General features: G+C 42.5%; 2 protein-coding genes across 3 annotated transcripts in view; both read right to left on the bottom strand.

Annotated features, from left to right (window-relative positions):
• Window positions 1–238: 238 nt before the first annotated feature.
• On the bottom strand, window positions 239–26698 carry LOC138073761 (CD5 antigen-like). 2 transcript variants are annotated; one of them, XM_068965664.1, is made up of 5 exons: window positions 26591–26698; window positions 19533–19559; window positions 10696–11019; window positions 6788–7111; window positions 239–1182 (listed from the first exon to the last, which is right to left on the bottom strand). In XM_068965664.1, exons 1-5 carry the CDS (start codon window positions 26616–26618, stop codon window positions 1163–1165), a joined length of 723 nt encoding a protein of 240 aa, XP_068821765.1. In that variant the 5' UTR covers window positions 26619–26698; the 3' UTR covers window positions 239–1162. The 2 variants fall into 2 exon arrangements, with proteins under 2 accessions (XP_068821765.1, XP_068821766.1); XM_068965665.1 differs by lacking the exon at window positions 19533–19559 and having other exon boundaries at window positions 26591–26690.
• Window positions 26699–47817: 21119 nt separating this feature from the next.
• Window positions 47818–60948, bottom strand: part of LOC138073784 (CD5 antigen-like) — an 18584-nt gene continuing 5453 nt past the window's right edge. The window contains exons 3-8 of the mRNA XM_068965692.1: window positions 60502–60825; window positions 56001–56324; window positions 54452–54769; window positions 53265–53585; window positions 51755–51945; window positions 47818–48433 (exon numbers count right to left, since the gene is read on the bottom strand). Of these exons, the coding sequence (XP_068821793.1) occupies window positions 51767–51945; window positions 53265–53585; window positions 54452–54769; window positions 56001–56324; window positions 60502–60825 (1466 nt within the window). The 3' untranslated portion in view covers window positions 47818–48433; window positions 51755–51766. The remainder of the gene's footprint in view (window positions 48434–51754; window positions 51946–53264; window positions 53586–54451; window positions 54770–56000; window positions 56325–60501; window positions 60826–60948) is intronic.

Below are 60948 nucleotides of genomic sequence, written 5' to 3'. Positions count from 1 at the left end.
CCCATGATAGGAAATAGAGAGAAAGTTCTCCATCCAGAGGAGAGAGCTGTATTACACACATCACTGCATCTGCCAGCAGGTTCCCTTCTACCTAATCCTACCTGAAAGGCCACCCCTGTAAAACTGACACACCTGCTTTCCCCTTGGGTAGAAAGAGTGTATCACACAGAGAGGCAACTCTTGAGACTATGAGATCTACTTTATTAGCAAGCATAAATGCAGACACATTACAGGTACTCAACTCAGTCTCAGAGCCTGAAGTTGTTGGTATTTAGAACCAAGTCATGATTCTCTCCTTAGCTTCATCCTGTCTTGCATCAGACTTACAGACCCTAAAATCTGAGTTGACAAAATTAAAATGATATCATCCAATTGGCATGAGGCACAACAGCAGATTCCCCAAAATTCTTTCTGCATCTCTTCCTTTCCCTTCTAGTCGCAGGTCCACACATTTTTCCTTGGGAAAATTACAATACATTGTGGGATTCTTCTTGTTAAATGCACACCATGTTGGCAAGTTGTATATGGATAGTCAACAAAGGCATTTTATTATGGGCATTTAGAGGGTGTGATATTTCTTTTCCAAGTGTCATGGAAAGGTGTAGGATTACAGGATACTGCTCTGCTCTTGAAAGAATGTGTTTTCTTTAATCAGACAACAGGAGAATAGTGAGATGTTAAAGTTGAAGGTTAAGAAAAAGTGTTGAAGTCTTGAGAAAAAACATTCAAAGAGCTTTCCCTCAAGTTTCAGCTCATTATTTACCCATATTCCCCTTCAAATCTTCCTTTAGTTGTCTCCTTCCTTTCATGTTCTTTACAGACATGTATGTTTGGTCTTAGAAATGTCCTGTAGTGGTCAAAGGAACAGATCTGGGGATCCCAGGCTGGTTGGAAAGAAGCAGGAGGGGCCAGAATCAATGCCAGAGGGTCAACAATGAGGAGCAGGTGACCGGGAGATCATCTTCCTTGGAAAGAGAGAATTCAGCAACTCATATCTCCAGGAGATGATGGGGGTGCTTGGCTCAGAGCAAAGAGTGTCCAGATTCTTGCTGAGGGGCTGAGGGAGTGATAGCTGAGCCTACAGGTCCAGTGCTTACACTAAGCCATTGGAGACCAGGAGAAAGCAAAGGACACTCAGGCCCTGCCAGAGTCAGGCCAAACATCAAAGATAAGGCTGCTCTTCTGTAAAGAGAAGAAGAATGTACAGTAAGGACCGGGACATGTCAAGAAAGAATTATTTCATTCAAGCTCAAAGAGGTCAAGAAAGAAGACTGGTTCCCAGAATAGGAAAGGGAGACCCTCCCAGATCTTAATCACATACCTATTTCACACTGATGTGAATCACGTCAGAATTTAGTTCAGTGCCCTAGACTTATTCAACCAGCTCCCATGTGAGTCACAAACCATATTCACTTATATTAGCACTACTCGCTCTCCACAATCACAAAACTTTTCGAGAGAAATGGAGCAAATATCTCCTTTTGATTAGCTAAGATTAACTAGCCTCAGAATGGCAGGCTCAAGACTCAAACACTAGTCTTCCATCAATAAAGCCCCCCTTTTCTGGGCACTAGCTGCTCTTCATATTTTTGATCATCTCTCAGCCCTTACACAATTCCCTGAGTAAGTAACCAGGCAGCCCTGCATGCCAGCATCCCACACTAATTACAAAGCTGGGCTGCAGAGTTGTAATTCTCTTAAGTAAGCCACACAAGGACTATACTTTGCATCTCCTGACTCATATGGGGACAAGATTTCTGCCTTTACCCTCCTGTGAAGTGAAAGTGAAAGTCGCTCAGTAGTGTCCAACTCTTTGAAACCCCATGGTCTATACTGTCTATGGAATTTTCCAGGCCAAAATACTGGAGTGGGTAGCCTTTCCCTTCTCCAGGAGATCTTCCCATCCAGGGGATCAAACCCAGGTCTCCCACATTGCAGGCAGATTCTTTACCAGGTGAGCTGCAAGGGAAACCCAACAATAGTGGGAGGTCTACAATTTACAGCTGGAATCCTGGCTTCTCTGAAAAGACACTCTCATGGATAGTCACAAAGAGGCCCCTCCCCCAGCCCCATTCCCACAGATTAATATAAATCTGGCTAGTGACAATAAGCCAAACCACCACACTAAGCGCAGGTGGCTGCAACTGGTGCACTAAGAATGGGCGAGAGGAGCGAAGTCAGGGGCGGCTGGGAGGAGCCACCCCGTTCTTGAGGCTAGGGGCGGTGGCCGGGAGGAGCAACCCCACATCCAAGGAGCAGTGGCTGCAAGGGCGCAGGGTGGCGTAGAGGAGCTATCCCACGTTGAAGGTCAGGAAGGACAGCGGTGAGGAGATACCCTTCATCCAAGGTAAGGAGCAGTGGCTGCACTTTGCTGGAGCAGTCATGAAGAGATACCCCAAGCACAAGGTAAGAGAAACCCAACCAAGATAGTAGGTGTTGCAAGAGGGCATTAGAGGGCAGACACAAAGAAACTATACTCACAGAAAACTAGTCAATCTAATCACACTAGGACCACAACCTTGTCTAACTCAATGAAACCAAGCCATGCCTGTGGGGCGACCCAGGATGGGTGGGTCATGGTGGAGAGGTCTGACAGAATGTGGTCCACTGGAGAAGGGAATGGCAAGCCACTTCAGTATTCTAGCATTGAGACTTGATGAACAGTATGAAAAGGCAAAATGATAGGATACTGAAAGAGGAACTCCCCAGGTCAGTAGGTGCCCAATATGCTACTGGAGATCAGTGGAGAAATCACTCCAGAAAGAATGAAGGGATGGAGCCAAAGTAAAAACAGTACTCAGCTGTGGATGTGACTGGTGATAAAAGCAAGATTCGATGCTGTAAAGAGCAATATTGCATAGGAACCTGGAATGTCAGGTCCATGAATCAGGGCAAAATGGAAGTGGTCAAACAAGAGATGGCAAGGGTGAACATCGACATTCTAGGAATCAGCGAACTAAAATGGACTGGAATGGGTGAATTTAACTCAGATGACCATTATATCTACTACTGTGGGCAGGAATCCCTCAGAAGAAATGGAGTAGCCATCATGGTCAACAAAAGAGTCCAAAATGCAGTACTTGGATGTCATCTCAAAAACAACAGAATGATCTCTCTTCATTTCCAAGGCAAACCATTCAATATCACAGTTATCCAAGTATATGTCCCAACCAGTAATGCTGAAGAAGCTGAAGTGGAACAGTTCTATGAAGACCTACAAGACCTATTAGAACTAACACCCAAAAAAGATGTCCTTTTCATTATAGGGGACTGGAATGCAAAAGTAGCAAGTCAAGAAACACCTGGAGTAACAGGCAAATTTGGCCTTGAAATGTGGAATGAAGCAAGGCAAAGACTAATAGAGTTTTGTCAAGAAAATGCACTGGTCATAGCAAACAGCCTCTTCCAACAACACAAGAGAAGACTCTACACATGGACATCACCAGATGGTCAACACCGAAATCACATTGATTATATGCTATGCAGCCAAAGATGGAGAAGCTCTATACAGTCAACAAAACAAGACCAGGAGCTGACAGTGGCTCAGATCATGAACTCCTTATTACCAAATTCAGACTGAAATTGAAGAAAGTAGGGAAAACCGCTAGACCATTGAGGTATGACCTAAATCAAATCCCTTATGATTATACAGTGGAAGTGAGAAATAGATTTAAGGGCCTAGATCTGATAGATAGAGTGCCTGATGAACTATGGACTGAGGTTCGTGACATTGTACAGGAGACAGGGATCAAGACCATCCCCATGGAAAAGAAATGCAAAAAAGCAAAATGGCCGTCTGGGGAGGACTTACAAATAGCTGTGAAAAGAAGAGAGGCAAAAAGCAAAGGAGAAAAGGAAAGATATAAGCATCTGAATGCAGAGTTCCAAAGAATAGCAAAATGAGATCAGAAAGCCTTCCTCAGGGATCAGTACAGAAATAGAGGAAAACAACAGAATGGGAAAGACTAGAGATCTCTTCAAGAAAATTAGAGATACCAAGGGAACATTTCATGCAAAGATGGGCTTGATAAAGGACAGAAATGGTATGGACATAACAGAAGTGGAAGATATTAAGAAGAGGTGGCAAAAATACACAGAGGAACTGTACAAAAAAGATCTTCATGACCCGGAAAATCATGATGATGTGATCACTCATCTACAGCCAGACATTCTGGAATGTGAAGTCAAGTGGGCCTTAGAAAGCATCACGACGAACAAAGCTAGTGGAGGTGATGGCATTCCAGTTGAGCTTTTTCAAATACTGAAAGATGATGCTGTGAAAGTGGTGCACTCAATATGCCAGCAAATTTGGAAAACTCGGCAGTGGCCACAGGACTGGAAAAGGTCAGTTTTCATTCCAATCCCAAAGAAACACAATGCCAAAGAAGGCTTAAACTACTGCACAATTGCGCTCATCTCACATGAAAGTAAAGTAATGCTCAAAATTCTCCAAGCCAGGCTTCAGCAGTATATGAACCATGAACTACCTGATGTTCAAGCTGGTTTTAGAAAAGACAGAGGAACCAGAGATCAAATTGCCAACATCCGCTGGATCATGGAAAAAGCAAGAGAGTTCCAGAAAAACATCTATTTCTGCTTTATTGACTATGCCAAAGCCTTTGACTGTGTGGATCACAAGAAACTGTGGAAAATTCTGAAAGAGATGGGAATACCAGACCACCTGACTAGGCTTTTGAGAAATCTGTATGCAGGTCAGGAAGCAACAGATAGAACTGGACATGGAATAACAGACTGATTTCAAATAGGGAAAGGAGTACATCAAGGCTGTATATTGTCACCCTGCTTATTTAATTTATATGCAGAGTACATTATGAGAATCACTGGACTAGAAGAAACACAAGTGGAATCAAGATTGCTGGGAGAAATATCGATAACCTCAGATATGCAGATGACACCACCCTTATGGCAGAAAGTGAAGAGGAATTCAAAAGCATCTTGATGAAAGTGACAGAGGAGAGTGGAAAAGTTGGCTTGAAGCTCAACATTCAGAAAACGAAGATCACGGCATCCAGTCCCATCACTTTATGGGAAATAGATGGGGAAACAGTGGAAACAGTGTCAGACTTTACTTTTTGAGGCTCCAAAACCACTGCAGATGGTGATTGCAGCCATGAAATTCAAAGACGCTTACTCCTTGGAAGAAAAGTTATGACCAACCTAGATAGCATGTTGAAAAGCAGAGACATTACTTTGCCAACTAAGGTCCATCTAGAAAAGGCTATGGTTTTTCCTGTGGTCATGTATGGATGTAAGAGTAGGACTGTGAAGAAGGCTGAGCGCAGAAGAATGATGCTTTTGAACTGTGATGTTGGAGAAGACTTTTGAGAGTCGCTTGGAAGGCAAAGATATCACATGAATCCATTCTGAAGGAGATCAACCTGGGATTTCTTTGGAAGGAATGATGCTAAAGCTGAAACTCCAGTACTTTGGCCACCTCATGTGAAGAGCTGACTCATTGGAAAAGACTCTGATGTTGGGAGGGATTGGGGGCAGTAGGAGAAGGGGACGACAGAGGGTGTGGTGGCTGGATGGCATCACTGACTCGATAGACGTGAGTCTGAGCAATCTCCGGGAGTTGGTGATGGACAGGGAGGCCTGGCGTGCTGTGATTCATGGGGTCGCAAAGAGTCAGACAGACTGAGCGATTGAACTGAACCGAACTAACTGATAAAAAACTGTGGAATAACAAAGAGAAACATAGACTACACCCTTAGCCAAATCACAGTCTAATGGAAAAGTAGATACACAGACAGATAATTATTAATGCATAGAAAGCAAATACATGAATGGAATGAAGAAATACCACAATTATTATATATACAATTGTTGTGTGTGTGTGTGTGTGTGTGTGTGTGTGTATGTATTGGCTTCCCAGGTGGCTCAGTGGGTAGAGAATCCACCTGCAATGCAAGAGACTAAGGAGACCTAGCTATTCAATCCCTATATGGAAAAGATCCCCTGGAGGAGGGCACGGCAACCCACTCCAGTATTCTTGCCTGGAGTATCCATGGACAGAGGAACTTGGCAAGCTACTGTCCACACGATCACAAAGAGTCTGACACAACTGAAGTGACTGAGCATGCACTCATGCATACATATATATGCTCAGTGTGTTAATTTCCTATGAGGATCTCCTGTCTACCTAACTAGATGATAGACTCCTTGAAACTGACAATGTTACAGTATATTTTGGGAGCTCATTTCTTCCCCATAATTCCAAATGAGCTTTAGATACAAAGGTTTAGAGGTTATTAGATCTGTGCATGTGGATGTGTGTAAAGAAGAGAATCAGGTTCTTGGATAGATTGAAAAAAAAGAAAAAAAGGAACTAAGATTGAAACTAAGAGATAATCATTAGGTCAACCAACTGTGGGTGCTAAGTCGCTCCAGTCATGTCCGACTCTGTGACCCTATGGACTGCAGCCCGCCGACTCCTCTGTCTATTGGATTCTCCAGGCAAGAATACTGGAGTCGGTTGCTGTGCCCTCCTGCAGGGGATCTTCCCCACCCAGGGATTGAACCCACGTCTCTTAAGTCTGCTTTGACAGGCGGGTTCTTTATCACTAGTGCCACTGTTCCAGGAGGAGTAACAGTTCTAGATGAAGATATTTTTGTCTCCAGGGTCCACAGTTGAGAAAGGGCGAGTGCAGGACAAGGAATCAGTTAACCATTAGTTCATGGTGGAGAATAAAGATAAAGAGGACAAAGAGTGGTCATGCGGGCTATGGGCAGTTGGCATATAGTCATTGAGTCCTGCCATACTCACTCTCACATATTGCCCCTGCATCCTCGCTGTGGGAGCAATCATAAACGTCTTCCAGCTGGTCACATTTACTCAACTCATCTTCCGTCCCATTGCAGTTGACTTCTTGGATGAAGATTTTTTGTTTTTCATCCGCCAGGGGCTTATATAAATTACCACTGGGTGTCCCCTTGGCTGCTCCACAGTCCAGCTCCCGGCACAGCACTTCCACATCTTCCATGTTCCAGCCGTCGTCACACACAGTGCCCCACTCGCCATTCCGTTCCACTTCCACCCGCCCTTCACAGCGATGGGGACCTCCCACCAGTCGCACTTTGGGTGAAGACTCTGCAAAGAAATGAGATATTGGCTGCAGATTAGGAGTGGCCTAGAGAGTACTCAGGCATGTATGCAGTCTTCTTGGAATTCTTCTACCACTTTCAGGATGTGGAGAACTGAAGGGTGAGAAAGTGGGGGTCAAAAGGGAAGACAAAGAAGAGGAGCTCCAGGACTTCATCTCTGAGTTCTGGTTCTGCTACACTCCTTTATTATTATTATTATTATTATTATTATTATTATTATTATTATTATTATTATTTAAACTGTATTTCTACTTGGCCCTTGGTGAAACTTGGAAAAACAGGCTTAATATCCCTACCTTTGGATTTGGTACAAATAAGTGCTTCATATGATTACTTCAAAAGTATATTTTCTAACAGAAATTAAGATGCACAATGCTATAATGATCATATCAATAAATACATTGCATAAAATTTTAGTTTTTGTAATTACCTTCCAGCCAAACAAAGTATAGCATATATACATGCATTTTTGTGTGAAATTGAACAAAATCTGTATTTCAGTTAATAATGCTGCTAAAGTGATCAATGGTATTAAGCGGCTACTAGTTATATGATCACAATAGTAAAAGATGTTTATTTATTAGTTTCACAATCAATAGCCAGACAAAAATAAAAGATAACTGCAATTGCAAGCCATAATGGAAACATGATTAACCTAGCAATATAAAATAATTACATACACTTTGGGGAGTTAAGTAGAATGCTGTGATAAGTGTAAGTGCATACATGCACATGTTCTCATCCACCCAATCAGTCCAAGTCTTATGGTTGGTGTATTTAATTCATTTACATTTAAGTTAATTTTCAATATGTATGATCCTATTACCATTTTCTTCATTGTTTTAGGTTTATGTTGTGTATGTTTTTTCCTTCTCTCCTTTTCCTGCCTAGAGAAGTTTCTTTAGCATTTGTGTAAAGCTGGTTTGGTGGTGCTGAGCTCTCTTAACTTTTGCTTGTTTGGAAAGCTTTTGATTTCTCCATCAAATCTGAATGAGAGTCTTGCTGGGTAATGTATTCTTGGTTGCAGGTTTTTCTTTCTTCACTTAAAATATATCACGCCATTCTCTTCTGGCTTGTAGAGTTTCTGTTGAGAAATCAGCTTACAGCCTCATGGGAGTTCCCTTATATGTTATTTGTCATTTTTCCCTTGTTGCTTTTAATATTTTATCTTTGTCTTTAACTTTTGTCAGTTTGATTACTGTGTGTGTCTCACTGTGTTCCTCCTTGAATTTATCCTGCCTGGGACTCTGCACTTCCTGGACTTGTTTAACTATTTCCTTTACATCTTAGGGAAATTTTCATCTATTATTCAAATATTTTCTTGGGTCCTTTCTCTCTCTCTTCTCCTTCTGAGACCCCTATAATGCAAACGCGGGTGTGTTTAATGTTGTCCCAGAGGCCTCTTGTCTGGTCTTCATTGTTTTCATTCTTTTTTCTATATTCTGTCCTGTGGCAGTGATTTTCACCATGCAGTCCTCCAGGTCCCTTACTGTTCTTCTGCCTCAGTTATTCTGCTACTGATTCCTTCTAGTGTGTGGTTCATCTCCGTTGGTTTTTTAGTTCTTTGGTAAACATCTCTTCCTTCTTCTCCATTCTATGTCTGAGATCCTATGATCTTTTCTATCATTATCTTCACTATCATTTACTGGAAGTTTAGCTATCTCTGCTTCACATAGTTGTTTTTCTGGGGCTTTATCTTCTCCCTTAATCTGGGACATAACCCTGTCATTTTTCATCCTGATTAACCTTCTGTAATGTGGTTTTCATTCTAGCCACTGTGAGATTGTGGGTTTTTGACCAGAGGTTGAACCCATTTCCCCTGCACTGAAAGCATGGAGATGTCTAGATATAATTTGGGCTAAACAACCTGACTCCCTCTCTCAATATCAATGATCCACTCCAACCATCCTTGCTACTTCCCATGACATTTTCTCATGTCCAAGAACCTAGCTCAGAAGAAATACAGAGAGTACTAAGTAAGGGAAGAGTCAGAGCCTCAAAGTCTCAGAGCCCTAAAACTGGGTCTAGAAGATTCTATGTGTTGGGAGTGGGAGATGGGCTTCACAGAGTCTCCAGGTAAGTTCTAAGGAAACCAAGACCTAGACATGGAGTATAGAGGACTGCATAGGGAGACAAGGGACAAGTCTATCAGCAAACTTCTGAATACTACATTCTAAGCACTGTCTTATGAACACAGAGAACAGTGATGATCAAGATAGTTAGCATTGCTGTCCTCAAGAAGATTCTATTTAATAGGCTTGAAGCAATCCTATCAAGTCCCCTCAGCCCAGGAGAGATATAGTGATAAAGAATATCTAAGTTTGCCAAGACTCCATGGAGAGGTCTGTTGTACCTGGACGGACAATATTTGCACTCTTCACTTGTGGTCTATCACTATGAACAGTATATGACAACATGGGCTACATGGAATGACTCAGATACCTATATGAATTAAGTACAATTTCTCAGGACCCAAATTTCTACTCCATATATATTATAATTGTTGTTGTATTCCTTTATTCCTTTCATATATTTGCTTTCTATGCATTAATAATTTTCTATGTGTTTATCTCCTTTTCCATTAGACTGTGATTTGCCTAAGGGACTAGTATACATATATACATACACAATATATATATGCTAATATAATCTATATATAATTGTTGTATATGAATATGTGTACATATATATAGGCTTCCCAGGTGGCTCAGTGGGTACAGAATCCACCTGGGTTCAATCTCTGGGTGGAAAAGATCCCCTGTAGGAGGGCACAGCAACCTATTCCAGTATTCTTGCATGGAGCATCCCTTGGACAGAGGAGACTGGCAGACTACAGTCCATAAGGTCACAAAGAGTCAGACACAACTGAAGTAACTGAGCATGCACTCATGCATACATATATATACACAGTTGTTGTGTGTTGGTTTCCTGTGAGCATCTCCAGTTTACCTAACTAGATGATAGACTCCTTGAGAGCTGATAAAATTACATTGCATTTTGGGAGCTCATTTCTTCCCCATAACTCCATCTGAGCTTTAGATACAAATGTTTAGCAGTTATTAGACCTGTGCATGTTTGTGTGCATGAAGAGAGAATCAGGTTCTTAAATAGATTGAAACAAAGAAAAACTAAGATTGAATGTAAGAGAAAATCATTAATTCAACCAAGTGTGTGTGCTAAGTTGCTTCTATCACGTCCGACTCCGTGTGACGCTATGGACTGCAGCCCGCCAGACTCCTCTGTCCATTGGATTCTCCAGACAGGAATACTGGAGTGGGTTGCTGTGCCCTCCTGCAGGGGATCTTCCCAACCAAGAAATTGAACCCACGTCTCTTAAGTCTCTGCATTGGCAGGCGGGTTCTTTATCACTAGTGCAACCAAGGAGAAGTAACAGTTCTAGATGAAGATATTTTTGTCTCCAGGGTCCACAGTTGAGAAAGGGTGAGAAGTGAAGGACAAGGAATCAGTTAACCATAAATTCATGGTGGAGAATAAAGATCAAGAGGACAAAGAGTGGTCATGAGGGATATGGGCAGTTGGCTTATAGTCTTTAAGTCCTGCCATACTCACTCTCACATATTGCCCCTGCATCCTCACTGTGGGAGCAATCATAAACGTCTTCCAGCTGGTCACATTTAATCAATTTATCTTCCGTCCCCCTGCAATTGACTTCTTGGATGAAGATTTTTTGTTTTTCATCCGCCAGGGGCTTATATAAATTACCACTGGGTGTCCCCTTGGCTGCTCCACAGTCCAGCTCCCGGCACAGCACTTCCACATCTTCCATGTTCCAGCCGTCGTCACACACAGTGCCCCACTCGCCATTCCGTTCCACTTCCACCCGCCCTTCACAGTGGTGGGGACCTCCCACCAGTCGCACTTTGGGTGAAGACTCTGCAAAGAAATGAGATATTGGCTGCAGATTAGGAGTGGCCTAGAGAGTACTCAGGCATGTGTGCAGTCTTCTTGGAATTCTTCTACCACTTTCAGCATGTGGAGAACTGAAGGGTGAGAAAGTGGGGGTCAAAAGGGTAGACAAGGAAGAGGAGCTCCAGGACTCCATCTCTGAGCTCTGGTTCTGCTACACTCTTTTATTATTATCATAATTTAAACTGTATTTCTACTTGGCCCTTGGTGAAACTTGGAAAATCAGGCTTAATATCCCTACCTTTGGATTTGGTACAAATAAGTGCTTCATATGATTACTTCAAAAGTATATTTCCTACAGGAATTAAGATGCACAATGCTATAATGATCATATCAATAATACGTTGCATAAAATTTTAGTTTGTCTTGTAATTACCTTCCAGCCAAACAAAGTATAGCATATATACATGCATTTTTGTGTGAAATTTGAACAAAATCTGTATTTCAGTTAATAATGCTGCTAAGTCGCTTCAGTCGTGTCTGACTCTGTGCGACCTCATGGACTTCAGTCTACCAGGCACCTTCGTCCATGGGATTTTCCAGGCAAGAATACTAGAGTGGGTTGCCATTGTACTATATCACAAGTTAGCTTGCTGTTTGTTTGGTTTTTCTTAACAACATAGTATTCCTTTATATTCTCAGAATTGGATTGGAACTTTCAAGCCTCATTCAGTTTTTTAAAAATCTAAGATAATAAACTTTCTAAATTACCAGCAGTAACCCTAAATGCCAAAATATGTGGAACTAATTGAAGGTTTTGAGTGAATATCAATTAAAAATTTAGCATTCTATTCATACTAGGTCAAACAAGTGAAATCAAAATGTCATAAGTGTTTTAGCTAAGCAAAAAATCGTATGTTTTCTAAAATACATGTATTATACTATATATATATATACCAAAGCTTTTCTACTATGCTCAATAAAGGCTTGAGAGAGAACATCAGAAAAAAAAAAAAGACTGAGAAGCTGGAAAACATACACTAAATGAAACTAAAACATGAAGCACTGAACATGAAATAGAAAAATTGAAACAGACTAGATAAAAGTAAAAGGTCATCATATATCCAGTTGTTTTTAAACATGGTGGCTCATTAGAAATACATCTGGAGCTTTGGAAATAAAAAGCAGTCCCTCAGCATTTGAATTTTTCAAAATCTTCCTAGATAATTCTAATATGCATCTGGATTTTGAAAAGTGACTACAGGTTTTTCTATTAAAGGGTAGTTTTAGTGATACAGAATTCTTTTATTTTTCTGTTGACTGGAAAAATGGTCAATGGTATTAAGTGGGTACTAGTTATATGATCACAATAGTAAAAGATGTTTATTAATTTCACAATCAACAGACAGACAAAAAATAAAAGATAACTACAGTTGCAAGCCATAATGGAAACATGATTAACCTAGCAATATAAAATAATTACATACACTTTGGGGAGTTAAGTAGAGTGCTGTGGTAAGTGTAAGTGCATACATACACATGTTCTCATCCACCCAATCAGTCTAAGTCCTGTAGTTGGTGTATTTAATTCATTTACATTTGTTAATTTTCAATATGTATGATCCTATTACCATTTTCTTCATTGTTTTAGGTTTATGTTGTATATGTTTTTTCCTTCCCTTGTGTTTCCTGCCTAGAGAAGTTTCTTTAGCATTAGTTGTAAAGCTGGTTTTGTGGTGCTGAGCTCTCTTAACTTTTGCTTGTTTGGAAAGCTTTTGATTTCTCCATCAAATCTGAATGAGAGTCTTGCTGGGTAATGTATTCTTGGTTGCAGGTTTTTCTTTCTTCACTTAAAATATATCACGCTATTCTCTTCTGGCTTGTAGAGTTTCTGTTGAGAAATCAGCTTACAGCATCATGGGAATTCCCTTATATGTTATTTGTCATTTTTCCCTTGTTGCTTTTAATATTTTATCTTTGTCTTTAACTTTTGTCAGTTTGATTACTATGTGTGTGTCTCATTGTGTTCCTCCTTGAATTTATCCTGCCTGGGACTCTGCACTTCCTGGACTTGTTTAAATATTTCTTTTCCATCTTAGGGAAATTTTCATCCATTATTCAAATATGTTATTGGGTCCTTTCTCTCTCTCTTCTCCTTCTGGGACCCCTATAATGCAAACGCGGGTGTGTTTAATGTTGTCCCAGAGGCCTCTTGTCTGGTCTTCATTGTTTTCATTCTTTTTTCTATATTCTGTTCTGTGGCAGTGATTTTCACCATGCAGCCCTCCGGGTCCCTTATCTGTTCTTCTGCCTCAGTTATTCTGCTACTGATTCCTTCTAGTGTGTGGTTCATCTCTGTTGGTTTTTTATTTCTTACAGGCCTTTGGTAAACATCTCTTCCATCTTCTCCATTCTATGTCTGAGATCCTATGATATTTACTATCATTATCTTAACTATCATTATTCTGAATTATGTTACTGGAAGGTTACCTATCTGTACTTCACATAGTTGTTTTTCTGGGGCTTTATCTTCTCCCTTAATCTGGGACATAACCCTGTCATTTTTCATCCTGATTAACCTTCTGTAATGTGGTTTTCATTCTAGCCACTGTGAGATTGTGGGGTTTTGACCAGAGATTGAACCTATTTCCCCTGCACTGAAAGCATGGAGATGTCTAGATATAATTTGGGCTAAACAACCTGACTCTCTCTCTCAGTATCAATGATCCACTCCCAACCATTCTTGATACTTCCAATAACACTTTCCCATGTCCAAGAACCTAGCTCAGAAGAAATACAGAGAGTGCTGGGTAAGAGAAAGTCAGAGCCTCAAAGTCTCAGAGCCCTAAAACTGGGTCGAGAAGATTCTATGTGTTGGGAGTGGGAGATGGGCTTCACAGAGTCTCCAGGTAAGTTCTGAGGAAACCAAGACTTAGACCATGGAAAAGAAATGCAAAAAAAGCAAAATGGCTGTCTGGGGAGGCCTCACAAATAACTGTGAAAAGAAAAGAGGTGAAAAACAAAGGAGAAAAGGAAAAATATAAGCATCTGAATGCAGAGTTCCAAAGAATAGCAAGAAGAGATAAGAAAGCCTTCTTCAGTGATCAATGCAAAGAAATAGAGGAAAACAGCAGAATGGGAAAGACTAGAGGTCTCTTCAAGAAAATTAGAGATACCAAGGGAATATTTCATGCAAAGATGGGCTCGATAAAGGACAGAAATGGTATGGACCTAACAGAAGCAGAAGATGTTAAGAAGAGGTGGCAAGAATACACAGAAAACTGTACAAAAATGATCTTCATGACCAAGATAATCACAATGCTATGGTCACTCATCTAGAGCCAGACATCCTGGAATGTGAAGTCAAGTGGGCCTTGGAAAGCATCACTATGAACAAAGCTAGTGGAGGTAATGGGATTCCAGTTGAGCTATTTCAAATCCTGAAAGATGATGCTGTCAAAGTGCTGCACTCACCATGCCACCAAATTTGGAAAACTCAGCCGTCGCCACAGTACTGGAAAAGGTCAGTTATCATTCCAATCCCAAAGAAAGGCAATGCCAAAGAATGCTCAAACTATGGCACAACTGCACTCATCTCACATGCTAGTAAAGTAATGCTCAAAATTCTCCAAGCCAAGCTTCAGCAATACGTGAATTGTGAACTTCCTGATGTTCAAGCTGGTTTTAGAAAAGGCAGAGGAACCAGAGATCAAATTGCCAAATCTGCTGGATCATGGAAGAAGCAAGAGAGTTCCAGAAAAACATCTATTTCTGCTTTATTGACTATACCAAATCCTTTTACTGTGTGGATCACAATAAACTGTGGAAAATTCTGAGAGAGATGGGAATACTTGCCAGGGGCCAGCGTGAGGAACTCCACCCATGGCAAAGGTCATGAGGAAGGAGGCTTGGCATACGCAAAGGCATGATCAAGCCTCAGGAAACTCCCTATTCCCGAGCATCTAACCCCAAAACCAGAGTCTGTTTTATGCTTTCCTCCACAACCGTTTTTCTTGGAGAAGGAGTAAACGTGCAGCTCCAAGGCAATAAAAATTCTTGGGCGTGACAAGAGTGTTTCAGATTACGGACTCCTCTGAAGGTTATCTAGCCTGCCTGTATAGGTTCGTCTGGCCACATGTGATTGTTTACAGCCTCCCAATCTGAGAGGCACGAGATGTTTTAGACTTACTAAAGGCAAATTCTTTTGGGGAGTTAGAAATTATTAGTATAGTGGGTTGGTTAGGAATTATATTGGAAGGGTTTTTCATTTGTTGTGTCAATAATTGCTGCTAATTCCCTGCTCTGGGTGGGACAAGGATATCTCAGATCACACCTCTCTGCTGACAGACTAGCTTGTGTGACAGGATTATCCATACTCCTGCCACTACACACATGATTGTTTACTACCTCTCAACCATAAACAGCACAGAGAGTTTTGGAGTATTTTGAGAGTCTTAATTAGCATAGGGCTTTTTCTTCTTGTTGAGTCAATGATTGCTGCCAGGCCTCCATATCCCTAGGCACCTGGGAATATATTAATCAATGTATTTGGAATACAGTAAAGGAAATATAGTAGTTTTTGATGTTAGCAATACTAAACTTTTTGAGTTAATGGATTTTCTCTTTTGTAATAGATCACTGTACTTTGTTATAAATCACTGTGTCCTTGCTATGGAAAAATGTAACTTTATCACTATCTTAAGACTAAATAGATCTTAAGGGGAGCATTGGTGAAAGGATTTTCATTTGTTGGGCTGATGTTTGCTGCTAAATCTCCATGTTCCCTACCCTTATAATGAATATAACTAGCGTATAGAAAGAAGTAAGTATTAACCTTTAAGCATATAGGAGAAATAAGCATTAACCTTTAAGATTAACCATGTTAACCTTGGGTTAAATAAATTCCTTTCTTGACTGTAACTCACTACACCTTCACCCTATAGGAATGTAACTTTATTTGGAGGGTGGTGCCTGGTTTAAGAAAAAACACCTTTGGAAGAAATGTTTTCCAGTTATCAGAAAGAAAGGATCATAAAATCCCTAAGACCTTTTTATGCGAAGCACCTGATTTTGATAAAGGTAGGGACTGCTGAACCCCGTGTATATATAAGCAAACCCCAAAATAAAGAAATCAGTTCAGTTTCCAGAAAGACTGATTCCCCCATGCCGCTTCTTTCTTGTCCCCGTTTTTCTGGCTGAATTCCCATCTGGAGCATGGATGCTATTCCATGTAATCCAAGCTATTCAGCCTCTTTTTCTCCACGAATCTTCCTACTACACTATCCGTTTCATTCTTGCTCCCATTTCTCTGGCTGAATTCCCATCCGGATTCAGCCTCCTTTTCTCCACTACACTATCTCCTACTACACTATCCATTTCTAATCTCTCTATATATCTGTAATTAAATATGTATTTTTCCAAAGACGCTGACGCCATCCCCTCACCTTCGAATCACCCTGGATCCACCAGGGCTGGACCCCGGCAAATACCTGACCACCTGACCTGCCTCTTGAGAAATCTGTATGCAGGTCAGGAAGCACCAGTTAGAACTGGACATGGAACAACAGACTGGTTCCAAATAGGAAAAGGAGTACATCAAGACTGTATATTGTCACCCTGCTTATTTAACTTATATACAAAGTACCTCATGAGAAACGCTGGACTGGAAGAGATGCAAGCTGGAGTCAAGATTGCCGGGAGAAATACCAATAACCTCAGATATGCAGATGACACCATCCTTATGGCAGAAAGTGAAGAGGAACTCAAAAGTCTCTTGATGAAAGTGAATGTGGAGAGTGAAAAAGTTGGCTTAAAGCTCAACATTCAGAAAACGAAGATCATGGCATCTGGTCTCATCACTTCATGGGAAATAGATGGGGAAACAGTGGAAACAGTGTCAGACTTTATTTGAGGGGGGCTCCAAAATCACTGCAGATGGTGATTGTAGCCATGAACTTAAAAGACGCTTACTCCTTGGAAGATAAGTTATGACCAACCTAGATAGTATGTTCAAGAGCAGAGACATTACTTTGCCGACTAAGGTCTGTCTAGTCAAGGCTATGGTTTTTCCAGTGGTCATATATGGATGTGAGAGTTGGACTGTGAAGAAAGCTGAGCGCCGAAGAATTGATGCTTTTGAACTGTGGTGCTGGAGAAGACTCTTGAGAGTCCCTTGGACTGCAAGGAGATCCGACTAGTCCATTCTGAAGGAGATCAGCCCTGAGTGTTCTTTGGAAGGAATGATACTAAAGCTGAAACTCCAGTACTTTGGCCACCTCATGAGAAGAATTGACTCATTGGAAAAGACTCTGATGCTGGGAGGGATTGGGGGCAGGAGGAGAAGGGGACGACAGAGGATGAGGTGGCTGGATGGCATCACGGACTCGATGGACGTGAGTCTGAGTGAACTCCGGGAGTTGGTGATGGACAGGGATGCCTGGCGTGCTGCGATTCATGGGGTCACAGAGTCGGACACAACTGAGTGACTGAACTGAACTGAACTGATGAAGACTGTGTAGGGAGACAATGGAAGAGCTTATCAGGAAACAAATTTCAGAGACTACATTCCAAGTACTGTTTTATGAACACACAGAGCAGTGATGTTCAAAACAGCTAGCACTGCTGTCCTCAAGAAGATTCTATTTAATAGGCTTGAAGCAATCCCATCAAGTCCTCTCAGCCCCAGAGAGAATAGTGATAAAGAAGATCTAAGTTTTCCAAGCCTCCAGGGAGAGCTCTGTTGTACCTGGAGGGACAACTACTGTATATGTGGCCAGTGGTCTTTCAGACTATGAACAGTATAAGACAACATGGGCTGCATGGAATGACTCAGACACCTCTGTGAATGAAATACAATTTTTCAGGACGCAAATATCTACTGCCTACATTGTCTCAACTCTGCACAAACTCCCTATAACTTGGCATTAATTTACAGAATAAGTAGTTGGGTGAAAGATGTCTGACCTGGTTGACTTTAAACTGCATTGAGAAGTTTATATTTGGTTTATTCATTTGTTCTTGTTTCTCTCCTCATCTTCTATACTTTCTTCAGGGAAATGACATGAGGACGGGAGGTTAGAGAAAAAAATTAAAATTGAACTATAAAAAACTAAGAAAAGTTCCCATTGTTGCACTCTGAAGTTTAAGGCATGTATATACAATTCAAGATAAGCCATCAAGAAATAACTTCTGGATCATTGTAACTAAGATTAGAGTTTGGACAAGCATTATTGTTTGCTCTAGCAAATATTCAGTATCAGTATCATGCACAGGCTATTTTATTTTATTTTGAGTTATAAAATTTTCAGTTTACTTTTTATTTGGTCATGCCACATGCCATGTGGGATCTTACTTCCTCAACCAGGGATCAAATCCACCACCCTGCATTGGAAGCATGGCATCTTAACTGCTGGACCACCAGGGAAGCCCTCAAATTCTGGTTTTAAATGTTTTCCTTTCCCATGAAATAGAGGACTAGATCACATTGTAGGAGAGAAGAAATATGTTTAAGAGAGAGAAAGAGAATAAGTATTAAAGAAATGCAGCTAAAGGGAAGGGAAAGGTTGAGAAGATTTAAAAGCTAGAGAGAAGAACAAAGGAGCTCATCAGGGCAGTTGTGTCCTAGACAGTATTTTAGCCAACTTTATTAGTGAGGGCTTGAGAGACAAGGACCTGGGGTGGGTCCTCCCTCCCTGGGTATAAAGAGAGCAGCTGTCTCGTGGCACTTGCAGCAAGGCATAACCCTGGAGGCCAGAGAAGAAAAACCAGGTCATCTGGAGTATTGGACTGGGACCCAGAAGCAGCATTTCTTTAAGGAAGAAAATTGACCCAGCAGGGTGTAAGATCCTCCACATTCATAGCAGAGTTTGCAGCTGCCCCTCTCTCATAAAGCCTCTACTATCAAGAGAAAGAATAGGCTGAAGAGACAATGTCAAAGAAACTCATAATCCTCAACCAGTCCCCTTGATTTTTGGACCATCAGAGGCTTCCTCTTCCACAGATTAATTTTCTTTGTGCCTCCCCATTCTCTCCTCAGTTGAACCGTTTGTGCTCTACTGAAAGACCCCTTGAAGAGATGGCCAGCGGCCACTGAAATCCAGCCTGCCCTCTGCTGATGAAGCCATGAGGTGCACAGAGGTTGGTGCATTTCTAGTTCAATGATAACATTAAAGTTGGCAGAGGGACCAGGAAGTAGTAGAATATAGAAGGGCAGAAGAAAGTTTATTTCCCAGGAGGTGAGGTGTCTTCTGAGCCTGAAAGAAAGCCATCTGCTTTGTTAGATGATGGAGCTAGAGCTGGGTTAGTGTCTTGGGTCACACAGGCCAAATGGAGAGGAATCCCTTTGCAGTATAAACCACTCAAATTTTCTCTAAGTTTTGGAAGTGGAAATCTACCCATATAAGACTAGTGGGTTGTGAAACCAGAAAGAAAATCTACTGGGGCTCCTTTGAACCACAACCTCTCTCCCTGGCCCTGGGAAATCAAAATTTCCACTCTCCAGAGCTGAAAGTCCACCCTCTTAGGACCCCAAAAAATCTTACCTAAAATTCCAGGTCTGGTGCAAAAGGCTGAGCAAATAAAAAAGAGAGAAAGAGAGAGAGAAGTGAATGAGATCAAGTAGTCTATTGCCAAGACTTTGTTCAAAAACACAACTCTCTAGAAAGTTTTGTTGAACTTTGTGGGACAGAGAGGTAATTACACAGCCTCCAAGGTTAGACCTTGTTGAGACCTTCTCCTTCTCCTCCTTCTCCTCCTTCTCCTCCTTCTCCTCCTAGAATGACCAGCCTAAAATAACACATGGATGCTGACTAAGAGCCAAAAAGACCCACTCTACCATTGCTAACTAAACCTATCATGTTCCCTTTCCATCTGATGTTGGCTACCCCCCGGCATGGATAGTTTTGATTTTCTATTTAAATCTATTAGACTGATCGGTGATGACCACCTAAACTAGAAGTGTGGTGATCTGAGTCCAACAGGAAAACATGTTGGAGGTTTCTGGGAAGATGTATTGGGGCCAGTGTGAGAGAAGCAAGAGAGACTCCCATCTTGAAGCCTGTCATCCATCTTAAAGACTGGATGTGAACTGGGACTGAACCTGTCCAATAGTGAGAAAACTGTTGCTAGTGAAAACCAGGTCTGCTGGAGACTTCCCTCCCTACAGATGACAAATGGAGATTGTAGTTGAGGTCAGGCTTCCCCTGTTAGATTAACCATGGAGATACCCCCCTTGATGTATAATCATTGCCCCCCACCACCACCACCACCCTTAACCATAGTTTGTTCTCCTAGCACCTATTTGTTGTAAAACTCAGTCATATACAACAAACAGGTTGCTATCATATAACCAGTCACATAGTGAGGGGTTGGAGAGGTGGCTACAAAACTGGGCGTCTCAGAAACATCAGGATCCTTGTTGGGAACTGATTCCCCTTGGACCTGCTGGCATAATAAACTGTACTCCACTATCTTGAGTGTTCTCTGAGGTGTGTTTTGTGACTCCAGATTCCACAACAGATGCACGGTTGGGGAGGATAAAGATGTCTTCAAAAGCATATGAGACGGTAACAGGAAGGAAGGCTAGGGGCCCCCAAGTGGAAGAAACAAACTGCAAGTGTCAAATGTTTGTTTTTTTTTTTTTTTCCTTCTCTACCCCACTCCTGTGGTCAGGGGTGGCAGCCGAGAGGAGCAACCCCACACCCAAGGAGCAGTGGCTGCACAGGCGAAGGAGGCCCTAGAGGAGCTACTCCATGTTCAAGGTCAGGAAGGGGCGGTGAGGAGATACCCCTCATCCAAGGTAAGGAGCAGCAGCTGCACTTTGCTAGAGCAGCCGTGAAGAGATACCCCACACCCAAGGTAAGAGAAACCCAATTAGACGGTAGGTGTTGCAAGAGGGCATCAGAGGGTAGACACACTGAAACCATACTCAGAAAACTAATCAATCTAATCACACTAGGACCACAGCCTATCGAACTCAATGAAACTAAGCCATGCCCTATGGGGCCACCCAAGACTGGAGGTCATGGTGGAGAGGTCTGACAGAATGTGATCCTCTGGAGAAGGGAATGGCAAACCACTTCAGTATTCTTGCCTTGAGAACCCCATGAACAGTATGAAAAGGCAAAATGATAGGATACTGAAAGAGGGGCTCCCCAGGTCAGTAGGTGCCGAATATGCTACTGGAGATCAGTGGAGAAATCACTCCAGAAAGAATGAAGAGATGGAGCCAAAGCAAAAACAATACCCAACTGTGGAGGTGACTGGTAATAGAAGCAAGGCATAGAAACCTGGAATGTTAGGTCCATCAATCAAGGCAAATTGGAAGTGGTCAAACAGGAGATGGCAAGAGTGAACTTTGACATTCTAGGAATCAGTGAACTAAAATGGACTGGAATGGGCGAATTTAACTCAGATGACCATTATATCTACTACTGTGGGCAGGAATCCCTTAGAAGAAATGGAGTAGCCATCATAGTCACCAAAAGAGTCCGAAATGCAGTACTTGGATGCAATCTCAAAAACGACCGAATGATCTCTGTTTGTTTCCAAGGCAAACCATTCAATATCACAGTAATCCAAGCCTATGCCCCAACCAGTAAGGCAGAAGAAGCTGAAGTTGAATGGTTCTATGAAGACCTACAAGACCTTTTAGAAATAACACCCAAGAAACTGTCCTTTTCATTATAAGGGACTGGAATGCAGAAGTAGGAAGTCAAGAAACACCTGGAGTAACAGGCAAATTTGGCCTGGGAATACAGAAAGAAGCAGGGGAAAGGCTAATAGAGTTTTCCCAAGAGAACACACTGGTAATAGCAAACACACTCTTCCAACAACACAAGAGAAGACTCTACATATAGACATCACCAGATGGTCAACACTGAAATCAGACTGATTATATTCTTTGCAGCAAAAGATGGAGAAGCTCTATACAGTCAGCAAAAACAAGACGGGAAGCTCACTGTAGCTCAGATCATGAGCTCCTTATTGCCATATTCAGACTTAAATTGAAGAAAGTAGGGGAAACCGCTAGACCATTCAGGTATGACCTAAATCAAATCCCTTATGATTATACAGTGGAAGTTAGAAATAGATTTGAGGGCCTAGATCTGATAGATAGAGTGCCTGATGAACTATGGATGGAGATTCGTGACATTATACAGGAGACAGGGATCAAGACCATCCTCATGGAAAAGAAATGCAAAAAAGCAAAATGGCTGTCTGGGGAGGCCTTACAAATAGCTGTGAAACGAAGAGAGGCAAAAAGCAAAGGAGAAAAGGAAAGATATAAGCATCTGAATGCAGAGTTCCAAAGAATAGCAAGGAGAGATAAGAAAGCCTCCTTCAGGAATCAGTGCAAAGAAATAGAGGAAAACAACGGAATGGGAAAGACTAGAGATCTCTTCAAGAAAATTAGAGATACCAAGGGAACATTTCATGCAAAGATGGGCTCTATAAAGGACAGGAATGGTCTGGACCTAACAGAAGCAGAAGATATTAAGAAGAGGTGGCAAGAATACACAGAAGAACTGTACAAAAAAGATCTTCATGACCCAGATAATCACGATGGTATGATCGCTCACCTAGAGCCAGACATCCTGGAATGTGAAGTCAAGTGGGCCTTGGAAAGCATCACTACAAACAAAGTTAGTGAAGGTGATGGAATTCCAGTTGAGCTATTTCAAATCTTGAAGGATGATGCTGTCAAACTGCTGCACTCACCATGCCAGCAAATTTGGAAAACTCAGCAGTGGCCACAGGACTGGAAAAGGTCAGTTTTCATTGCAATCCCAAAGAAAGGCAATGCCAAAGAATGTTCAAACTACAGCACAACTGCACTCATCTCACATGCTAGTAAAGTAATGCTCAAAATTCTTCAAGCCAGGCTTCAGCAATACATGAACCATGAACTTCGAGATGTTCAAGTTGGTTTTAGAAAAGGCAGAAGAAACAGAGATCAAATTGCCAACATCCGCTGGATCATGGGAAAAGCAAGAGAGTTCCAGAAAAAACTTATTGACTATGCCAAAGCCTTTAACTGTGTGGATCACAAGAAACCATGGAAAATTCTGAAAGAGAAGGGAATACCAGACCACCTAACCTGCCTCTTGAGAAACCTATATGCAGGTCAGGAAGCAACAGTTAGAACTGGACATGGGACAACAGACTGGTTCCAAATAGGAAAAGGAGTATGTCAAGGCTATATACTGTCACCCTGCTTATTTAACTTATATGCAGAGTACATCATAAGAAACGCTGGGCTGGAAGAAGCACAAGCTGGAATCAAGATTGCTGGGAGAAATATCAATAACCTCAGATATGCAGATGACACCATCCTTATTGCAGAAATGAAGAGGAACTAAAAAGCCTCTTGATGAAAGTGACAGAGGAGAGTGGAAAAGTTGGCTTAAAGCTCAACATTCAGAAAACGAAGATCATGGCCTCTGGTCCTGTCATTTCCTGGCAAATAGATAGGGAAACAGCGTAAACAGTGTCAGATTTTATTTTTCTGGGCTCCAAAATCACTGCAGCTGGTGACTGCAGCCATGAAATTAAAAGACGCTTACTCCTTGGAAGATAAGTTATGACCAAACTAGATCGCATATTCAAAAGCAGAGACATTACTTTGCCGACTAAGGTCCATCTAGTCAAGGCTATGGTTTTACCAGTGGTCATGTATGCATGTGAGAGTTGGACTGTGAAGAAAGCTGAGCGCTGAAGAATTGATGCTTTTGAACTGTGGTGCTGGAGCAGACTTTTGAGAGTCCCTTGGACTGCAAGGAGATCCAACCAGCCCATTCTGAAGGAGATCAGCCCTGGGATTTCTTTGGAAGGAATGATGCTAAAGCTGAAACTCCAGTACTTTTGCCACCTCATGCGAAGAGTTGACTCATTGGAAAAGACCCTGATGCTGGGATGGTTGTGGGCAGGAGGAAAAGGGGATGACAGAGGATGAGATGCCTGGATGACATCACTGACTCGATGGACGTGAGTTTGAGTGAACTCCAGGAGTTGGTGACAGACAGGGAGGCCTGGCGTGTTGCAGTCATGGGGTCGCAAAGAGTCGGACACGACTGAGTGACTGAACTGAATTGATACAAAATTAAAAGGAGAGTTCTTTTAAAATTCTGTGTTGCCGTGACAACACCTGGTTCCACCTGTACTTAACTTTTCTCAAATCTTGAGCTAACCAAAGCATTTTTCTTATGGAAATGTTTTTCTTAAGCTATGTTAATGTATTTACCATATTTACCTTTCTTCAAGTCGATTTGCCTGTCTCAGAACACGTAATAGCTCAACACATCAGTGTGTTTTACTCATGGAAGTGTTCTCTTAAGCTATGTTAATGAAACTATGTATTTGCTTGGAAATCTGCCTTTCTTCAAGATTAATGTTAGTTGTTCTATGGCTTGGGATGACTCACCTTGTGTCAAGGCTATCTCAAAATGCATGTTCTCGGTGAAGGGCCTGGTGTCACTCTCAGCTTTGAGACTTTTTTTTTTTCTCTCTCTCTCTCTTTAATAAGCAGCTTGATAATAGTTATATAACTCCTTGCTCAAAACTATCAAGGGGATATTCTTTCTTCCCCCTCTGATGTCTATGTCAGAAGCTTTCTCTATCTCTTATACTTTAATAAAACTTGATTACACAAAAAGCTCTGGCAACCCAGCCTCATCACTGGCCACAGGTTGAATGTCTCTCCTCCATAGGCCAAGAATCCCAGCATCATTCACAGGTTGCTGTTCATAGCAGCAAGCTTTCACATAGAAGAAAATGGCAGTATTTTTTGTGTTCACTGACACTGCATTCAGACAATGGTCAACAAACTTTTGTGTGAAAGGCCAAATAGCAAACATTTTAGGCTTCATGGGCTATACAGTCTCTGTTGTAACCAATCAGCTCTGTCAATGCAACCGTTTACATGTAAATGAATAAGCCTGGCTGTGTTCCAATAAACCTTTGTTTATGAACAATTATATTTAAATTTCATGTCATTCTCATGTGTCACAAAATATTATTCCTTTCACTTTTCCCACAGTTTAAAAATGTAATATCCATTCTTAGTTTCCAGGCTGTGGTTTGCTGAACCTGGTTAAGAGTTCAGAAAGCAGTTCTAGGCTAATTTCCAAACTTCCAGGTTAGTATCAGCACATCTTTGAATGATCAGAGTTTCTTCCTACAAGATCTCTGTGTAATCAGACTCATCTACTCATTAGGCTCTAGCCTAATGCAAACTTTGAGAGATGGTGAAGGACAGGGAAGTCTGACATGCTGCAGTCCACGGTGTCACAAAGAGACAGACACAACTCAGCTACTGAACAACAGCAAATGCTATAGAGAGTCCTGTGACTATCAGTGGTCTCTGAAACCCAGTATTTTGAACTGCAAAACTCATCCCCCAATACCACCCCATCTTATAGGATCTTTCTGAAGGAGTTAATATCATTGGACTTCCAGCCTAGAGCTTTTGAGGCAAATCCATGTATTTCATTGACTTGTCCTGGAATATTTTCTTCCAAATATTTGCTTTGCAACATGACTCAAAAAGACTTTGTCTGCAATTGCCTAAAACTCAAGTTTATATCATGAATAGCACCTTACAAGTCTAATAAAGAACACAAACCATGTATATATGCAAAGGAAACTGAATGTGATGAGCCTGATAGGTGTGAAAATGACATAGCCCAAAGGTGACTTGAGAACTCTGTAGTGGGGTTGATCACCATGAGTATCACAGGTCAGAAAGACTCATGAAGGAGATGCAACTGAAGATAAGTGTAAGAGATTCAATAGTAACTTCACAAGAGGAGGTGGGGAACTATCTGCTAGGTAACATAAGGGGTGTATGGGTGTTTAGAAATGTGACCAGCATTGTGCATAGGACACACAAATGCCCAACTGAGAGACTGGTAGGTTTCAGTGGTATACTGGATCATCAAGAAAGTTAAAATGGATGTGACTGATTAGGGAAGGGACCTAGCAGGCTCTTTTATCTTGTGGAAAGGCTCTTAACGAACCTCTGAGGAACATAACATTACTTCACAGATATGAGAATGAGATTTTGGAGGGCTATGATAACTTTAAAATTCAGACAGCTAAGAAATCAAAGAGCAAAAATTGAATACACATCTCTTTGATTCCAAAATTTCAATTTACTCTAAATTAATCTGAGCAATAAGAAACTGGGAAAAACTAGGGAAATTCATGGAATACATTTGAGAGGAATCAATATGATCAATGAAGTGTTTGTCCTGCAGTTCTACTTCCTTTCTTGCTGTTACCCATGGTCCATTTATTTGTCTTATTATAAATAGTGCATTTAGGAAAATTTGTGTGAAAAAGCAATAGTATAAATTATTACTGAATTGATAATGTGAATATAGGGAAATAGAAAGTTTTCTGGTAATCAAGGTGGATTATAAACTGAGTACAGATTAAGTGGCTTTGGGGATTTAGAATAATTACCAGATATAGAGAAAGGAGAGTAGAGACTTTCCTTGAAAGATACCTAGATCTGTACCAGATGGGCAAGGAAAGGCTTCCCCCAATCAAAGTTCCAGAGCACTCTGAAGCCTGGACCCAAAGGAGCAGAAATACTCACCAAAGATCAAGAAGAAAAACAGGGCCATGTCCCAGATGGCTGAAGATAGTGAACTGAAATGTAAGGCTGGAAGGAGGCCCCACAACAGGAATATGCAGCTTTGGTTGCAAGTGTGCTGTGAGGAGAGAAGGAGGCAGGTCCTGTCTGTAGTAGAGGATTTATCAGACAACCAAAAATCAATGGGCTCAAAGGTCAGGACTGATAGAGCTGGACTTGCTGAATTCAGCATGTCCCAGAGGAAAGGAGGTGGCTGGAATTGGCAGAAAGATGATGAAAACAAAAGAAAACAAACAAACAAAACAAAAAACCCCAAGCTTCTATGCTTTGGTTCTGCTGTAATCCCAGCTCCATCGAGCTCTGCTTTAGTCCCCTCACTATGTAAACAAGGAAAACAACGCACATAAGGAAAGCCAAGTACCAAGAATAAGGGCCATTTCACATTAGAAGATCAAGCAATACTTGATCCTCATGTATGGTTTGTGGGGGTTAATAAGCCAATTTCAATTCTTTCTTTCCAGATGGAAGTGACTGGAAAATATAGAGGCCAAAGATCATAGAACAATTCCAAAGTTGCCCTTGAAGTTGCCATAATTCAGAGTCAGGAGGGCAACCCAGAGTCAAGGTGCCAATCTTTGCAGATATGGCTTGATTTATTTCTCTCAAACCAGCTTCTCCAGTGCTAAGTAGAGGGCCTAATACATGGATCTGCTCTTCTGTGCTTGTCCTGGATTATGCCCATCCTTGGAAACTGAATGGAAGCAGGTTCTTGTCATAACGAAATCAGGTTGTTCTTAAGTCTAAGATGTGATGGACAGGGAGTTCCAGAAAAACATTTACTTCTGCTTCATTGACTATGCTAAAACCTTTGTGTGGATCACAACAAACTGGAAAATTCTTAAGTGCGAGTACCAGACCACCTTACCGGTCTCCTGAGAATCTTGTATGCAGGTCAAGAAGAAACAGTTATCATAGGACAGGGAGCTGTATTCTGTTAGCCAGGGTGGTTGGCTCATTGAGGTGCATAACAGCGCCAGGGACCTGAGTCATGTTTCCTGTTTTCTTGAAGAACATTCCTTAACCAAATAAGGAAAGATTTCTATATGCGATAGCATAAGGAAGGCATTGCATGAGCTCATTCTGCCTGTCCAATCAGGTATCGCCAAGTACCCTGTAACTGAGACAAAGAGCTGACTGTATATAAACTGCCATACTGCTTTGTTCGGGGCTCTCGTCTGATTCCGCTGCGTTGGATGAGGCTTGAGCCCTAGCACGCTAGAAATGTAAAATTCCCTTCTTGCCTTTGCATTACCACGGTGGACTTGTTCGCTCTCTCGGTCGGTTCGGAGATACGGGCTCAGTGCATAACATTTGGGGGCTCGTCCGGGATCTCCAGCCTACCGGGGAGGACAACTCTCCTGGTAGAAGGGAATAACCTCGTTAGGAATTGAGAGCTCTGAGCACCGGTGTTAGCAGTGCAGAGGCCTAGATTAAGTCCGGGGCCCAGTATCGTACTGGGGAGGCATCTAGGTGTAAAGTGCAGAGGCAAGTCCAGCGTAAGGCCAGGTCCCCAGTAGCGAACCGGGAGGGCAGCTGGCACTGAGGACGTCCTGATGGTAAGACACTTGCAAGTAGAAAAGGGGTCTCTAGTGCTATAAAGGAGACTGAAAGTAATATTGAGAGTTGGAATCTGTTTGTTGTGTCGTTTTTGTGACTCTGTGTGCCGGCACTGTCTGTGTGAGTCTTGTTGTCATTGTCCGTGTTCTCTGTACCCATGTGGCAATCTACTTCTACTCCGCTGTCTCTGATGACTGACCATTTTTCTGATTTTAGTTCTAGAGCTCAGAATCTTTCGTTACTGGTGAAGAAAAGCAAATTGGTGACTTTCTGTTCTGCCGAGTGGCCCACCTTTGACGTTGGATGGCCACAAGAGGGAACCTTCAATCCCCAAATTATCCAGGCAGTTAAAGAGAGGGTGCTTACCCCTAGTCCTGCCGGGCACCCAGATCAGACTCCCTACATTCTGGTCTGGCAGGATCTAGTGAGAAACCCGCCGGAATGGCTTAAACCCTTTGTTCTCGCTCCTTCTGAACCTCCTAAACCTCCCCGTCCCTCTTCCCCGACTCCAACCTCGCTAAACCCACAGGTGCTAGTCATGAAAGCTTCTGAAGAAAAAGAAGAAAAACAGGCCAAAAAACGACCTAAGCCAGTGTTCCAGGAATCTTCTTCTCCGTATCCTAATCTGATTGACCTGGAAACCGAGTTGTTCCCACCCCCGTACGCGGATCCACATTCGCCCTTGCTTCCACAGGTTCCACAAGTTTCATCGGGAGAAGCCTGGAGAAGGGCCGAGCCCTCGGCTCCTCCTAGAGAAGGGAGCCCCGTCCAGGGAACTTGTGGAAGAGCAAGGGAAGTGACCAGCACAGCGGAAGAAGAAGGCCTGGAAATTCCCTCCTCCACTGTTCACGCGTTTCTGGTCTGGGCGGGGCCAGCCAGAGAGGGTGGGGAACGGACATATCAGTATTGGCCCTTTGCCACTAGTGATTTGTACAATTGGAAAACTCAGACTCCCTCTTTCTCTGAGAAACCGCAGGGTCTTATTGATCTTTTAGAATCTATCCTCTTGAGAGGAGCATAAAGATGGTGGAGGAATAGGACGGGAAGACCACTTTCTCCCTCACAAATTCCTCAAAAGAACATTTCAATGCTGAGCAAACTCCACAAAACAACTTCTGTAGGCTGGCAGAGGACATCAGGCAACCAGAAAAGCAGACCATTGTCTTCAAAAACAGGTAGGGAAAAAATATAAAAGACGAAAAAGGAGACAAAGGAGGTGGGGAGGGAGCTCCATCCCGGGAAGGGAAGTCCGTCCCGGGAAGGGAATTTGAAGAAGAGAGGTTTCCAAACACCAGGAAACACTCTCCCTGCTGAGTCTGTGGCGAGTCTTGGAAACAAAGAGGGCAACATAACAGGAAGGAAAAATAAAGAAATAATTAAAACCAAGAGCTTACAAGCCCAACAGTAACTCCCCCAGCGGAAAAGCAGCACAGACGCCTGCATCCGCCATTGGGAAGTGAGGGCAGGGCAGGGACGCGCGGGAGGCACGGGCTGCAGTGCTTTGTAAGAATCGGGCAGGAACGCCCCACGCGCAACCAGAACGATCTAACTTGCGCTAGCAAACCAGACTGTGTGATAGCTACCGCAGAAAAAGCTCGAACATAAGACACCGCCAGGACCGAGCACAGAACAAAGGACGGAACGGAAAAAGCTGGCTGCAGACCATCCCCCGCCGGGGACAGGCAGCCAGAGCCGTAAGGACTGGAAAGGGGCAATTGCAGACCCGGAGAGACTTTACTTACCTAACTGCAAGCAGGCTTCTTTGCTAAGACTTCTGGGGGTGCTGGACAGTCACAATCTGCCTCACGGGGGACGCCAGCGGTCCACCCAGAAAGCTGAGCAGCAGCGGCAGAAAAGGTGACAAGCCGTGACGATCACGCTCGCCAAACGCCTGAGCTACTCGGACCTGGGAAGGGCACAAAGCGCAGTCCCAGCCGAATCTGTGCCTCTGAGGGCTACCTGAGCGCCAAACCTGAGCGGCTTGGACCAGGAAGTGCACACAGCCTAGGGCCGGACCCAGACGGTTCCCGGCTGTGCATCGTAGAGCCGGAGCGGTTTGTGCGCCACGAGAAGGAACAGGTCAAGCGGGGCTGAGACACTGTGAGCACACAACAGTGCTATTTGTTTGCAGCATCCCCCCTCCCCACTGCGCGACTGAACTAGTGAGCCTGAAAAACCAGCAAACAGAAGAAGTTAAACAGAGGGAACCACCTTGGAAGTGATCCCACACGGCCCAAAACATCAGAGAAGGGCCAGATATATTTTTACTATTTTTAAAATCATTCCTTTTTTTTTTCTTTTTTTTTCTAACTTTTTTTTAATTGTTAAGTCTTCTATTTATCCTCTAATTTTTATTACTATAACCTATTATTACTATTTAAAAAAAGACTTTTTTTTTAAGGCAAACACCATATATAGCCTTTGGATGGTTGTTGGTGGGTTTTTGTTTGTTTGTTTTGTTTTTTTGTTGGTTTGTTTTTTTTAATAATTCTTGTTTTTTTTTTCTTTCTTTCTTTCCTCCTTTTTCCTTCTGCTTCTTTTCTTTAATATTGTATTTTTGAAAATCCAACCTCTACTCTAGATTTTTAACCTTTGCTCTTAGGTTTTTGTTGTCAATTTTGTTCATTTAAAAACCCAAACTTCACTACCCAAGTTTACCTGAGAGCGAGATTACTGGCTTGACCACTCTCTTCTCCTATGGACTCTCCTTTTTCTCCACCAGGTGGCCTCTGTCTCTTTTCTCCCCCATCTCTTCTCTATCCAACTCTGTGAATCTCTGTGTGTTCCAGAAGGTGGAGAACACCTAAGGAACTGGTTACTGGCAGGATTTGTCTCTCTCCTTCTCATTCCTCTCTCTTATCCTCCTGGTCACCTCTGTCTACTTCCTCCCTCTCCTCTTCCCTGTATAACTCTGTAAATACCTCTGAGCGGGCCAGACTGTAGAGCGCACATAAGGAAGTGACTACTGGCTAGCTTGCTCTCTCCTCTTTTGATCTCACCGCATCTCATTCCAGTTACCTCTAACTACCCCCTCCATCTTCTCTTCTCCTTGTAACTCAGTGAACCTCTCTGAGTGTCCCTCAATGTGGAGAAACTTTTCATCTTTAACCTAGATGTTTTATCATCGGTGCTGTATAGATGGAGAAGTCTAGAGGCTACTGTAAAAACAAAACTGAAGACCAGAAGCAGGAGGCTTAAATCCAAAGCCTGAAAACATTAGAGAACTCTTGAATTCAGGGAACATTAAGCAATAGGAGCTCATCAAATGCCTTCATACCTACACTGAAACCAAGCTCCACCCAAGGGCCAACAAGTTCCAAAACAAGACATACCACTCAAATTCTCCAGCAACACAGGAACACTCCCCTGAGCTTCAATATACAGGCAGCTCAAAATTATTCTAAAACCTTTGATGTCTCATAACCCATCACTGGTCACTCCACTGCACTCCAGAGAGAAGAAACCCAGCTCCACCCACCAGAACTCCAACACAAGCCTCCCTAAACAGGAAACCTTGACAAGCCACTGATAGAACCCCACCCACAGTGAGGAAGCTCCATAATAAAGAGAACTCCACAAATTACCAGAATATAAAAAGACCACCCCAAACGCAGCAATATAACCAAGATGAAGAGACAGAGGAATACTCAGCAGGTAAAGGAACAGGAGAGTTGCCCACCAAACCAAACAAAAGAGGAAGAAGTAGGGAATCTACCTGAGAAGGAATTCCGAATATTGATAGTGAAAATGATCCAAAATCTTGAAATCAAAATGGAATCACAGATAAATAGCCTAGAGACAAGGATTGAGAAGATGCAAGAAAGGTTTAACAAGGACCTAGAAGAAATAAAAAAGAGTCAAAATATAATGAATAACGCAATAAATGAGATCAGAAACACTCTGGAGGCAACAAATAGTAGAATAACGGAGGCAGAAGATAGGATTAGTGAAATAGAAGATAGAACGGTAGAAATAAATGAATCAGAGAGGAAACAAGAAAAACGAATTAAAAGAAACAAGGACAATCTCAGAGACCTTCAGGACAATATGAAACGCTCCAACATTTGAATTATAGGAGTCCCAGAAGAAGAAGACAGAAAGAAAGATAATGAGAAAATCCTTGAGGAGATAATAGTTGAAAACTTCCCTAAAATGGGGAAGGAAATAACCACCCAAGTCCAAGAAACACAGAGAGTTCCAAACAGGATAAACCCAAGGCGAAACACCCCAAGACACATATTAATTAAATTAACAAAGATCAAACACAAAGAACAAATATTAAAAGCAGCAAGGGAAAAACAACAAATAACACACAAGGGGATTCCCATAAGGATAACAGCTGATCTTTCAATAGAAACTCTTCAGGCCAGGAGGGAATGGCAAGACATACTTAAAGTGATGAAAGACAATAACCTACAGCCCAGATTACTGTACCCAGCAAGGATCTCATTCAAATACGAAGGAGAAATCCAAAGCTTTACAGACAAGCAAAAGCTGAGAGAATTCAGCACCACCAAACCAGCTCTCCAACAAATTCTAAAGGATATTCTCTAGACAGGAAACACGAAAAGGGTGTATAAACCCGAACCCAAAACAATAAAGTAAATGGTAACTGGATCATACTTATCAATAATTACCTTAAACGTAAATGGGTCGAACGCCCCAACCAAAAGGCAAAGACTGGCCGAATGGATACAAAAACAAGACCCCTCTATATGCTGCTTACAAGAGACCCACCTCAAAACAAGAGACACATACAGACTGAAAGTGAAGGGCTGGAAAAAGATATACCACACAAATAGAGACCAAAAGAAAGCAGGAGTGGCAATACTCATATCTGATAAAATAGACTTTAAAACAAAGGCTGTGAAAAGAGACAAAGAAGGCCATTACATAATGATCAAAGGATCAATCCAAGAAGGAGATATAACAATTATAAATATATATGCACCCAATATAGGAGCACCGCAATATGTAAGACAAATGCTAACAAGTATGAAAGGGGAAATCAACAATAACACAATAATAGTGGGAGACTTTAATACCCCACTCACACCTATGGACAGATCAACTAAACAGAAAATTAACAAAGAAATGCAAACTTTAAATGATACATTAGATCAATTAGACCTAATTGATATCTATAGGACATTTCACCCCAAAACAATGAATTTCACCTTTTTTTCAAGTGCTCATGGAACCTTCTCCAGGATAGATCACATCCTGGGCCATAAATCTAAACTTGATAAATTCAAAATAATCGAAATCATTCCAAGCATCTTTTCTGATCATAATGCATTAAGATTAGATCTCAATTACAGGAGAAAAACTACTAAAAATTCCAACATATGGAGGTTGAACAACACACTTCTGAATAACCAACAAATCACAGAAGAAATCAAAAAAGAAATCAAAATATGCATAGAAACTAATGAAAATGAAAACACAACAACCCAAAACCTGTGGGACACTATAAAAGCAGTGCTAAGAGGAAAGCTCATAGCAATACAGGCATACCTCAAGAAACAAGAAAAAAGTCAAATAAATAACCTAACTCTACAACTAAAGCAACTAGAAAAGGAAGAATTGGAGAACCCCAGAGTTAGTAGAAGGAAAGAAATCTTAAAAATTAGGGCAGAAATAAATGCTAAAGAAACAAAAGAGACCATAGCAAAAATCAACAAGGCCAAAAGCTGGTTCTTTGAAAGGATAAATAAAATTGACAAACCACTAGCCAGACTCATCAAGAAGCAAAGAGAGAAAAATCAAATCAATAAAATTAGAAATGAAAATGGAGAGATCACAACAGACAACACAGAAATACAAAGGATCATAAGAGACTACTATCAGCAGTTGTATGCCAATAAAATGGACAACGTGGAAGAAATGGACAAATTCTTAGAAAAGTACAATTTTCCAAAACTGAACCAGGAAGAAATAGAAAATCGTAACAGACCCATCACAAGCACGGAAATTTAAACTGTAATCAGAAATCTTCCAGCAAACAAAAGCCCAGGTCCAGACGGCTTCACAGCTGAATTCTACCAAAAATTTAGAGAAAAGCTAACACCTATCCTACTCAAACTCTTCCAGAAAATTGCAGAGGAAGGTAAACTTCCAAACTCATTCTATGAGGTCACCATCACCCTAACCAAAACCTGACAAAGATGTCACAAAAAAAGAAAACTGCAGGCAAATATCACTGATGAACATAGATGCAAAAATCCTCAACAAAATTCTAGCAATCAGAATCCAACAACACATTAAAAAGATCATACACGATGACCAGGGATGCAAGGATTCTTCAATATCCGCAAATCAATCAATGTAATTCACCACATTAACAAATTGAAAAATAAAAATCATATGATTATCTCAATAGATGCAGAGAAGGCCTCTGACAAAATTCAACATCCATTTATGATAAAAACTCTCCAGAAAGCAGGAATAGAAGGAACATACCTCAACGTAATAAAAGCTATATATGACAAACCCACAGCAACCATTATCCTCAATGGTGAAAAATTGAAAGCATTTCCCCTAAAGTCAGGAACAAGACAAGGGTGTCCACTTTCACCGTTACTATTCAACATAGTTCTGGAAGTTTTGGCCACAGCAATCAGAGCAGAAAAAGAAATAAAAGGAATCCAAATTGGAAAAGAAGAAGTAAAACTCTCACTGTTTGCAGATGACATGATCCTCTACATGGAAAACCCTAAAGACTCCACCAGAAAATTACTAGAGCTCATCAATGAATATAGTAAAGTTGCAGGATATAAAATCAACACACAGAAATCCCTTGCATTCCTATACACTAATAATGAGAAAGTAGAAAAAGAAATTAAGGAAACAATTCCATTCACCATTGCAACGAAAAGAATAAAATAGTTAGGAATATATCTACCCAAAGAAACTAAAGACCTATATATAGAAAACTATAAAACACTGATGAAAGAAATCAAAGAGGACACTAATAGATGGAGAAATATACCATGTTCATGGGTCGGAAGAATCAATATAGTGAAAATGAGTATACTACCCAAAGCAATTTACAAATTCAACGCAATCCCTATCAAGCTCCCAGCCATATTTTTCACAGAACTAGAACAAATAATTTCAAGATTTGTATGGAAATACAAAAAACCTCGAATTGCCAAAGCAATCTTGAGAAAGAAGAATGGAACTGGAGGAATCAACTTGCCTGACTTCAGGCTCTACTACAAAGCCACAGTCATCAAAACAGTATGGTACTGGCACAAAGACAGACATATAGATCAATGGAACAAAATAGAAAGCCCAGAGATAAATCCACACACATATGGTCACCTTATCTTTGACAAAGGAGGCAAGAATATACAATGGAGTAAAGACAATCTCTTTAACAAGTGGTGCTGGGAAAACTGGTCAACCACTTGTAAAAGAATGAAACTAGATCACTTTCTAACACTGCACACAAAAATAAACTCAAAATGGATTAAAGATCTAAATGTAAGACCAGAAACTATAAAACTCCTAGAGGAGAACATAGGCAAAACACTCTCAGACATAAATCACAACAGGATCCTCTATGATCCACCTCCCAGAATTCTGGAAATAAAAGCAAAAATAAACAAATGGGATCTAATTAAAATTAAAAGCTTCTGCACAACAAAGGAAAATATACACAAGGTGAAAAGACAGCCTTCTGAATGGGAGAAAATAATAGCAAATGAAGCAACTGACAAACAACTAATCTCAAAAATATACAAGCAACTTATGCAGCTCAATTCCAGAAAAATAAACGACCCAATCAAAAAATGGGCCAAAGAACTAAATAGACATTTCTCCAAAGAAGACATACGGATGGCTAACAAACACATGAAAAGATGCTCAACATCGCTCATTATCAGAGAAATGCAAATCAAAACCACAATGAGGTACCACTTCACACCAGTCAGAATGGCTGCGATCCAAAAATCTGCAAGCAATAAATGCTGGAGAGGGTGTGGAGAAAAGGGAACCCTCCTACACTGTTGGTGGGAATGCAAACTAGTACAGCCACTATGGAGAACAGTGTGGTGATTCCTTAAAAAATTGCAAATAGAACTACCTTATGACCCAGCAATCCCACTGCTGGGCATACACACCGAGGAAACCAGAATTGAAAGAGACACATGTACCCCAATGTTCATCGCAGCACTGTTTATAATAGCCAGGGCATGGAAACAACCTAGATGTCCATCAGCAGATGAATGGATAAGAAAGCTTTGGTACATGTACACAATGGAGTATTACTCAGCCGTTAAAAAGAATTCATTTGAATCAGTTCTGATGAGATGGATGAAACTGGAGCTGATTATACAGAGTGAAGTAAGCCAGAAAGAAAAACACCAATACAGTATACTAACACATATATATGGAATTTAGAAAGATAGCAATGACGACCCTGTATGCAAGACAGGAAAAAAGACACAGCAGTGTATAATGGACTTTTGGACTCAGAGGGAGAGGGAGAGGGTGGGATGATTTGGGAGAATGGCATTCTATCATGTATACTATCATGTAAGAATTGAATCGCCAGTCTATGTCTGACGCAGGATACAGCATGCTTGGGGCTGGTGCATGGGGATGACCCACAGAGATGTTATGGGGAGGGAGGTGGGAGGGGGGTTCATGTTTGGGAACACATGTAAGAATTAAAGATTTTAAAATTAAAAAAAAAATAGAATCTATCCTCTTTACTCACAATCCCACTTGGGATGATTGTCAGCAACTGTTACAGGTACTTTTTACTACAGAAGAGCGTGAATGGATCCTGTCAGAAGCCCGGAAAAATGTGCCAGGGGTGGATGGGAGGCCCACAATACAGCCTCACCTCATTGAAGAGGGGTTCCCCTTGGTGCGACCCAACTGGGACTTCAAACGTGCCGAAGGTAGGGAGCGTCTCCAAGTGTACCGTCAGACTCTCATGGCTGGCCTTAGAGTGGCCGCCAGAAAGCCAACTAATTTGGCCAAGGTAAATTCAGTGAGGCAAGACCCAAATGAGAGCCCGGCAGCCTTCCTTGAAAGGATAATGGAAGCTTTTAGACAGTATACTCCCATGGACCCACAGGCAGATGAGTCTCGAGCAGCAGTTATGCTAGCATTTGTGAATCAGGCAGCCCCCGATATTAGGAGAAAGTTACAAAAGATAGAGAGGCTGGGTGACCAGTCCCTGCAAGATCTAGTGAGGGCAGCAGAGAGAGTTTTCAATCATAGAGAGACCCCAGAGGAGAGAGAGGACCGCATTAGAAGGGGAGAAAGAGAATTTAGAGCTGAAGAAAACCGTAAGAACCAACAAGAGCTGGCTCAGATATTTTTTGCCGGAGTTGAAAACAAAAATAGGTTCCAGAAAGGGAAAAAGCTAGACTCAAAGACTGAGGAAAAACCTGCAAGGCGCAAGCTTGGAAAAAACCAATGTGCGTTTTGTAAGGAGATTGGACATTGGTAAGATAAATGCCCCAAGAAAAACCTAAAAGAGGGGCCCCAAAATCCAAAGAACAAGACTCCCTCTCCTGACAGTCATATCCTCTATGTGGGTGAGGATAGTGACTAGGGGGGTCAGGGCTCGACGCCCCTCCCCGAGTCCTGGGTAACTATAAATGTGGAGGGGGAACCGGTTGGCTTCATGGTGGATACAGGAGTTCAATACTCAGTCTTAAACCAAAGAGATGGACCCATGTCTAAGAAAAGTAGCTGGGTGCAGGGAGCAACTGGGACTAAGCGATATGGATGGACTACAAAACGGCATGTGAACTTGGGGACCCACCAAGTGACCCATTCCTTTCTGGTGATACCTGAGTGTCCAGAGCCCTTGCTGGGAAGAGATTTACTGTCTAAAGTAAATGCCCAAATTCATTTCGACCACGGGCAAGTGTCAGTTTTAGATGGAACCGGGCATCCTCTTCAGGTCTTGTCTCTGGCATTAAAGGATGAATACAGACTGTACTTGCCAGAGGCCCCAGCAACAATAAGTCCCGAAGTACAGCCATGGGTTCGGAGATACCCTCAGGCCTGGGCTGAAACAGCAGGAATGGGACTGGCCAAACAGAGGCCCCCTATTATTGTGGAACTGAAAGCCAGTGCCACACCAGTGAGAGTGCAGCAGTATCCCATGAGTCAAGAGGCTCAGCAAGGAATTACTCCTCACATACAACGCCTCATAGACGCTGGGGTCTTGAGAAAGTGCCGGTCCCCATGGAACACTCCCCTGCTTCCCATAAAGAAGCCTGGGGGAACTGATTTTAGACCGGTCCAAGACCTGCGAGAAGTCAACAAACGGGTAAGTAACATTCATCCTATGGTTCCTAACCCTTATACATTGCTAAGCAGCTTGCCACCAAGCTACATTTGGTACACTGTTTTAGATTTAAAAGATGCCTTTTTCAGTCTGCCTCTTGCCCTTGCAAGCCAAGAGATCTTCGCCTTTGAATGGCAGGAAGACTGTGGTCAGACTCCTGTGCAGCTGACGTGGACTCGCTTACCACAGGGTTTCAAAAGCTCACCCACGTTGTTTAACGAGGCCTTGGATGAAGACCTCCGTGAGTATCAGGTTGAACACCCTACCATTGTTTTATTACAATATGTTGATGACCTTATGCTGGCAGTGACTATGGAAAAAGAGTGCCAAGAGGCAACAGGTGACCTTCTCCAAACCTTGGGGACTTTAGGTTACAGGGCCGATGCCAAAAAGGCCCAGATGGCCAAGCAAGAGGTTACATACCTCGGTTATAAGATAAAACAGGGCCAGAGGTGGCTAACACAGGCTATGAAAGAAACCATCCTCCAGATCCCTGAGCCGGCCAACCCTAGACAAGTGAGAGAATTTCTGGGAACTGTGGGATATTGCCAATTATGGATCTTGGGGTTTGCAGAAAAGGCCAGGCCCCTGTATGAAGCGACCAAAGAAAACAAAGACTGGAAATGGACTGAGTCAATGAAAACGGCCTTTCAGGAGCTCAGGCGTGCCTTGCTGGAAGCTCCTGCCCTTGCCCTTCCTGACCCATCTAAGCCTTTCCAATTATTTATAGATGAAAGGCGAGGGATAGGAAAAGGGGTACTAACACAGAAGTGGGGACCTTGGAAGCATCCCATAGCTTACCTTTCCAAGAAATTGGACCCAGTAGCAGCCGGATGGCCACCTTGCCTCCGAATCATCACGGCCACCGCGCTCCTAGTCCATGATGCTGATAAACTGACTTACGGACAGAGACTCTTGGTCTACACTCCTCATGCTATAGAGAGAGTTCTGAAACAACCCCCGGGGTAAATGGATTTCCAATGCCCGCTTGACACACTACCAGGCCCTGCTACTTGACACCTCACGGATTCATTTTCAAACTCCCTGCACTCTAAACCCGGCTACTCTTTTGCCCAATCCAGAGGAGGATAGCCCCCTCCACGATTGCGATGAGATACTGGCCGGGGTAACGGCAATACGGAAGGACTTAACAGATACGCCACTGGATAACAGTGAGCTAATATGGTTTACAGATGGAAGCAGTTATGTAAAAGATGGACAGAGACAGACAGGGGCCGCAGTGGTAGATGATTCTGGATGGGCGATATGGGCGGAGACTCTTTCCCCAGACACCTCAGCACAAAGAGCAGAGTTAATTGCCCTGATTCAAGCATTAGAGAGAACTAAAGGAAAAAGAATAACTATTTTTACTGACAGTCGCTATGCTTTTGGCACGGCACACATCCAGGGCCCGATATATCGGGAACGGGGGTTTTTGACAGCTGAAGGAAAAGAGATTAAAAAACTTGCCAGAAATCCGTCGACTTCTGGAGGCTGTGCAGTTGTCTCGGGCTGTGTCAATAGTACATGTACCTGGACATCAAAAAGGGGACAGCCCCACAGCATGAGGAAATCATGCCACAGATCTGGTGGCTCGAAAAGCGGCGATTTCATCACTCCGGTGTTGGCGATCGGTCTTCCACCCCCAGGTATGGGAACTTTGCCCCCAACCCCTGAGTATTCATCCACAGACCTTGCCTGGATCCAGGAATGTCCCTACCTCCAACAAGGAGAGGATGGATGGTACCGAGACTCCGATGGTTACTTGATACTCCCTGCTCAGTTGAGACGGCAACTGTGTGAGCATCTACACTCGTCTACTCATCTGGGAGAGAAAAAGACTCTGATGCTTTTTCAAACTGCACGCCTGCGATTCCCCAGGCACCAAACAACTGTGAAGAACATAGTACATGCTTGTAAGGCATGTCAACAGATGAGGCCAGGAAAGAGGCAACACGCAGGACTGAGGTATCAGGGAAAAGGGCCAGGGCAGCACTGGGAAATAGATTTCACCGAGGTAAGGCCAGGCAAGTATGGTTACCGGTACTTGTTAGTGTTGGTAGATACCTTCTCAGGGTGGGTAGAAGCTTTTCCTACTAAGGGAGAAACTGCAACAGTAGTGGCTAAAAAGATTTTAGAAGAAATAGTTCCCAGGTTTGGCCTGCCAGTGACTATTGGCTCTGATAATGGACCTGCTTTTGTGAGCCAAATAGTTCAGAACCTTGCCCGGGCTCTAGGGACCAAATGGAAATTACATTGTGAATACAGCCCACAGAGCTCGGGGCAAGTTGAAAGAATGAATCGGACCCTGAAAGAAACTTTAACTAAATTGGCTATAGAGACTGGCGGGGACTGGGTGACTCTCCTTCTCTTCGTCCTCTTTCGCGCATGTAATACTCCTTATCAGCTTAATCTGACCCCATTTGAAATTCTGTATGGGCGACCTCCCCCTGTATGTCCAATATTTGAAGGAAAGAAACTTCCACCTCCTACTTTGGGGCAATTCCAGGAGGCTTTGATGGCTTTGGGCAAAGTGCATTCTCGTGTCTGGAAACTGCTCCGGGAAATACATGAGGGTCAAAACAAGGGGACTATCCCCTCACATAACATCGGCCCCAGAGATTGGGTGTGGGTCAAAAGGCACCACACCAAGGCACTAGAACCTAAATGGAAGGGTCCTTATGTTGTTCTTCTTACCACCCCAACTGCCCTAAAGGTCAACGGTATTGGGCCTTGGGTGCATTGCAACCACGTACGCCCAGCTACTTCAGCAGAGCAAGAAGATGCTTAAAAAGAATGCGAAGCGTCTCTGCACCCGTCCAACCCCCTGAGGCTGAAGCTCTGGCGTCGTCGACAGGACCAAGGCAACTCGTCTGGACCATCTTATGGATGACCATGTTACTCTGCTCCGAAGCTGCCAGCGTGAACCTGCACCAACCCGTCAAAATCTCCTGGAAACTGCAAAATGGACTAACACGTGAGATGGTTAACTCCACCACCACAATACATCCACGAAATACTTGGTGGCCAGACTTATACTTTGACCTTAAGCCGGTGGTAAATGTACCTTGGAAAAGGGGCTACCTCCGGAATCATGCATTCTAGGCATGTCCAGGTGCACCCAGGCACAACTGGAAGATCTGTGGGGGGATACAGGACTCTTATTGCAAATCTTGGGACTGTGTAACTTCTAATGATGGGTCAGAGACTCCGGGGTATAGACGGTGGGATGTAGGAAATCGGGACTTGCTTAACTTCTCATTTGTAGGACCCGTACCTCCGTACTCCGATTGGGAAAAGGATCATAACTTTGCCCAGGTAAAAATAAGGTTTAAAATTGATAAAGCAAAAAAAAAAAATGAGAAGACCTGGGTCAACGGGATATCAAGGGGACTTCAGACCAGAAATGACCTGACTACTTATAACGGGATCATTGTTGTGAGTTAAGTTTTAGAACCGGTACAAATGTATAGTATCGGTCCAAACCCCATTGAACAGGTCCATGCAACTCTCTACCCGACAACCTCCCTACCTACATCCCAGGGACCAACAAAAGACCCAGAGGCGGGCCCCCTTGCTAAACTTGGACAAACAGATCCACTATGGAAATTAGTAAAGGCAGCTTATGCTACCTTAAATCAAACCCATCCTGAGGCAACTAAATCCTGTTGGTTATGTTACAACTTAATTCCCCCTTATTACGAGGCAGTAGGCCTCAACGCCTCTTACGACCTGGCCAACGGCACCGATCCTCCCCAATGTCAATGGGGAGAATGAAAAGTAGGCCTTACAATGAGAGAAGTGTGGGGAAAGGGACTATGTATGGGCAAAGTGCTGCCAGACAGATCCTCATTGTTTGCCCTTACTGTTGAACTCATGAGTCTGCCTGTAGCCAGGTGGTCAGTTCCACAGATGGGAGGATGGTGGGTGTGCTCTCACACTGGGTTGACTCCCTGTGTACATAGCTCCATTTTTGATCCTAAAAAAGAATTTTGTGTTATGGTGGCTGTGATACCAAAGATACTGTATTGATCAGAAGAAGCTGTATATGATTATTGGGCCCACAAATTGACTCTTAATCAACAAGAAAGAGCTTATAAAGTTAAGAGAGAGCCCATTACTGCCATAACCATAGCAACTATGTTCGGTCTGGGAATAGCCGGGGCCGGAACTGGAATAACAGCTTTGTCCATGCAAAGTCAAGGATTTAACTCTTTAAGAGCAGCCATAGATGAAGACTCGTATAGATCAGAATATGATCACTCGTATAGAACAGTCTATTAGTCATTTAGAGTCATCTTTAACTTCCCTGTCTGAAGTAGTTTTGCAAAATAGAAGAGGGCTAGATCTGCTATTTCTGCAACAGGGGGGACTTTGTGCCGCCCTAGGAGAAGAATGTTGTTTTTATGCAGACCATACTGGAATAGTTAGGGAATCCATGGTCAAAGTGAGAGAGGGGCTAGCCCAGCGTAAACGAGAGCGTGAGGCTCAACAGGGATGGTTTGAGTCCTGGTTTCAACAATCCCCCTGGCTGACTACTTTAATCTCTATCCTGCTAGGACCCCTGATAATCCTTCTAATAATGCTTACGTTTGGCCCTTGTATTATCAATAGACTTGTAGCCTTTGTAAAAGAGCGCATTAATACAGTACAGCTGTTCATGCTTCGGCAGCAATATCAAACAGTATCTCAGGACCCAGAGGAGGATTCCTCTGTATAATCTAAGAACAGCGGGGAATGTTAGGCAGGGTGGTTGGCTCAATGAGGTGCATAACAGCGCCGGGGACCTGAGTCATGTTTCCTGTTTTCTTGAAGAACATTCCTTAACCAAATAAGGAAAGATTTCTATATGCGATAGCATAAGGAAGGCATTGCATGAGCTCATTCTGCCTGTCCAATCAGGTATCGCCAAGTACCCTGTAACTGAGACAAAGAGCTAACTGTATATAAACCGCCATACTGCTTTGTTCAGGGCTCTCGTCTGATTCTGCTGCGTCGGATGAGGCTTGAGCCCTAGCACGCTAGAAATATGAAATTCTCTTCTTGCCTTTGCATTACCACAGTGGACTTGTTCACTCTCTCGGTCGGTTCGGAGATACGGGCTCGGTGCATAACATATTCAACATTTGTAATAACCTATAAGGGAAAAGGATCTGAAAATAGCGTGTGTATAACTGAATCACTTTGCTATACAGTGAAAACTAACACAACATTGTAAATCAACTATACTTCAATAATAATAATGGTGGAAAGAAAAAACTAAACAGCCTCTTGATGAGGGTAAACAAGGAGAGTGAAAAAGCTGGCTTGAAATACAGCTTTAAAAAAACTAACATCATAGCTTCTGACCCCATCACTTCATGACAAATAGATGGGGAAACAGTGGAAATAGTGACAGAATTTATTTTCTTGGGCTCCAAAACCACTGTGGGTGGTGACTGAAGCCATGAAATTAAAAGACACTTGCTCCTTCGAAGAAAAGGTGTGCCAAACCTATACAGCATATTGAAGAGCAGAGACATCACTTTGCCAACAAAGGTTCGTATAGTTAAAGCTATGGTTTTTCCAAGTTTGTATAGTTAAAGCTATGGTTTTTCCAATAGTCATGTACAGATGTGTCAGTCGGACCATAAGGAAGGCCAGGTCCCAAAGAATTCATGCTTTAAAACTGTGGTGCTAGAGAAAACTCTTGAGAGTCGCTTGGACTGCAAGAAGTTCAAACTGTTCCATCCCAAAGGAAATTAGTCCTGAATATTCATTGGAAGGACTGATGCTGAAGAACTGACTCATTGCAAAAGACCCTGATGCTGGGAAAGATTGAAGGCAGGAGGAGAACCGGATGAGATGGTTGGATGGCATCACTGACTCGATGGACATGAATTTGAGCAAGCTCCAGGAGTTGGTGATGGATAGGAAAACCTGTTGTGCTGCAATCCATGAGGTTGCAGTGGGTCAGACACGACTGAGTGACTGAACTAAACTGAACTAATTGTAATAGCATGTAAACACAGCTGTAAGAAAGGGAAGTATAAAAAACCGTGGGAACACAGTTGAAGAAATGATCACCTTTACTTGGAGCTAAAAATAGACTTCAGAGAAATGATGACAGTTGAACAGGAATTAAAGAATAAATAGAATGGAGCATCAGAATGAGAAAAGACTTTGTTGTACATATACAGACAAATGAAAGAGCATTACCTGTTTAAGCAATAAGAACTACTATGGAATGACTGAATCACAGCCTGTGTGGTGGTCAGATGTCAGGAGACAGATGCTGAATTTTAAAAACACTAGATGATATAAAAGTATTAGTAGGATCTGGATGATAAAAAGTTATAAATAGCTCTGTAAATGCTTATTACTCACATTCTACCTTCTGCAGATTCTGAAATGATGCAATAACGACACAGAATTCAGAAAAGGCTCAGAATATTAGCTTTACTGTTGAGGAATCACATTAGGTTGCAACTGGGATCCAAGACCCTATGCATTTATCTTTATCCTTCAGGGGTCACACCTGCCCTACTGATCACACATGAAGGAGAAAGACTTCATATATCCTGTGGGTACCAGAGAGCTCAAGCTTCAAGACTGAGATATATTTCTCCCCAACTCATACTGAAAATTAAGTGAAAGAAAAGGAGAGAAAACTAAAGATGAAAGTTTTCTCCAGACTATAGTATTTTATTAACAGAGTCAAGAACATGAAGAAAGAAAAAGAAAGCTGTTTTGGCCAGAAAGAGCATTGTGCTAAGGACACACACACACACACAAAATGAAGGAGCATATGCATTTTAGAGGGGTTTCCAGGTGGTGCTAGTGGTAAACAACTCACCTGCCAATACCGGAGTCATAAGAGATATAGGTTCAATCCCTGGGTTGCAAAGATCCCTTGAAGGAGGGACCCTCTCTGAGTCTTCACTATAGTACTCAGAGAGGGGCTTTAGGGTCTCTGAGAGAAAAACCTGGCAGGAAGTAAGTATTCTGTCTATTTGGGGTTTGCATTATGAAAAGATGATCTGAACAGCTAATAGGATACTAAGTCAATCAGGCACCCATAACCATAATAATGAGATAGACTATTTTTCCAGGAAGACTCATTCCCAGGTCTTTGCTGGGACAAGGATTTTAATGTGCACCTATCTTATATAGAATTCCTTTAGAGCTGGGTGGGACTGAACCCACAAGTGCGAGCCACTGAACTGAACTGAGAACCTTGGGGTCTTCTCTAACAAGTCAGTTAGGAAGAGAAACAGCATGGAGAAGGCATACTGTTGTTAACTGCCTTGATGTGAAGGTGGCATAAATCATTTCCACTGTAAGAATGGCCCCACCAAGACAAAAGGACACCTGGCAGCCCTGCTGGCTGGAGAAGCCTGGGACCACAAGGAAATAAGTACAAGTGGGGACTGACTGGGGCCAATTTGCAGCTGCAGCCTCAGGGTAAATTTCCAGTCCAGGAGAAAAGTGTCTCCCTCCCTACTGGAGATGATGTAGGTGCTTGGTATTTGGCTCCAGCTCCACAGCTCTGGAGGCCCACAGCTGCCCAGGACTCCTGTAGGAATGTGTAGTGAGCATGTGAGTGCTGAGCAGTTTGGCGGTTGCTAGAATCTGGAATGGGGCAAGGGTCAGGAGATGCCAGTTACAGAACAGGTTCTTTGGGCATAACGCATATGCCAACTGGCAACTCCTAAAATACTCAAAGGGTAACATTTTCATTGAATGCAGAGCTCTACTTTATTCCACTGCCTTGTCAGGGCAGGGGCACCTTCTAGTAAGACAAACCTGGGATAGACTCGCGGCATGTCCAGGAAGAAGAAACACATGACTGTTTGTGAACACAAAGTTGTTGTCACTATGCTAATTTCTTCAGACTCTGATACACTGTTTTTACACATGTCCACTTTAGAAATCAAGATAACAGCCATATTCTCGGGCCAGGGGACACTTTTCTCCTGCACTGTGCTAGCAGGCCAGTGTCAACCTTGTCCTTCAGCTTCCCAATTTCCTCTTTAATGACACATTCTAATTAGACCTCTAAGACTACCTTTTAGGCTTTTGTCATGTCTTGCCTTATTGCTTTTTGGGATCAGTTGGCTTCCTCCAACAGCTGTTGCTTTTATCTGATTGGTTCTCGGGTGTCTTATTGGTTAGAATTTTACAAAAGAAATTTTAATGTAAAATTTAAAGGAAATCAAAGTTTCTTTTGTGAAATTCCAACCTTGTTCTACTCTACTTAGGATAAAAGAGCTTTTCAATGACTCAGTCAAGGCAGTTCAGCAGGTCTCTAGATTCTGCTGGGTTGGTCAAAAAGTTCATTCAGATTTGTCCATAAGATGTTATAGGAAAATCCAAATGAACTTCTGGCCAACTCAATTGATATTACATGGTTTAGGGAACGTGATACTCATCTGTGGGGAAAATCAGGAAGACCTGAGATAACTGATCAAACAGAGGCAAAATCTCTTTGAGTAGACATGATAGATACCAAAGTGTCCATTAGGTCATCTTCTTCTCTTTTATGAAGCTAATTTTCCCTATTTTTCCCATGATAGGAAATAGAGAGAAAGTTCTCCATCCAGAGGAGAGAGCTGTATTACACACATCACTGCATCTGCCAGCAGGTTCTCTTCTACCTAATCCTACCTGAAAGGCCACCCCTGTAAAACTGACACACCTGCTTTCCCCTTGGGTAGAAAGAGCGTATCACACAGAGAGGCAACTCTTGAGACTTTGAAGTGAAAGAAGTGAAGTGAAATCACTCAGTCGTGACCGACTCTTTGTGGTCCCATAGACTGTAGTGTACCAGGCCTTCTGTCCATGGGATTTTCCAGGCAACAGTACTGGAGTGGATTGCCATTTCCTTCTCCAGGGGATCTTCCCAACCCAGGGCTCGAACCCAGGTCTCCCGCATTGTAGACAGGCACTTTACCGTCTGAGCCACCATAAATGCAGACACATAACAGGTACTCAACTCAGTCTTAGAGCCTCATGTCAGTTTTTAGAACCAAGCCATGATTCTCTCCTTAGTATCATCCTATCTTGCATCTGACTTACACACCCTAAAATCTGAGTTGACAAAATTAAATTGATATCATCCAATTGGCATGAAGCACAATGATGGATTCCCCCAAATTCTTTCTGCATCTCTTCCTTTCCCTTCTAGTCACAGGTCCATACATTTTTCCTTGGGAAAATTACAATACATTTGTGGGATTAATGTTAAATGCACACCATGTTGGCAAGTTGTATATGGATAGTCAACAAAGGTATTTTATTATGGGCATTCAGAGGGTGTAATATTTCTTTTCCAAGTGTCATGAAAGGGTGTAGGATTATAGGATACTGCTCTGCTCTTGAAAGAATGTGTCTTCTTTTATCAGAAAACAGGAGAATAGTGAGATGTTAATTGTTGAAGGTTAAGAAAAAGTGTTGAAGGCTTGAGAAAAAACATTCAAAGAGCTTTCCCTCAAGTTTCAGCTCATTATTTACCCATATTCCCTTTCAAATTTTCCTTTTGTTGTCTCCTTCCTTTCGTGTTCTTTACAGACATGTAGGTTTGGTCTTAGAAATGTCCTATAGGGGTCAAAGGAACAGACCTGGGGATCCCAGGCTGGTTGAAAAGAAGCAGGAAGGGCCAGAATCAATGCCAGAGGGTCGACAGTGAGGAGCAGGTGACTGGGAGGTCATCTTCCTTGGCAAGAGAAAATTCAACAACTCATATCTCCGGGAGATGATGGGGGTGCTTGACTCAGAGCAAAGAGTGTTCAGATTCTTGCTGAGGGGCTGAGGGAGTGGTAGCTGAGCCTGCAGGCCCAGTGCTTGCACTAAGCCATTTGAGAACAGGAGAAAGCAAAGGACACTCAGGCACTGCCGGAGTCAGGCCAAACATCAAATGTCAGGCGGCTCTTCTGTAAAGAGAAGAAGAATGTACAGTAAGGATGGGGACATGTCAAGAAGGGATTATTTCATTCAAGCTCAAGTTCAGTTCAGTCGCTCAGTCGTGTACGACTCTGCAACCCCATGAATCGCAGCACGCCAGGCCTCCCTGTTCATCACCAACTCCCGGAGTTCACTCAGACTCACGTCCATTGAGTCCGTGATGCCATCCAGACATCTCATCCTTGGTCGTCCACTTCTCCTCCTGCCCCAAATCCCTCCCAGCATCAGAGTCTTTTCCAATAAGTCAACTCTTCTCATGAGGTGGCCAAAGTACTGGAGTTTCAGCTTTAGCATCATTCCTTGCAAATAATTCCCAGGGTTGATCTCCTTCAGAATGGACTGATTGGATATCCTTGCAGTCCAAGGGACTCTCAAGAGTCTTCTCCAACACCACAGTTCAAAAGCATCAATTCTTCAGCGCTCAGCCTTCTTCACAGTCCAACTCTCACATCCATACATGACCATTGGAAAAACCATAGTCTTGACTAGATGGACCTTAGTCAGCAAAGCAATATCTCTGCTCTTGAATATACTATCTAGGTTGGTCATAACTTTCCTTCCAAGGAGTAAGTGTCTTTTAATTTCATGGCTGCAATCACCATCTTCAGTGATTTTGGAGCCCCAAAAAATAAAGTCTGACACTGTTTCCACTGTTTCCCCATTTATTTCTCATGAAATGATGGCACCAGACCATGATCTTCATTTTCTGAATGTTGAGCTTTAAGCCAACATTTTCGCTCTCCTCTCACTTTCATCAAGAGGCTTTTTAGCTCCTCTTCACTTTCTGCCATAAGGGTGGTGTCATCTGCATATCTGAGGTCAATGATATTTCTCTGGCAATCTTGATTCCACCTTGTGTTTCTTCCAGTCCAGCGTTTCTCATGATGTACTCTGCATAGAAGTTAAATAAGCAGGGTGACAATATACAGCCTTGACGTACTCCTTTTCCAATTTGGAACCAGTCTGTTGTCCCATGTCCAGTTCTAACTGTTGCTTCCTGCCCTGCATACAGATTTCTCAAGAGGCAGGTCAGGTGGTCTGGTATTCCCATCTCTTTCAGAATTTTCCACAGTTTATTGTAATCCACACAGTCAAAGGCTTTGGCATAGTCAATAAAACAGAAATAGATGTGATTCTGGAATGCTCTTGCTTTTTCAATGATCCAGTGGATGTTGGCAATTTGATCTCTGGTTCCTCAGCCTTTTCTAAAACCAGCTTTAACATCAGGGAGTTCACGGTTAACGTATTGCTGAAGCCTGGCTTGGAGAATTTTGAGCATTACTTTACTAGCATGTGATATGAGTGCAATTGTGCGGTAGTTTGAGCATTCTTTTGCATTTCCCTTCATTGGAACTGGAATGAAAACTGACCTTTTCCAGTCCTGTGGCCACTGCTGAGTTTCCCAAATTTGCTGGCATGTTGAGTGCAGCACTGTCACAGCATCATCTTTCAGGATTTGAAACAGCTCAACTGGAATTCCATCACCTCCACTAGCTTTGTTTCTAGTGATGCTTTCTAAGGCCCACTTAACTTCACATTCCAAGATGTCTGGCTCTAGATTAGTGATCACATTGTCATGATTATCTGGGTTGTGAAGATCTTTTTTGTACAGTTCTTCCATGTATTCTTGTCACCTCTTCTTAACATCTCTGCTTCTGTTAGGTCCAGACCATTTCTGTCCTTTATCAAGCCCATCTTTGCATGAAATGTTCCCTTGGTATCTTTAATTTTCTTGAAGAGATCTCTAGTCTTTCCCATTCTGTTGTTTCCCTCTATTTCTTTGCATTGATCGCTGAAGAAGACTTTCTTATCTCTTCTTGCTATTCTCTGGAACTCTGCATTCAGATGCTTATATCTTTCCTTTTCTCCTTTGTTTTTCACCTCTCTTCTTTTCACAGCTATTTATAAGGCCTCCCCAGACAGCCATTTGGCTTTTTTGCATTTCTTGGTCTTGATCCCTGTCTCCTGTACAATGTCACAAACCTCATTCCATAGTTCATCAGGCACTCTATCTATCAGATCTAGGCCATTAAATCTATTTCTCACTTTCACTGTATAATCATAAGGGATTTGATTTAGATCATACCTGAATGGTCTAGCGGTTTTCCCTGCTTTCTTCAGTTTCAGTCTGAATTTGGTAATAAGGAGTTCATGATCTGAGCCACTGTCAGCTCCTGGTCTTGTTCTTGTTGACTTTATAGAGCTTCTCCATCTTTGGCTGCATAGCATATAATCAATGTGATTTCAGTGTTGACCATGTGGTGATGTCCATGTGTAGTCTTCTCCTGTGTTGTTGGAAGGGGCTGTTTGCTATGACCAGTGCATTTTCTTGACAAAACTCTGTTAGTTTTGCCCTGATTCATTCCACATTCCAAGGCCAAATTTGCCTGTTACTCCAGGTGTTTCTTGACTTCCTACTTTTGCATTCCAGTCCCCTATAATGAAAAGGACATCTTTTTTGGGTGTTAGCTCTAAAGGTCTTGTAGGTCTTCATAAAACCGTTCAGCTTCAGCTTCTTCAGCATTACTGATTGGGGCATAGACTTGGATAACTGTGATATTGAATGGTTTGCCTTGGAGACGAACAGAGATCTGTCGTTTTTGAGACTGCATCCAACTACTGCATTTCGGACTCTTTTGTTGACCATGATGTGTACTCCATTTCTTCTAAGGGATTCCTGCCCGCAGTAGTAGATATAATGGTCATCTGAGTTCAATTCACCCATTCCAGTCCATTTTAGTTCGCTGATTCCTAGAATGTCGACGTTCACCCTCGCCATTTCTTGTGTGACCACTTCCCATTTGCCTTGATTCATGGAACTGACATTCCAGGTTCCTATGCAATACTGCTCTTTACAGCATTGGACCTTGCTTCTATCACCAGTCACCTCCACAGTTGGGTATTGTTTTTGCTTTGGCTCCATCCCTTCATTCTTTTTGGAGTTATTTCTCCACTGATCTCCAGTAGCGTATTTGGCACCTACTGACCTGGGGAGTTCCTCTTTCAGTATCCTATCATTTTGCCTTTTCATACTGTTCATGGCGTTCTCAAGGCAAGAATACTGAAGTGGTTTGCCATTCCCTTCTCCAGTGGCCCAGGCCTCGGGCGTGGGTGGCTCCTCCCAGCTGCCGCCCCTGGCCTCGGGCTCGGGGTGGCTCCTCAGGGTCACTGCCCCTGGCCTCGGGTGCGAGGTGGCTTCTCCCAGCCGCCCCTGACCTCGGACGCGGGGTAGCTCCTCTCGGCTGCCCCTGACCTAGGACCCGGGGTGTCTCCGCCTGGCCGCCACTGACCTCGGATGTGGGCTAACTCCTCTCGGCCGCCGCCCCTGACCTGGGACGCAGGGTGTCTCCTCTCGGATGCGGGGTGTCTCCTCTCGGATGCGGGGTGTCTCCTCCCGGCAGCCACCCCTGACCTCGGACGCCGGGTAGCTCTTCCCGGCCACCACTGACCTCGGACACAGGGTAGCTCCTCTCATCCATTCCTGTACAGTCAAGAAAGAAGACCGGTTCCCAGAATAGGAAAGGGAGACCCTCCCAGATCCTAATTACATACCTATCTCACACTTATATAAACCACGTCAGAGTCTAGTTCAGTGCCCTAGACTTATTCAACCAGCTCCCGTGTGAGTCACAAACCATATTCACTTATATTAGCACTACTCACCCTCCACAATCACAAAACTCTTCTAGAGAAATGGAGCAAGTATCTCCTTTTGACTAGCTAAGAATAACTAGCCTCAGTATGGCAGACTTGCCTCAAACACTAGTCTTCCATCAATAAAGCCCCCCTTTTCTGGGCACTAGCTGCTCTTCATAGTTTTGATCATCTCTCAGCTCTTACACAATTCCCTGAGTAGGTAGCCAGGCAGCCCTGCATGCCACATCCCACACTGCATGACACAAAGCTGGGCTGCAGAGTTGTGCCTCTCTTGAGTCAGCCACTCAAGGGCTATGCTTTGCATTTCCTGACTCATATGGGGACAAGATTTCTTCCTTTACCCTCCTGTGAAGTGAAAGTGAAAGTCGCTCAGTCGTGTCCAACTCTTTGAGACCCCCATCGTCTATACTGTCCATGGAATTCTCCAGGCCAGAATACTGGAGTAGGTAGCCTTTCCCTTCTCCAGGGGAGCTTCCCATCCCGGGGATCAAACCCAGATCTCTCACATTGCAGGCAGATTCTTTACCAGCTGAGCCACCAGGGAAGCCCAAAAATAGTGGGAGGTCTACAACTTACAGCTGGAATCCTGGCTTCTCTGAAAAGACACTCTCATGGATATTCACAAAGAGCCCCCTCCTCCAGCCTCATTCCCACAGATTAATTTAAAATCTGGCTAGTGACAATAGGTAGAAGGGGGTGGGACCATCTTCTACAGTTTTAACTTGCTGTTTGAGGCCTGGGGTCCTCTAAGTCAACTAATCCTGAGCTAAGGCAAGACTGATCATTTTAGTTCTGCTCCATCGTTTGAAAACAATTTTTATGATTTTGGAAAGTTGCTTATTTCCTCTGATTCTTACTCTCTTCAGATTTAAAATAAGGTGTCAATTCAATAATATTCAAAACCTCTTTTGTTCTCACACTCAATAACTGTATAGCACAGGATTTTTAAACTATTATTATCATTCTATCCATGACTAGGATTCTCAAGTAATTCCTTGAAGTAACACAAAGTAGGTGACAATTATGGGCAGCTGTGCAGCACTAGTAGAATGACCCTTACCCTCAGAGTTCACACCCCACCACCACTTCTTCACCACCCTCCATACCAGTCCCCATGGGGACTACCCGATCTACAGGGCTTACCCAAGCAGAATACGACCACATCTTCCTTGTGGTTGCAGTCATGATAACCCCAGGACCTATGCTGACACTGCTCCAGGGACTGCTCTTGCCCTTTGCAATTGACATCATCTAGCCAGATGCGCCCATCTCCAGGGACAAACTTTCTCCGCGCTTTGGCAGGTACAAAGGCTGGCTTTCCACAGCCCAGCTGCCGGCACACCACCTGCTCCTCCTCTGTCGCCCAGCCGTCATCACAGACAGAGCCCCATATGCCCTTGTGCAGCACTTCCAGTCGCCCAGAGCACCTGGTGTCTCCGTTTACCAGCCTCAATTTAAAGGGATCTGCAGAGTCAGGGGATGGAGTGGCGCATGGAAAGAAGAAAAAAAATAAACATCATCTACATCCTCATTCAAATCCCATCAACACTTCTGAAGCTCTCTACCTGCCTGTTTTTCTGTGATTGTAGCCCTTGCTCTTGTTTCCAATCCATGTATCCCAGGTCTGTTTCCTTAACTAAGACATTTTACTTTCCCATCTAGTTTATAAAAGTCTAATACTTATGAATGACGTTCTAGTAGTTTTTTTTTTTTAATTGAAGAGTTCAACAAGTACATGGAATTGTGTGTCTTATCCCTATTATATACAATTCAATATAATAATATTTTATATTAATCTAGCAGTTAATACTGCTTAAAGCATTTTCATGTACAAAGGTAAGCATCATTAGCTCCATTTTAAAAACAAGAGAATTTAAAAAAAATAAAAATAAAAACAAGAGAATTGATGAGCAGCACAATTAAATAGCTTTGCCATGGTTATTCGATGCATGAGTGCTGAGCTAGTCACTCAGTCCTGTTTGACTGCTCCACTGTCCATGAGGATTCTCCAGGCAAGAATACTGGAGTGGGTTGCCCTGACCTCCTCCAGAGGATCTTCCCAACCCAGGGATTGAACCTGGGTCTTCCACATTGCGGGCAGATTCTTTACTATCTGACACACCTGGGAAGTCCAAGAATACAGAAGTAGGTAGCCTATCCCTTCTCCAGGGGATCTTCCAGACCCAGGAATCAAACCAGAGTCTCCTGCATTGTAGTCAGATTCTTTACCAGCTCAGCTTCCAGAGTAGTTCTTTATAAACACTGATTGAATAGAACTCTATTTAATCAAATTCATGAATAATCCTAGTCCCTGGACTTATAGGCATTACCTTCACATTCGACCCATGTATCCTCATCATGGGTGCAGTTATTACTCCCCTCAAGCCCAGAAAGGCAGTATTGAAGGTATCCTTCCCGTCCTGAGCATGATACGTTGCTCAGCCAGATGAGTCCTTGGCCCTGGGTATCCTTGTTACAGCATCTCTTGGTCAGTGTGGCCTTCCCACACCCCAGTTGCCGGCATACCACCTTCGCAGCTGAGAGATTCCAGCCTGTTTTGCACACAGTGCCCCATTGCTCTTGGTGCTTCACCTCCAAGCGCCCCTTGCAGCGCCCAGGGCCACCAACGAGCCTCACGGTCTCTGGAACTGTGGGAAAAGAAAGATTAAGTCTCTGCTCCCTGCAAGAACACAGCCTTCCCACGTAAGGGGGCTCCTAACTCTGAATCTTTCTCAGAAATAAGAATGAGACCTCAGCATCAGGCACAAATATTTGGTGACTGTTTGTCTGATAACAAACTGTGGGATAACAAAGAAAACATAATAGTCCCTTAGCCAAATCACAGTCTAATGCAAAAGTAGATAGGCACACATAAAATCATTAATGCATACACAGCAAATATATGAATGGAATAAACAAATACAGCAATTATATGCATATAATTGTTGTATATGTGTGTGTGTGTGTCTATATATATTGGCTTCCCAGGTGACTCTGTGGGTCCAGAATCCACCTGCATGCAGGAGACTCAGGAGACCTGGCTGGGCATCAATTCAAAAGATGCCCTGGAGGATGGCATGGCAACCCACTCCAGTATTCTTGCCTGGAGCATCCCATGGACAGAGGAGACTGGCAGACTACAGTCCATAGAGTCACAAAGAGTCAGACACAACTGAAGCAACTGAGCATGCACTCATGCATACATATATATACACAGTTGTTGTGTGTTGGTTTCCTATAAGCATCTCCTGTCTACCTAACTAGATGATAGACTCCTTGAGAACTGATAAACTTACATTACATTTTGGGACATTTCTTCTCCATAACTCTAACTGAGATTTAGATACAAATGTTTAGTGGTTATTACATCTGTGCATGTTTGTGTGTGTGAAGAAGAGAATCAGGTTCTTGGATAGATTGAAACAAAGAAAAACTAAGATTGAAACTAAGAGAAAATCATTAGGTCAGCCAAGCCTGCGTGCTAAGTCGCTTCAGTCATGTCCGACTCTGTGTGACCCTATGGACTGTAGCCCACCAGACTCCTCTGTCCATTGGATTCTCCAGGCAAGAATACTGGAGTGGGTTGCTGTGCCCTCCTGCAGGGGATCTTCCCCACCCAGGGACTGAACCCATGTCTCTTAAGTCTCTGCATTGGCAGACAGGTTCTTTATCACTAGTGTCACTGCTCCAGGAGGAGTAACAGTTCTAAATGAGGATATATTTGTCTCCAGCGTCCACAGTTGAGAAAGGGTGAGAAGTGCAGGACAAGGAATCAGTTAACCATTAGTTCATGGTGGAGAATAAAGATAAAGAGGACAAAGAATGGTCATGCGGGGTATGGGCAGTCGGCGTATAGTCATTGAGTCCTGCCATACTCACTCTCACATATTGCCCCTGCATCCTCGCTGTGGGAGCATTCATAAACGTCTTCCAGCTGGTCACATTTACTCAACTCATCTTCCGTCCCATTGCAGTTGACTTCTCGGATGAAGATTTTTTGTTTTTCATCCGCCAGGGGCTTATATAAATTACCACTGGGTGTCCCCTTGGCTGCTCCACAGCCCAGCTCCCGGCACACCACTTCCGCGTTTTTCATGTTCCAGCCGTCGTTACACACAGTGCCCCACTTGCCTTTCCGTTCCACTTCCACCCGCCCTTCACAGTGATGGGGACCTCTCACCAGTCGCACTTTGGGAGGAGACTCTGCAAAGAAATGAGATTGGCTGCAGATTAGGAGTGGCCCAGAGAGTACTCAGGCATGTATGCAGTCTTCTGGGAATTCTTCTATCACTTTTGGGATGTGGAAAATTGAAGGGTGAGAAAATAGGGATCAAAAAAGACAAGGAAGAGGAGCTCTAGGACTCCATCTCTGAGTTCTAGTTCTGCTACACTCTTTTATTATTATTATAATTTAAACTGTATTTCTACTTGGCCCTTGGTGAAACTTGGAAAAATAGGCTTAATATACCTACCTTTGGATGTGGTACAAATATGATTATTAATATGATTATTTAAAAAGTATACTTTCTAACAGGAATTAAGATGCACAGTGTTATAATATTCATATCAATAAATACGTTGTATAAAATTTTAGTTTGTCTTGTAATTACCTTCCTGCCAAATAAAGTATAGCATATATATATGCATTTTGGTGTGAAATTTGAACAAAATCTGTTTTTCAGTTAATAATACTGTATCACATTAGCTCCCTGTTTCTTTCTTTGTTTTTTTTTTTTCCAACAACATAGTATTCCTTTATATTTTCAGGATTGGATTAGAACTTTCAAGCCTCATTCAGTTTTTTTTTTTTTTAAATCACTAAGATAATAAACTTTCTAGATTACCAGCAGTAATCCTAGAGGCCAAAATATGTGGAACTAAGTCAAGATTTTGAGTGAATATAAATTAGAAATCTAGCATTCTATTCATACTAGGTCAAACAAGTGAAGTCCAAATGTCATAAGTGTTTTAGCTTAGCAAAAAATCATGTTTTCTAAAATATACGTATTATAGAAACTATATACATATGTATACAAAAGCTTTTCTACTATGCTTGATAAATGCTTGAGAAAGAACCTCAAATAAATGATGGAGAAACTGGGAAATATAAGCTAAATGAACCTAAAACATGAAGCACTGAACATGAAATAGAAAAATTGAAACAGACTAGAAAAAAGTAAAAGGTCATCATATATCCAGTTGTTTTTAAACATGGTGGCTCATTAGAAATGCATCTGGAGCTTTGGAAATAAAAAGCAGTCCATCAGCATTTACATTTTTCAAAAATTTCCAGGATAATTCTAATATGCATCTGGATTTTGAAAAGGGACTATGGGTTTTTCTATTAAAAGGTAGTTATAGTGGTATGGAATTCTTTTATTTTTCTGTTGACCAGAAAAGTGGTCAATGGTATTAAGCAGCCACTAGTTACATAATCACAATAGTAAAAGATGTGTTAGTTTCACAATAAATACCCAGACAAAAAGTGAAAGATAACTACAATTGCAAGCCATAATGGAAACATGATTAACCTAGCAACATAAAATAATTACATACACTTTGGGAGTTAAGTAGAGTGTTGTGATAAGTGTAAGTGCATACATGCACATGTTCTCATCCACCCAGTCAGTCTAAGTCTTGTGGTTGAAGTATTTAATTCATTTACATTTAAGTTAATTTTCAATATATATGATCCTATTACCATTTTCTTAATTGTTTTTGGTTTATTTTCTGTACGTCTTTTCCTTCTCTTGTGTTTCCTGTCTAGAGAAGTTTCTTTAGCACTTGTTGTAAAGCTGGACTGGTGGTGCTGAATTCACTTAATTTTTGCCTGTTTGGAAAGCTTTTGATTTCTCCATCAAATCTGAATGAGAGTCTTGCTGGGTAATGTATTCTTGGTTGCAGGTTTTTCTTTCTTCACTTAAAATATATCATACCATTCTCTTCTGGCTCGTAGAGTTTCTGTTGAGAAATCAGCTTACAACCTCATGGGAGTTCCCTTATATGTTATTTGTCATTTTTCCCTTGTTGCTTTTAATATTTTATCTTTGTCTTTAACTTTTGTCAGTTTGATTACTATGTGTGTGTCTCATTGTGTTCCTCGTGGACTTTATCCTGCCTGGGACTCTGCACTTCCTGGACTTGTTCAATTATTCTTTCCATGTTAGGGGAATTTTCATCTATTATCCAAATATTTTCTTGGGTCCTTCCTCTCTCTCTTCTCCATCTGGAACCCCTATAATGCAAATACTGGTGTGTTTACTGTTGTCCCAGAGGCCTCTTAGTCTGGTCTTCATTGTTTTCATTCTATTTTCTATATTCTGTTCTGTGGCAGTGATTTTCACCATGCAGTCGTCTGGGTCCCTTATCTGTTCTTCTGCCTCAGTTATTCTGCTACTGATTCCTTCTAATGTGTGGTTCATCTCTGTCAGTTTTTTAGTTCTTACAGGTCTTTGGTAAATATTTCTTCCATTTTCTTCGTTCTATTTCTGAGATCCTATGATCTTTACTATCATTATCTTCACTATCATTATTCTGAATTCTTTTACTGGAAGGTTGCCTATTTCTACTTCATTAGTTGTTTTTCTGGGGCTTTATCTTGTCCCTTAATCTGAGACATAACCCTGTCATTTTTCATCCTGATTAACCTTCTGTAATGTGGTTTTCATTCTAGCCACTGTGGGATTGTGGTTCTTTGACCAGAGATTGAACCTATTTCCCCTGCACTGAAAGCATGGAGATGTCGAGATATAATTTGGGCTAACAACCTGACTCTCTCTCTCAATATCAATGATCCACTCTCAACCATCTTTGCTACTTCCTATGACATTTTCCCATGTCCAAGAACCTAGCTCAGAAGAAATACAGAGAGTGCTGTGTAAGGGAAGAAATACAGAGAGTGCTGTGTAAGGGAAGAGTCAGAGCCTCAAAGACACAGAGCCCTAAAACTGGGTCTAGAAGATTCTATGTGTTGGGAGTGGGAGATGGGCTTCACAGAGTCTCCAGGTAAGTTCTGAAGAAACCAAGACTTAGACAAGGAGTATAGAAGACTGTGTAGGGAGACAAGGGAAGAGCCTATCAGGAAACAAACTTCTGGTTACTACATTCCAAGTACTGTTTTATGAACACACAAAACAGTGATGATCAAGATAGTTAGCATTGCTGTCCTCAAGAAGATTCTATTTAATAGGCTTGAAGCAATACCATCAAGTCCTCTCAGCCCAGAGAGATATAGTGATAAAGAAGATCTAAGTTTGCCAAGCCTCCAGAAAGAAGTCTGTTGTACCTGGAGGGACAACATTTGGACTTGTGGCTTGTGGTCTGTCAGGCTATGAACAGTATATGACAACATGGGCTACATGGAATAACTCAGATACCTATATGAATGGAATACAATTTCTCAGGACCCAAATTTCTACTGCCTATATATATATATATATATATATATATATATATATATACATAATTGTTGTTGTATTCCTTTATTCCTTTCATATATTTGCTTTCTATGCATTAATAATTTTCTGTGTGTCTGTGTCCTTTTCAATTAGACTGTGATTTGGCTAAAGGACTAGTCTATTATATATATATATATGGACATCCCATGGACAGAGGAGACTGGCAGACTACAGTCCATAGAGTCACAAAGAGTCAGAGTCAGACACAACTGAAGCAACTGAGCATGCACTCATGCATACATATATATACACAGTTGTTGTGTGTTGGTTTCCTATGAGCATCTCCTGTCTACCTAACTAGGTGATAAACTCCTCAAGAACTGATAAACTTACACTATATTTGGGGAGCTCATTTCTTCTCCATAACTCTAACTGAGCTTTAGATACAAATGTTTAGTGGTTATTAGACCTGTGCATGTTTGTGTGTGTGAAGAAAAGAATCAGGTTCTTGGATAGATTGAAACAAAGAAAAACTAAGATTGAAACTAAGAGAAAATCATTAGGTCAGCCAAGCGTGCGTGCTAAGTCGCTTCAGTCATGTCCGACTCTGTGTGACCCTATGGACTGTAGCCCACCAGATTCCTCTGTCTATTGGATTCTCCAGGCAAGAATACTGGAGTGGGTTGCTGTGCCCTCCTGCAGGGGATCTTCCCCACCCAGGGACTGAACCCATGTCTCTTAAGTCTCTGCATTGGCAGGCGGGTTCTTTATCACTAGTGTCACTATTCAACCAAGGAAGAGTAACAGTTCCAGATGAGGATATATTTGTCTCCAGGGTCCACAGTTGAGAAAGGGTGAGAAGTGAAGGACAAGGAATCAGTTAACCATTAATTCATGGCGGATAGTAAAGATAAAGAGGACAAAGAATGGTCATGCGGGGTATGGACAGTTGGCCTATAGTCCTTGAGTCCTGCCATACTCACTCTCACATATTGCCCCTGAATCCTCGCTGTGGGAGCAATCATAAACGTCTTCCAGCTGGTCACATTTACTCAACTCATCTTCCGTCCCATTGCAGTTGACTTCTTGGATGAAGATCTTTTGTTTTTCATCTGCCAGGGGCTTATATAAATTACCACTGGGTGTCCCCTTGGCTGCTCCACAGCCCAGCTCCCGGCACACCACTTCCACGTCTTTCATGTTCCAGCCGTCGTCACACACAGTGCCCCACTCGCCATTCCGTTCCACTTCCACCCGTCCTTCACAGCGATGGGGACCTCTCACCAGTCGCACTTTGGGAGGAGACTCTGCAAAGATATGAGATATTGGCTGCAGATTAGGAGTGGCCCAGAGAGTACTGAGGCATATATGCAGTCTTCTTGGAATTCTACTACCATTTTCAAGATATGGAGAATTAAAGGGTGAAAAAG

This window comes from Capricornis sumatraensis, chromosome 2 (genome assembly GCF_032405125.1).
Source record: "Capricornis sumatraensis isolate serow.1 chromosome 2, serow.2, whole genome shotgun sequence".
Taxonomy (NCBI): Eukaryota; Metazoa; Chordata; class Mammalia; order Artiodactyla; family Bovidae; genus Capricornis; species Capricornis sumatraensis.
The sequence above is the reverse complement of the archived record's forward strand: the minus strand, read 5'-3'. Positions and strand labels throughout refer to the sequence as shown.

Coding starts and splice junctions, on each gene's coding strand:
- LOC138073761 (XM_068965664.1), bottom strand. CDS start 26,618: ATGGCCCTGTTTTTCTTCTTGATCTTTG. Junction 19,560..26,590: donor GTTTTTCTTCTTGATCTTTG/GTGAGTATTTCT, acceptor TTATTTGCTCAG/CCTTTTGCACCAGACCTGGA. Junction 1,183..6,787: donor TGCAGGGGCAATATGTGAGA/GTGAGTATGGCA, acceptor TTCTCTTTACAG/AAGAGCAGCCTTATCTTTGA.